The sequence below is a fragment of the Vigna unguiculata genome, chromosome 5, assembly GCF_004118075.2.
Source record: "Vigna unguiculata cultivar IT97K-499-35 chromosome 5, ASM411807v1, whole genome shotgun sequence".
NCBI classification, from domain to species: Eukaryota; Viridiplantae; Streptophyta; class Magnoliopsida; order Fabales; family Fabaceae; genus Vigna; species Vigna unguiculata.
This window is the reverse complement of record NC_040283.1, coordinates 37314185-37386273: the sequence shown is the minus strand read 5'-3', so window position 1 is coordinate 37386273 and position 72089 is coordinate 37314185. Positions and strand designations below refer to the sequence as shown.

At 30.3% G+C, this 72089-nt stretch overlaps 3 protein-coding genes across 3 annotated transcripts; 2 read left to right on the top strand and 1 right to left on the bottom strand.

The window, feature by feature from the left end:
• The first annotated feature begins 20693 nt into the window (after window positions 1-20693).
• On the top strand, window positions 20694-22611 carry LOC114185302 (VQ motif-containing protein 19). The gene is given in 3 exon segments (XM_028072959.1): window positions 20694-21370; window positions 21373-21745; window positions 21747-22611. Coding segments are annotated over 3 exon segments (735 nt in total). The 5' UTR covers window positions 20694-21063; the 3' UTR covers window positions 21802-22611.
• A 2800-nt stretch (window positions 22612-25411) lies between these two features.
• Window positions 25412-32909, bottom strand: LOC114185528 (probable bifunctional methylthioribulose-1-phosphate dehydratase/enolase-phosphatase E1). Its single transcript, XM_028073294.1, has 13 exons — window positions 32809-32909; window positions 32500-32724; window positions 31233-31369; window positions 30624-30719; window positions 29612-29731; window positions 29381-29470; window positions 28941-29117; window positions 28337-28492; window positions 27499-27648; window positions 27325-27426; window positions 26305-26414; window positions 26106-26224; window positions 25412-25716 (listed from the first exon to the last, which is right to left on the bottom strand). The coding sequence occupies exons 2-13, from the start codon at window positions 32717-32719 to the stop codon at window positions 25625-25627; spliced, it is 1569 nt and encodes a 522-aa protein (XP_027929095.1). The 5' UTR covers window positions 32720-32724; window positions 32809-32909; the 3' UTR covers window positions 25412-25624.
• A 16936-nt stretch (window positions 32910-49845) lies between these two features.
• On the top strand, window positions 49846-57462 carry LOC114186247. The gene is made up of 12 exons (XM_028074290.1): window positions 49846-50169; window positions 50685-50749; window positions 50882-50980; window positions 52105-52237; window positions 52516-52578; window positions 53213-53272; window positions 53569-53691; window positions 54639-54710; window positions 55017-55154; window positions 55839-55994; window positions 56318-56419; window positions 57098-57462. Exons 1-12 carry the CDS (start codon window positions 49945-49947, stop codon window positions 57125-57127), a joined length of 1266 nt encoding a protein of 421 aa, XP_027930091.1. The 5' UTR covers window positions 49846-49944; the 3' UTR covers window positions 57128-57462.
• Window positions 57463-72089: the final 14627 nt, after the last annotated feature.

Sequence of the window (72089 nt, the reverse complement as noted above, 5' to 3'; positions counted from 1 at the left end):
TTAGAAAGTTTGGCTTTAATGGTCAACTTTCTTTTCTTATCAAATATTACAAATCCTTTTTGCAACAATTTCTTGAGGCTTAACAAATTGGTTTTTAACCTTGGAACATACAAAACTTCTTCTATAATCACTTATCTCCCATTTTCATCACACATCACCACTCTTCCTAAGCCTTCAGCAATTAGGCTTCTATCATCAACAAACTTTATCTTTCCATGCACCACTTCCTTCATTTTCACGAACTAGTCCCTCCTTGTCAATCATATGGGTGGAGCAACTTGAATCCAAGTACCACGAAGTTCCTTCTGCCTCTTCTTCACCAGATCTTGCCATCAACATTGCGGGCTCTGAATATGGTGTTTCGTCCTGAGATAAGTGGGCTTGGTTTCTGGGTTTATTCTTAGCCCCTGCACATTTTTCCAACATTCTTTAGCAAAATGGCCTAGCTTCTGACACCCCGACTACTATACTAAATAATTATTATTTGATAAAAAAATATGGAATCAAATTTTTTTTTCCATACGATTATCCTTAAGAGAATATTAATAATAACATAACTTCATATTCATATATGTAGTTTGCATCTATGTAATTGTTCATGAAATATTACAAAAATATATATTTGTTAAATATTAAGAGTCCTACATCAGAATAGAAGATTTTCTATATTTTTAACATCTCCTAAAGATATTAATAGAAATTATCCATGAGTCAATCTTCAGAAGATCCACCAATAATATCCCGAACAACTCTCACTGAGCAGGTTCCTCTTCTGCTCATGCAACAGGTACATATGAAAGAAAAATATGAAAGGAGTGAGGTCTTTATAAGCCTTAAATATCAATCTTAATAAACTCAACAAACAATGCAGACACCGGGGGCCTAGATTTGGACCTATAACCACCAAACTTGATCTTGTTTTACCAGACATATGGATCCATATTCCACTTCTGATGATCCAATCTGAACATCAAAAGTTACTTTGGGAAGTGATTAGGTAGTTGAGTATTTCTCATAAAACATTGGTACAATCATAATTATTTCTTTCTCGAGAATATTAGCCATTCATCGGCTCACAAAAGAGATATATACTCACTACCTAACCTTGGCGATGCCGAGCAGGTATCGGATAGTCCCAAGTTTGGCCTATGAATATCCTAGTCCAGGGCGCTATTCTGAACTATCCAGATATTCACCTACTTGGTAAAACTTCCTTAGACCCCACCATGGTCCCTGCCTTTCATCCCGCAGTGTACCAAACTGTGACTTCCCAAATACAAACACTTTGACACTGGTTTAATCTCAACTTATTGAAACCAGACTTAACTCTTACTTAACTGACACACTCTTGGGTATTTTCAAAGGTCATAAAATGTGATGACTATCAATTCATGTCATTGTATAAACAATATACAAAGAATATAAAACAACGATAAAATGGATATGCAATTTTCTTCTATCCAAGCTCACTAAATAAAATAATATTTACTTTCACTTCACATTTATTTTTATTTTTAATTATAAAATAATGATAAAATCAGAATCAAAGCAAGAATTTTAAGTAAATAATTAGATAAGGATTAGAACATTATAATTAAATATAAAAATATAAATTAAACGGGACCAGTGCATAACTGGAGATATATTAATTGAAATAAATAAACAGGACCAGTGCATAACTGGAGATAAAAATAAAATAAATAAATAGGACCAGTGCGTAACTGGAGGTAAATAAAATAAAATAAATAAATAGGACCAGTGCGTAACTGGAGGTAAATAAAATAAAATAAATAAATAGGACCAGTGCGTAACTGGAGATAAATAAAATAAAATAAATAAATAAATAGGACCAGTGCGTAACTAGAGGTAAATAAAATAAAATAAATAAATAGGACCAGTGCGTAACTGGAGGTAAATAAAATAAAATAAATAAATAAATAGGACCAGTGCGTAACTGGAGGTAAATAAAATAAAATAAATAAATAGGACCAGTGCGTAACTGGAGGTAAATAAAATAAATAAATAAATAAATAGGACCAGTGCGTAACTGGAGGTAAAAATAAAATAAATAAATAGGATCAGTGCGTAACTAAAAATTAAATAAAATAAATAAACAGGATCAATACATATTTGAAGATTAAATAAAATAAATAAATAAACAGGATCAATATATAATTGGAGATTAAATAAAATAAATATAAGAGGATAATAAATGAAAATAAGTTAAATGAAAGTAGAAAGAATAATATATGAGTCAAAATAAGTAAAAGATTAATATAAAACCCATGAGCTTATCAAGATTAATATATAAGAGCTTAACCTCACTCCCCCCTTACCTTATTGATTAAGAGCACGATAATATTTGAAGAGGACTATGATCTCTTTGAATCTTTGCTCTAAACTTTCTTACCCTATTTTCTCTTTCTCTCTCTTCTTTCTCTTTCTCTCTCTTCTCTCTTCTTTCTCTTTCTCTCTCTTCTTTCTCTTCCTCTTTCTCTCTCTTCTTTCTCTTCCTCTTTCTCTCTCTCTCCTTTCTTTCTCTTTCTCTTTTTCTTTCTCCTTTCTTTCTCTCTCTCCCTCCTTTCTTTCTTTCTTTCTTTCTCACTTTCTCACCGTAACTTCTTTCATTCTATATATATATAAGCCCTTCCATGTGCCAAAATCATCATTATCCTCCTTTTTTTTTTCTTCTTATCTTTTCTTCTTATCTTCTTATCCTTTCTTATTCTTTTCTTTTTTTTTTCTTTTTCTTTTCTATATTATTTTTTTTCTCTTTTAAAATTCTTCATATATATTTTATTTTTATTTTTATTTTTTTTTACACACACTTATTTAATTAAATTTTTTTTACCTAATATATATATATATATATATATATATAATATTTGTTTTGTTTTATTCTTATTGTTATTTTCAATAAGTAAAATTACATCATGATAAAATATTTTTTTTTAATGCATCATAATGAAATACGAAACATTAGTAAACATAGAAGATTTTCTAAGTGTTTTATTTAAAATAAATAATATATTTTATTAAAAATAGGGATGTTACACCAAGCCTACAAGACATGTTCTTGATAATGCCTTCCTTCATCCATACAATACTTGTGTGCCTCGAGTGAATGCTACAACTCGTCAATCTCCAATTCATTAAGATTCTTTGTTTCCTCAATTGTGATCACTATATGATCAAACTTAGGTGGAAGATACCTCAATACCTTATTTACCACAAGTTGTTCGGTTACCTTATCACCACAAGATCTCATGGCATTCACCAATTCTTGGATCTTGTCAGAGTACACAGCAACAGTTTCACTTTCCTCCATTATCAAGAACTCAAACATTCTCCTCAGTGCTTGTAGTTTCACCTTCTTGTGCTTGTCCATATATTCATATGTTTTTATCAAGATTTCTCACACCTCTTTTGTTTTTCAACTTGGGAAATCTTGTTGAAGATCTTGGAGTTAACACATTGGTATAACAATAAGAACCTTGCTTTGCTATCCTATTTTTGCTGCAACTTATAGTTCTTCTTTTCCTCATTTGTTGCCTTGCTGCCCAATTCCACAAGACCATTTTCAATCACCTCTGTTACCTCCTGGAAATTGAAAACAACCTTCATTTTTATTTTCAAATCATCAAACATCTTACCATTAAACATTGGTAAGCCACCCTGAATTATGCCTCTCATGCCAACCATGTTCTGTCTGCACAAAAACCTGAAGTTGCACCTACACCTTGAGGTTCTTCTCACTCATTTTCTTGATGCACCAAGAAAGTACACCTTTCGCCGAAGAATCACTCTATTGGATGCCCTTTGTAACAATGTTTTTTTAGACTGTACAATAACTAGCCTTTTACTCTTGCACGTAGGTCCTAACACGACTTAACTCTTTATACCATATAGGGTTTGGTAACAAAGCACATATGCAAAAGACAAAAGGTGAAAAAGCTATACTGAACTAATCCACAATACAAGCTTTTATACACCATGTAAACAGAGTAACTACTAATGACAGAAAAGGATAAAAGCAAAAAACGGAAAACTTTTACAACAACAACTTTATATTTTGGCTTAAAGACTAAACTCCAACACACCTCCATTGATGAATCGTTAGTCCATGCACCTCCATAGCACAAAGCTCCACATCACCATTACTCGGGGGGTGTATGTGTAGGAAGGGGTATGAAACTTTTTCAAATTAGGTACACATTTTGGATTTGGCTTAATTATCATTTTGGTCCTCTAATTTGTTGGGTTGGTTCATTTTGGTCCCCTTATTATTTTTTGGTTCAATTTGGTCCTCTAATTCTTTAAAAAGTTCAATTTGGTCCCTGCCGTTAAGTCAACTTTAACACCGTCTTCGTACATGCCACGTGTCATTTTGTGGAATTTTCAATTTTTTTTTAATTTTTTTTTTTAATTTTTTTTAAAATTAAACTGCCACGTGTCACCTTATGGTTGTGAGACATGTCAATTTGAGATTTTTTTATTTTAAAAAATGTACTGCCACGTGGCAGTCACGATTGTGCCACGTGTCAAGCTAACATTGGTTGTTTTCAATTTAGTCCCTTTATTTACAATTTTGATTCAATTTAGTCCCCCAATTTTTTAAAATGATTCAATTGTGTCCTCTCCAATTTGAGTCCAAATTAATAATAAGCTTAATTACAATTTATATATTCATGTTAAAATAATTTTTTACCATTTATACATCAAATCACTCCCTAAATACTCATGTTATTTTATTTCTTACATTTTTCACTTGTAATTTTTTACACTTGAAATTTTCTATACATGTAAAAAATATAATAATTTGAATAGTTAGATGGAGTAATTTAATTTATAAATATAATAAAAATTATTTTAATATGTATATATAAGTTGTAATTAAGCTTAATTACTAATTTGGTATCAAAGTAGAGAGGACAAAATTGAATCATTTTAAAAAATTGGGGGACTAAATTGAATCAAAATTGTAAATAGAGGGACTAAATTGAAAATAACCAGTGTTAGCTTGACACGTGGCACAATCGTGACCTGCCACGTGGCGTACATTTTTTAAATAAAAAAATCTCAAATTCACATGTATCACAACCATAAGGTGACACGTGGCAGTTTAATTTTTTTAAGAAAAATTTTTAAAAAAATTTTTAAAAAATTAAAAAAAATTAAAAAAATTGAAAATTCCATAAAATGACACGTGGCAGGTCAAGGAGGCGGTGTTAAAGTTGACTTAACAGCAGGGACCAAATTGAACCTTTTAAAGAATTACAGGACCAAATTAAACCAAAAAATAATAAGAGGACCAAAATGAATCAATCCAACAAATTAGGGGACCAAAATGATAATTAAGCCTTTTGGATTTTGAAATCTGTAATGCATGTAAATTTAGATACTAGATTCTACCGTTCATAATATGATTTTGGATCTACAATCATTTCAGATTGTACAATTCGAAACAGTTTCAAATCTAAAATCATATTATAGACTTCATAATCCAGGACGATAAAGAACCCAAAATTTATTATGGATTTGAAAATCCAAAATGTATTCTTAGACAACGACGAACAACACCACCACACCCAATGGCCACCACCATGCACCCCAACTACCTACCAACCACCACCCAAATTCAAAAACCGCAAAGAAGTACCACAAATACGTATGCAAGATGAAATCATAGATTGAACAATACTTCTCCAAAACCTTTGACTATTCATCACACTCTCATATTGCATAACTTTTGAGCAGAAATATTTTTGGGATTTTAAAAAGTATGGGGTGCAAGAAGAAAATATGGAGATGCAAAAAAAAAAATAGACGTATTCAAGTGCGCCGAAGTGTATTTTGACAACTAAAGAACAATCTATGCTTGCTTTTGCTTCATGCACTCCATAATTAATACCTTCACTCTGTTTTAACAATGAAAATAATTAAAATGGCCTTTCTTCTTGGCTGTACCTTCAACCGCACCTTTGTTATTCATTGCCCTTTTCGAGAGGATAATGAAGGAGAGAGAGTAAAATATTAGATTTAGTGAAAAGTTTGTTTTAAAAATATTTCCTATGTTTCAGAAAACTTATTTTAAAAATTTTATTCTAACAAACATTTTATATATCTTAAAGAGTTTGTTTCGTTCTACAAAACCTTCCTTGTATCTTGGAAGACTAGCTACGAAAAGCTCATTTCAAGAAATATCTCATATATTTTTAAAATCTTGTTCTGAAAAATATGTTGTAAAAGTCTTATGCAAGAAAATTATGTTCCAAAAATTTAGAAAAAATTTTGTTCTGAAATCAACAATAATTCACAAGGTATAATTACGAAGTAAAATATATTTTAAAAAGTTATGAGGTCCAGTTAGTAATTGTGAATTGCACGAAGCAAAAGCCTACAAATCATATTAATAAAAGTTTATAGACTTTTACTTCCTGTACCACCACAATTCTTTCTGCAAACTTTTAAAATAATATTTTACCTCTTGAAAGAGTGACTTTTGGTTGAAAACTTATAAAAAAAGTTCTCTAAAATTTACGAAACAAAATTAGCAGAATTTTTTTTTTTAAAATATAATCTCTAGAATAGAATTTCAAAGAACACATAAAATGTATTCTAGTATTTTTTTAGAATGAGGTTTCTGGAATAAAATTTCGGAATCTACATGATGCCTTCCGGAATTCTCTTATTATAGAAGTGCAGTTATTAATTGTGGGGGTGGATGAAGCAATAACCAAGTTTATAATATTTTCACCTGTGTTTTAACTTTTCTTTGCAGTTTACGCACACTGGCCCTTAATAATTGCACATTTATTTCAAGTTAATAGTAAGTAATTTTCTGTTAATCCAGATTGCATTTATTGATGGATGCAGAAAATTATTGGAAATCTTAATGGCGGGTTTTTGTTTGAAAATGTGCAGTAGTTAAAATTAATTTATAGCCAATATTTTAAAACAAATTCAATTTATTTATTAAATAATTTTAATTTTCTTATTTTATGAAAAGACTCATTCAAACATAACACTATTGTCATTTGGGAAAAGGAGATCATACATAATTACAAAATTCACTTTTTTACATACACAAAAGCTCCACCGTTTGTTCCGTTAGATATATTTTTGGATATTTGTAGTGTCAGATTGAAACTGTTGCAGAAATCCAGTCCCAATAAAATGGTTATGCACATTAACTGTTTCCTTTCGCCTCTTTTATAGTTGTTCTCCACATGACATTTCCTTTTCCAAAATACTACAAAACTTACTTTTAGATGTTTCTTACTATCATCACTGCATTAAATTAATGCAAGATAATCATGTTGTATTTTATTTCTGACCCATCACCTAACACTACACTTTAACTACAACTCTCAAACCTTTTCTTCTGCTCTTCTAATCTACAACTTCTGTAATTTTTCAAACACTTAAGTTACTCTTCAAGATCTTTTCCATGTTAAGCTAAAGTTTCCATTAAGTTTGTTCTCTTTTGTAAAGCTAAGAAAAACTAGGTTGTTAGATTCATTGCTAAATATAGTAGTGCCTTATACACGTAGAAATGTAATACACTTACAATTGTATATTAATAGTCCTACATCGTTTAGAAGTCAAAATTAAGAATATACACTTTCTTTCTTTAATTTCAATATACTTTTAAAGACAAAAATATAAGAAAAAAAATTATGTTTTAAAGCAGACAATACCTAAGATGAAGATGAAGTGAAGTGATTGATTTTAAATGTACACGGACTAGAGTTTCTTATTTGAGTTTTGAAACTTAGGGTTTGGTGGTACTTTACATCTAAACGACTCCTTCACATTGATTGCATTATGCATGGTAGGAAAGGTAACTACACTGGGACCATATGTTGATGGTGACAATTCATAGATGATTGTGGTAAACTTGAGGGATTTTGTTGATGCTTGTGAATTAAGACCACATTTATCTCTAACCAATTGGATAAGTACATGATACCTATGTGTTCCAAGAAAGGGTCTCTTGACCTACATTTTGTGGCACCCCAAATGCTATATAATACAGTAAATGTTTGTGGGGGGAGAATTGAAAGTAAAAAGAAGGGTATTGATGAAGGTTTGAAAATGCAAGTGGTCCCTGGTAGCATGAGTTCCACCTTGTCCCCACAACAAGTGACCTACTCCAACAAGATACTATTATTACTATAGCAATCATAATAATCAATCACAATCTCTTCTTCACTCTTGTTGACTGCAATTAATCCTCTCACCCCTTACCTTCATCACAACCTCTTCAGTTATCCACTACTTTTCTTTTACTCCCTAACATAAATGTTATTTTTTCTATTGAGGTAAAAGGGATGGGTTACATATAGAAATGGAGGAATTGTATTACAATCCTCGTAAACATCATTAGACCAATTCAAATTGAATGAAGTGTAGGAAAAGTTAAGCACAAAAATACTCTGAATAGTAATTTCAACATTGCAAGGCATTGACTGGTCTGGTCCAAACAAATTGTTGGAGAAGACAAATATTTTAATCTGCATTTTTAGTCGATTCTTAGTCATAGGAACCACTTCTTGTCTAACTACTTTGTTCACAGACATGGTCTTTTTTGACTTCATTATTGCAACCTCTTTGCATGTCTTGATTAGGGATACAGTAGAAAAAAGAAAACAAACAACGCCATTGTTCTTCTGATAGTAACTCATTCCTACCAAAACTGATCGGGTCAAACCCTTTTTGAATTTTGTAATAAAGAGGGGGGAATAGTTATTCAATTCCTTTTTACTGTGCTAAGTAGTTTCTTATGCCATGAACCATTTTTTGAATTAGGGTTCAAGTTCACATTTTATCGGTTGACAATTTTTAAATAATTTAATTATCTGGAATTACTATGAACCACTGTTACTTTATAAAAAGGAAAATAATTTTTTACCAATTATATTTTGAATTTTTTTCTTATAATATGATGTAATATCTTTTAAGTGATTTTTTTTAATTATTTATAATTTAAAATCATTTAAAAAATATCACCTCAACTTATAAGAGAAAATCATCAAAATTTATTTGTTAAAATATATTTTTGTTATAAAAATTTTACCTATATGAAGGAGGTGGAATTCACTTATTAAATAGGGAAATGCTCCTTCAATATACCATTTACATTTCAATATTAGAAAATTCTAAATCATGAATTTTGCTTTTACACAAAATCATGACATTTTCATTATTTGAAGCTGAACTGTATTATTAAGAAAAACGAGTTATACCAAATTTTCTTTTTTTTTTAAGAATTCATATTTTTAATATAGATTCAATATTTTTCTTAATAAATTTGACCATAAAATTTACATAAGAAAATATGATGTATATGTATGAAGATAATAATTTAGTTTGTGGAAACGTTGAAAAAGTATGGTCAGTGGGACCCTTCACTTTGACTAAACAACAATAGAATTTGTCCTTTGAGTGGAAAGAGGGAGAAAGGGCAAGAAATTGTAATTTGATAGTAATTAATAGTTATTGCCATCTAAAACATGGTTTTCACCATTTTTTTTTTTTTCATTTCAATGTTATATTAAGTCTACGTTTTAATTGATTTAATTAACTTGGTTCAGTTCAGATAAATAAAATTCTAGCAAATAATTATTTTAAATAAGAATTAAAATTGGACGGTGTCAACTATATAACTTTTGTATTAATACATTAATCATTTGTAATCAATTTCGTGTTTATATATATATATATATATAATATATATATATATATATATATATATATATATATATATATATATATATATATTCTAACCTTGATATATAACTAATTGATTTCAGTTGGTTTCTGATATAAAAACAAAAGGTGAAAATGAATAAAGAAGAGGTCAGTGATTGATAAATTTGTTTCGGTAAATTTTAGTTGGTTCGATCACAATTTAAGATACAAAGACAAAGTAAAATAAAAGTTATTAGAATATAAAATAAGAAATTATTGAACAGGTATTTTTTTCAACTTAAACAATCATGTGTGACATTGATCTTCATAATATTTAAATATAGTTTTAGTTCTGAAAAAATATTTATTGATTTTAAGTTTCTATTATTTTGTAACCTTTTTTAAATTTTAATTATTAGTCATAGTTAGTTTAATACTAAAAATAAAAAATATTAATTAATATAAGAAATAATGTTATTCAGACTGTATTAAAATATTTCACGTATAAAATGATAAATATATAATTATAAAATAAAATTATATGTAATAATTTTATTTGAATAATATTTTATAAATAAAAAGTAGTTATCATTTTTCATAATATATTAAACCACCGTCTTATTCATAAAAAAAGTATTAAATATTTTAATCCATTCAATTCTACACTTAAAACTAATATATTTTATTATTGATATCTTATATTTGTAATACTAAACTAGTTATAGTTAAAAATAAAGGCTAAAACAGAAATAGTAACAAAATATCAAAGATTTTAAAATGACAAATAGTACTAAAAAAATTTATATTTCCTGCCAATTTTATTTTAATTTTTTTTTAGGAAATATTTATGAATTTTGTTATGAAAAAAAATTGTAGAAAATTCCTGCTAATTTTTTTGAAAAATATTTTGTATAAAACACTTTTCGCAACAAATTTAGTAGGAAATACTTGCAAATTTTATAATTTTGTACGAAATAATTACCCACGAAAGAATTACCTGTCAATTAAAATTCTTAGAAAAAATAACAGAAAAAAATCTTTTCTTGCAAATTTTTTTAACAAATTTGCAAGAAAATTTCCATATAATATGAGAATTTTTAGTAGTATAAAAAAACTTAAATATAACATGAAAATATTTATAAAGGAGTAAAAATACAAGTTTTAAAAATAAAAATAACCTAATTATTTTTAAAAGCTTATAAACATTAAAATTACCCAGTCCAATTTAAATTAAAAAAACATTACGAATAAGCATGATGAAGGATTGCATATAATTATTTTTTTTATGACGAATTATCCGTTTTGAAGTATATGTTTCGATTTTGTTTTTAAAAGTATAAGAAAGAAGAATTATTAGTAGAAAAGAAGAGAAAAATAAAACTTCGAACTTAATCATTTATACTAAAAAAGCTAAAAAGGCTAAAAAAGCTAAAAAAGCTCAAGAATTTGTTATATCCATGCGAATTTATAATTGTTACGTAAAACTTTTTTGTCCTTTTTTTCTATACATTTATGTTTAAAAAACAATGTTATTTTGTCACATCCAAAAACTTCAAATTAATTTTTTACACGTGTTATAATGTAAATTACGATTGAAGAATTGATTCTCTTAATTTTTTATTCATCCAAGGTTCTGTATAAAATTAATTAAACCGGAATTTCTAGTATGAATTGAATCAATTCCACTTAAAGCAAAATATGAACAGAAAATATCGCATGAACACCATTGTGTTGCACTTAAGAGAGATAGAAATACAAAAGGAAAAAAAAAAATGTTAATTAGGAGCATATATACTTTAGTAGTGTTATGTTTAAAATGATTTTATTTTATAACATCCAAACAAAGTTTAAATAAAAACATCAAGTTTTTATATTAATATTTTTTTTTAAACTATCAGTTGCTATACAATGATTTGTTTTGTAATAAGAGATTTCTCTAATTCCAAACAAATTGGAAGTCATCATATTTTAATTAATTATAATTAAATTTCTTCATTTTTTAAATATTTTATTTGAGTAAATAAGTCAATTATCTTATATTTTATTTATTTTTTGATAAAATAATTAACTTTTCTTAAGATAACTTTTATTTTAAAATATAAAATTTTAAAAAGTTAAAATTTACAAAACAAAATACCAATAAAATTTAAATATGGAAATAATATTTAACAATTTCATTTTTCAATATATACGGAGAGAAAGTGAAATTCTTTTTTTTTCTTTTTGGAATGATTATTAAATTCTATTGTTTTAATATATGATCCATTCATATTTCAATTTGGGTCACACATATATGATCCACTCATATTTCAATTTGGGTCACGTATATGTATGTGATATGTACTCATATCTGATACTTTATGATATTTATCAATAAAATATCTAATCTATAAAACTATGTACTTTTATGATAATAATAATTTATAATTCTTTATGTTAACAACTTTATGTGATTTTAATTTGGATTCACACAATAACATATATTTACCATATTTTTAAAAATTATTGTACATTTTTTAATATGCATATATCACGTATAGTACTGTATTATTTTCAAAATAAATGTATCAACGTACGTGTCATATGTGATACACGTTTTGTATTTGTGTACCATAGATTTTAATTATTTAGAATATCTTTTAAAAATTCCTAATCCAAATTAGCAAGGTAAATACTATAACAATAAATTTTATATTACTTAAGAATTAAGGTAAATCAACACATCTTAAATTTCTTTTGAGTTGAAACACTTAGAAATCAACATGTCATTTAACACACACACACACACACACACACACACACACACACACACACACACACACACACACACACACACACACACACACACACACACACACACACACACACACACACACACACACACACACACACACACACACACACACACACACACACACACACACCACACACACACACACACACACACACACACACACACACACACACACACACACACACACACACACACACACACACACACACACACACACACACACACACACACACACACACACACACACACACACACACACACACACACACACACACACACACACCACACACACACACACACACACACACACACACACACACACACACACACACACACACACACACACACACACACACACACACACACACACACCACACACACACACACACACACACACACACACACACACACACACACACACACACACACACACACACACACACACACACACACACACACACACACACACACACACACACACACACACACACACACAACACACACACACACACACACACACACACACACACACACACACACACACCACACACACACACACACACACACACACACACACACACACACACACACACACACACACACACACCACACACACACACACACACACACACACACACACACACACACACACACCACACACACACACACACACACACAACACACACACACACACACACACACACACACACACACACACACACACACACACACACACACACACACACACACACACACACACACACACACACACACACACACACACACACACACACACACACACACACACACACACACACACACACACACACACACACACACACACACACACACACCACACACACACACCACACACACACAGAGAGAGAGATATAATTCTCCTATAATAGTACATTTATCAATATTGATAAACCAACTATCCAAGACAACAATTCTCAACCATTAACATACATATAACCTAGACTAAATTATTTAAATTTATGCATTCATTTGAACTCTAGAAGCTTTGCTTTGTCATGTAAAATAAAATCCTTAGTATTACAAATTGAGTTTACTTATAGCCTAAAAGAAATGGAGTCCATGACCCCAAGACCAGCTATAGAAACCTCATTCCCACTTCACCACCTAGACTATTTTCTCTACATGAATCCAAGAGTCTAGTAGAGTATAAGGATAACTTTCAAAGTGTCCCTATCAAATGCATAATACTAAACTCATATGGAATACCATTCCTCCATATAAATGTTATGACCCACAATTCAAACACAACATTCAATCCACATATAACATTCCTCATACCTGAATAACTCCTCCTGATCAAATAACATATCCACAAAACCTTCATTCTCACAAGTATTTTTTGTATGTCAACGTTTACCGCATTCTATTCAAATAAACTTGATACACTATCCACAATATATATATATATATATATATATATATATATATATATATATATATATAACTATTTTATCATATTGGCATGTTTTACATTTCAAGTCATACACTTCTATCATTCACAATAAACATTCTTTTATTCCAAGATCAAACCAAAACCCTAAATAAATTCAAAACAACCCACCAACACACCAAGTAGAAATTCTCTTCACAAAATAGAACAATCTTAAGCGACTGAGTTTTCTAACTACATAGCTCAAATCAAAGATCCAATGGTCAAAGTAAATTTATATGCCTAGGACCAATTGTCTAAATTTCAGTTTGATCCAACGGTTAACGAAGCAGGATTCCCAAATTTTCTGAGATGACTTAGAGTTGGAAAATTCAACTCGCCCAACGAGAGGATTGCTTGCCTAATGAGAAAACTTCTATGCCAAAATCATTTTCGACACTCGTTCAACGAGTTGTTTGCTCACCTAGCGAGCCTGCATAACACAAACAACAAAAAATCCTGCAATTTGACAGTTCCAACTAGGGATGTCAATGGAGCGGGTAGGGTATGGGTAGTGGCTCCCTTTTACCCTACTCGTTGGATAAATATACACCTTGTACTCATCCCCGTATTTGTGCGGATATTCGTTATACGGGTATCCACATATTTTTTTAATATCTGCAAATATTCGCGGGTACCCGCGAGTATCTACAAACAGAAATTTAAAAATATTTAACAACATATTTTAAACATAAAATTCAAATAAAATATAATACATCACTATCATAAATTTCAAACAAAGGCCAAATAAATTCAAATTCATACAAGTTTAAATAAAATTATAAAAATAAATATTATAATCATATTTTTTATTTTAAATTAGATTTTAACGGGTATGGGTATCCACGGGTACCGATACTATGACACGTGTACCCGTCCTATTAACATGCCATGCAGGTGTAAAAAATATTCATACTCATTACCTGCAAGTATCCATTTATAATATTCATTTTCTACCCATTGCAGGTTTTATCCGCAAATATCCATGGGTACAAGTTTTTTTAACATCCTTAGTTCCAACTATACCAAAAACCAATCTCATGCCTCAGAAGAATCACCTTTAAACAACTCATTTTATTTCATTCTTCAATTCACATCACAAAATCAATTTGAACGTAAGTAATCCCACTTTCTACACACATATCATAGGACCCCATTTTTCATATTACGTAGAAACATCTACTAGCAATCCCATTTCTCACATCACCAACTATTAGCAAATTAACCAAACCAATCAAACATACAATCACAATTTATGTTTCAGAATCAGATATCAAAATGAATACAAATCGAAATAGCTAAAATTAGTTTCCCTCACCTGAGACAAAGAAATCCTTTTTTCTATGCAATTGCTCTCTAAAGCTCTACACACAGGACCACCTAAACAACCAATTGAAAACCCAATTAGAGTTCCAAACATAACATCATGACCAGAGAGCAACATAGAATCACAAAGAGTAACCTTGAGTCACATGCGCGATTCCAAACCCCACATGCAACCCAAGATTAGAAATACCTAAAAGAGAGCAAAACAAAAACTTACTTTGTTAGACTCTTTGATTAGTTAGAGATGTAGAACTTCTTGAGGTGATCGATCCTACGGTTTCTGATCTTCAATCAGATGAAGATTGAGTCAAAAAAAAAAATAGGGAAGCCAAAGGGAACTTAGAGAAAAGGGTTTTTAGATAGAGTGTGATTTTTATAAAAATGAACTTTTCTTATTAAAAATCTTTATTTAACTTAACATTTTATTATTAAAATATTATGATGTTCTCTTCTAAAAATCACAATCATTCTAAAGTTATTTTCTAAGTTCTCACATTTTGTCGTCGAAACAAATACTTATATAAATAATAAAGATAGAAGAAACTAATTTTTACTTCTCAAAGCTTAACTATATGTACATATTTTATTGTTTTAAATTTAATTTATAACATTTAATTACATATACAAAATAAATCTATGTTCTCTTTTAGGGTGTCTAAATACCTAAAATACAAAATATTCTAACAATGGGAACACTACCAATTTCCTCACCAACCGATGAGTTCCTCGTTCTTCTCGCTCTCACTCTCCCTACCAAACATTTATGTCATCATAAGTTTCCTTTCTCCACAAAACCTTGCTTCTATCATTGCTCAAGGCCTTAGTAATATTCCAACCTACCTTCTGTATTTTCCCACAAACGATTTTCCCATGTTCAATTAAACTAGCACACATTTTAAAATATACCATAAAAAAAAAAAATCGTTACTTTATTTACCCTCACCTCACTTCATGAACACGACTAAGATAATTTAGTTAATTTTATTCGTTTTTTTTTTTCTCAAATGATGAAATAAGAAAAATAGTCACAAATTCTGTGGACTTTGCCTAACAATCAATTTGAAGTGGCCTACCAAGATTGTCAAACTTTTCGGCGTAGCCTTATTTAGATTCAAAAACCAATCTTTCAATGTTTCTTTCTACAAATTTTTAACTTTTATATGTATTATAATTGTCTTGCCCTTGCAGGGTCCGCCAAACTTTGCCTTTAATTATGTCACCTTCAATGCCTGTTTTAGTCTCAGTTCCTACATACTAGGCTTATGTGTTCTCATTTCTCTAAAAATTTAGGTGATTGATAAAATATGTGAAAACTGAGAAACTTTGCACTAAAATATGATGAAAGATTCTCATTAAAATTAAGCAGAGACCCAGTTATTCCTGTTTTTCACCTTTGCATAAGAACCATGAGTGACACCTAATAGTTTGAATAGTTTATGGCCCTATATGGACTATAGTCAAAGAAGCCGGCCAATAACATTTGATTTGTGAATCCATTGGTCAGTTTATTGCATTTGACATGACAAAATAGTTTATTACTCACCGTCTGTGTATGTTTAGGGAACAGATTTGTGTTCACCAATAGGCATTTGACAAGTATAATTATGAGCACTGTAGAAATTTGTGAAAGCATGCACATGGCAGTATTTGAAGATAAATAAAATGGCAAAGGAGTGATAAAGTTATGGCATCATGGTATATTTTAATGTGCTCTTTGTCTGCAAGCTCATTCCATGCTCTTCAACAGTAGGTGTTGGCGTGTCAGTGGTTTTAGGACACTATGCCCCTTTCATTCATTGTTGCTTCAATATATATCTCTACTTCTGTTTTGTGTATGTGTGTGTGACTAAAAAGCACTAAAGTAAACCTTTTATTTTAAAAATAAGAGATTTTCTTGCTGCAACTGCATCAGTTCAGAAACCCCCTTTCTTGGAACATGCATGCACCATGTAAGACTTTTACTATCAAGACATCCTACCTAATAAGGAGACTAATTAGTATATTTAATTTTTTGAAAGATTATAAAATAATGGATTTTAAGTTTAACTGAATTTCACAAAATTGATGTGTAAGATGAAGATTATATATCTCGAGTGTCAAACTAGATATTAATACTGGTTTAATATTTGTAAGATAAGGATTATACAGATTTATATATTGTAAATTCATCTTATCTTATCTTCGATCTTCAATCAATATACAATCTCTAACATATTCTTTTATATTGAGTCATATATATTTTGAGTGTGAAACTAAATATTAATAATGGTCTGACATCGATAAATATAAGGAACAATAAATTATTAGGAAAAACTTCAGATGACTTTGATATTATCTTAAGAAGTAAACTTTAAATATAATTTAACCCCGTGAAATTAACTTATAACATAAAGTTTACACTCATTGTAAAATCGTCTTATTTCTAGTTAACATGAAATCTCAGTATGAAAGGTGGTTTGTTCTTTTTGTGAGAAGCTTGAAATTGACTTATGTAAAGAATAAGCGGAGGGTTATGCTGTTTTCTTGGTTTGTTGTGATAGTTACAGAAGAAGATGTGTAGATTTTGGCTGTTGTATGCAAATTCCATCGATAATATCTCTGGTTGAAGAGCTCTCCTATTGTATATGCGAATTCTCCAATCATGTGCCTCCACCACTAGAAGCGAAGAACAAAAAATAGGGTCATTTTCAGAAAAAATAGATCATGAATTCACTTTAATTTTAGTATAGTCTCTTTTTTTGTTGCAGAAGATATCACATAATTTGGTATTGCGCTCTGTCATGTGTTCATTGCTACTCATTCTTCAATGCTTACTCATTTCCCACTTCAAGGTGGGCATGGTATCTCACTTTCTCTCTAACACCCATTTGCATTTTTATTTTTCTCACTCATTTTAGCACCTCATCAATCAAACCCTTTTGGGAAACTCTTTTTTCTAAATCATTTTTCATTTCTCTCATTAATTACCATAAACTCAAAACATCACATGAATAGGAAAAAAATAAGATATACATCATTTTCTATGTAGTCCAAACTTTGACATTATAATAATTTATCCTTGCTGAAAACTGAAAGCATTATATCATGATTAATGATAGCTAGTACAGTAGGTTTCTTCATTGACACTTAACAGGTAATAATAATAATAATAATAATTTTTTTTTTCTTTTTCTTTCATGAGAAATGAATAAATTCTGCATAACAGAAGAGTTTAAAAATGGATTCCACACTACCCTAATAATGATCATCCATTAAAGAGTAATAAATCAATTCTTAAAAGCACTGAGTGACTTTGTCTTATTGGCATTTGGTCCCCCATCATCTCTCTTCTTCTTCTGCTGTCTATCTCCTTTTTAATGTAAATAATATAAATCAGAATTTGATTCCCTTTTTCTTTTTTAGCTTTTCAAGATTTTAAAGTGTGGAAAGAAAAATCTAAACCACTAACTCAAGTGGAAGATATGAAATTACATGTTACCAATCACCAACTTTGTAGAATCAAACTTATGGAATCCATAAGTGCTTCCTGCTGCTGCTGCTGCACTTTGTTTTTGGAACCGAACTGATTCACATAACCCATCACAGAAAAAACACTGATTAAACCATTAATTTAATTAAGACCATTATCATCATATTAACATGTTAATTATTAGTCACTCATCAAGATATTTTGGATACTAAATGTAAATTCAAATAACTCAGCATTGAAACTTCTGCAACTGTCACACTGCACCAGCACCAGTACAAATATATACTTTAAAAATTTGAAGAAAAGAACAATCCAACATGAGAGGATCATGTTGCAAGACAGAAAAATTAATGAAAACAAACTATTATTATAGGATATGATTAAGATCCATAATATATAGATTTTTTTTCTTACTAAAAAAAAATTCCTTATCCAATATAAACTATTGCCTCTAAGTATATGTTTCTCGTTCATTCTATTCTGCAGTCAGTTCTGATATGGTAGAAAACTATATAATTACAATTTTTGTTTATTTATACAGATTTAGAGACTATGTTAGCTATATGTTATTAATACACTTTTGTAAAGTTTTTAGTAATAGTTAAACTATATTGAAATTTATAAAACTGTGTGCAACTCTTCATTAATTATCATAGATTTTAGTTGATAACAAAAAATATGGTTCTATAACATGTTGATAACATTTATCATATTACTGATTGAGAATATGGTTATTTTTATTTTTGAAGTATTAATATCAGGCTGCAACTTGAGATTCTTTTATCTTTTTTATGTTCTTTTGTCAAAGTTCACGTATGCAGTTGATATATCTGGTGTGAACATGCATGCTATTTTTAACAAAAAGTCTCATCCATTTTATCTTTGATAAAATTATAAGTTTTTTTTTTTTTTTGTAAAACGAAGAATTATATTTAAGAAAATAGATTAGAAGTTAGAATTACATTTCAATTTGAATACATATTCAAATTAAATATACAATTCAAATAAGCATTTTTCTATTTTTTTTTAATTCGAAGAAAATAAGATAGCTAATATACATGAGCAAAATATTAAAAATGCATTCAAAGAAATTGATAGAATGTAAACTATGTTTAAAAATTCCCACTACTCTGACTTAGTTCTCTGTCCATATACAGACAACTATATTTATTATTATATCCCTAGTTGTTTTATACGAACTTTTCTTTCAATAAAATAAATTTCAATAAAAAGATACATATTTTTTAAAATGTATTGACAATATAAATATTTATATCGCTATTTAATTATAAGTTGCTATATATGACATTATTATTATTATTTTTATAATGATTATTTTAAAAGTTATTGGTTTTTTTATTAAATTTTGGCTGATGAATTATACTAAATTGGTTGTGACCTTGACTTAAACTCAAAGATATTATAAGCTCAAATCAAGTTTGAATTCAATTATTTTTGTATTAAACAAGTTATCATAAATTGACTCAACTCATTTCCAATTGTAAAAGTAGGAAAAAATGTAGCAGTTAGTGTTAACTTATGTGTACACTTATAAAAGGAAACAAGTTATTCTCCAAAATGCAAAAAACAAATATGAAAAATATCTTCAAACTTTGAACTTTTGAACACAAACAACATTATATTCTCTCATTTTATCTTTCTCTATCATTTTAATTGTCCAAGTTAGGCCAAAGTTAACCAGTTTACATATCCATGTGAGTATATTTTTTTTCTTTTGAATTAAAAAACAACATAACACAACAGAACACAAAGGCACAAAGTCTAGGAATGAAATGGAACATAGAACATAAATATCCCATCACATATGCAATAGTCTTGGCAGTTAGGTTTTGAAGTCAATGTCACAAATATGTTTAACACCACAAACAATGATAGCTTTGCCAGTGGTGTGGTACAGATGCCTCATACCAAAATTCCCAATTCTAACAATTCCCTTTCCTTCTGTCTTTATAAATCCCTAGTCTTGTTGGGGGCATTTTCTCTCTAGCCAGCAACACCCCCAAGCCCCACAAAAGAAAAAATCAATTTTTGAAGGGAGAGAGAAAATATTTTAATGCTCACAAGAAAAAGTTTGAATAGTATGAGAAAAAGAAACCAAAAAAAATAGTATATAGTATAGTATAGAAAAGAACAGCAAAACACAATAAGCAAGCAAGGAAAAGCAAAGCAACCCTCTTTTCTTTCAACCCTTTCTTTCATTCTTTTGAGCCTTGTTTTTCACTCTTCCATGTGTTTCTCCTCCAATCCCCACCCAAATCACCCCTAACCTAACTAACCCTTTAGGTTTGTCTCATGGAAATCAGTTCAAGGTTTCAAGAAAGAGAGAGCCACCCTTCTCCTATGAACTCTCCAACAAGCAATGTGAGCAACTGCATGAGCAGCAGCAACAGCAATGGCATCCAAATCACAACACCACCCCTCACTCCCAAGACCATCCCCAGATCTGATTCCAACCCTTACCCTACAACTTTTGTTCAAGCTGATACCTCCACCTTCAAGCATGTGGTTCAAATGTTAACTGGTTCATCAGACACCACAAAGCAACCACAAGATCCAGTGCCACAACCACCACCACCACCTCCACCATCAAGAAACTTCAACATCCCCCAATCAAGACTCCACCAAAGAAGCAGGGAAAGCTCTATGAGAGGAGGAACAGCCTCAAGAACAGCCTCATGCTCAACACCTTGATGCCCAATTTTGCCAGAAACAACTCTCCAGGTTTTTCACCAAGAAATAAGCCTGAGATCCTCTCCCCAAGTTTGCTTGATTTCCCTTCCCTTGCTCTCAGCCCTGTCACCCCATTGAATGATGACCCTTTTGACAAGTCCTCACCTTCATTGGGAAACTCATCGGAGGAGGAAAAGGCCATAGCAGAAAAGGGCTTCTACTTGCATCCCTCTCCCATGTCCACCCCCAGAGACTCAGAACCACAGCTCTTGCCTTTGTTCCCACTCACCTCACCTAGAGTCTCAGAATCACCCTCCTGAGGAGATCAAGATTAGAGATTGTGTCCTGTGTTGTGGATGATTTAGATAGAGAGAATGGTTTACTACATGGGTTTTGATTTCAATGGTTTATGGTTTATGGTTTCCTCCATCAACAAGGTACAAAGCTTGGTCTAATTGTAAAAGTGGCTTTCTTACCATGAAATGGCAACTCTTTCTTTATTCTCCTGCTTTGTTTTCCCACCTCAGAATATTGGTATCTTTTTCCTTTCCATAAATGAAAGAAGAAAAAAAAAAAGTGTCTTTGTCCAATGATTTTTTTTTTTTTCTCTTCCTATTTCATCTTGTTCTTCAAGGGTCATTATTGTTGTTAGGAAAACACGTCTTGAGAATAATCATAAGCCAGGGTGTCTCCTTTGATTCAGTGTGATGAATTCAATGAATAATGGTCTTCACAGTGTTTGTGATTGCTGTGTCACACCAACCACCACCTGTGAAAGTGTGTGTTCGGATGAAGAGAATCCAAAGATGGAAAAAAAAGAAGAGAAGACAAGAGAATGAGGTTGCTTGGAAGGGACACATGTTACTGGAATTCAGTGATGGAAAGGACATAACCGTATCCTAAGTTGTCATCATCGCAGAAAGATGCACCAAAAGGAAGGTGGGTGGGTTAACTTGATGAAGGTGGGAGGGTCCCTCTCCTTGGTTATATGCCAATTTAGTCTAATCAGTTTTCTCAAGTAACTCAACCCAGATAATGATAATGTGTTTTTGCTTCTTTTCTATTTCCCTTTCTTTTTTGCTGACACCTATAGCAAGAAAAACCATTTCTGTGTCAGTTTTCAAGTACAATCTGATCAAGAAGTAAAGCAAATACCACTTTTCTTTCTTTGCTTCGTTTTTAAATGCAGAACATTTATGCAGAATGTCAGTACCCTACACGTACTTGTAACAATAATCTAGACATAGCACACCTATGTGTTGATCACAAAAATTGTATCTTGTGTAAGACTAATGCATGTTCATTGATCACAATAACTTTCTGTGTGGCCCATATACAGAAGCTAATGTTTTCCTAGTACTAGGGAAACAAAGACCAAAGTTTTTTTCACAACATAAGATGATGATGATGATAACACTTACGTTTTGTGGTGTGAGAAATCAAACAAGGTAAACGAATTAATTGTAGTTGTGGATCTCTAACACACATTTTGCATAGTCTGAACTTCTTTTTATTTCATATAGTTTTTCCTGTTCTTACTGAAATCTTGATTGAGTTTCACTATTTTGGAGCTCGGGTCAAACTTTGAATAAATAAATATAGATCAGTAATCATCTGCAGAGATGATTTTAACGTTTTCATAATTTATTTCATCATAATCACTGCATTAATTTATAATTAACATATATCATTAGACTTTATGATCATTTAAACTGCAGTTCATGCTGTAATGAAGGTCATAAATTCTATGCACAGTGTCAGCAAAAATTAAAGTAAATGCACCATCATGAGATCACCAAATTCCAATAGTTTATAAAATAGAGCACCTAGGAAGCTTTCTCCTCTCTCTTTCCATTTTCCCTTTCTTAGTTCTTGCTTTGTTGATTTAAATTTTCTTATATTGTAATGGGAAGCATTGAAGAGTAGACAAAATGACAAGAGTGGAGATAAGATAGAGAAAGTGGGACTTTTGTTACAATCATCATCCTAAGAGAAAGTAAGGTCGAAAAGAAACCATATGTAAATAACAAAAGCAGAGAAAATGTGAAGACCACCCTTTTTCTTTTCTTCTCCCTTTTAGACTTTGTTTTGTCATTTAGGTACATCTAGGTTGGACCCAATTGCTAGTGCTGGTGCATTGAACAGTAAACTTCCAAGTTATTCTATTTTTCTTCCTCCTAGTTTTTATACATCTTCTGGCACACCACTTTTTTTCACAAAGATAGCAGCTAATTAGGTAGCTTGTAACATGACCAAGTTGCTAACACTATATCATATATACATATATACCACAAACAGCTGCAAAAAAACAAGCTTGTACAACTTCCTTTTACATAAACATACATATATAGAAAGAAAATGAAATACAAAGTATGGAATAAGATGAGTAATCGTTAGGGTCAATCACCACACATCCTAAGTATTGTTCACTTTAGAGTCTGAAGTTCATTCACGGTTTTGTTCTTAATAGACGTATATAAAATAATCCAATGAGTATGTCTAAGTTGAATTTTATTTTAAACTATGCATGTTGTCAACCATCCTTTAGTCTTGATTAATGTGGAAAAAGGTTGTGGATTTTGTTGTTTTCTTTTTTAATATGTTGTGGATGCATCAGAAAGGTCCATTTTACACTCAACATTTGTAGCTGGTTGAAATTTGGTTAAAAGAAAACTGAGTAGCTTCAATGTTAATGATAAGCTTAGTGAAAAAAGAAAAAACAACCTGTGACTTGGACCAAGGAATATTGTATTCAGTGGATTCTGTTTTTAATGATAAAAAAGACATAATCAACTTTTACAGTGGTAAGATCAAGACATGTTGGAAATTCATGGAAGAAGGCTCGAAGGGTACTTGTTTTGATTGGAATTGTGTTTCTGGTATGAACTGTTGGTGTTCATTGTTGACGTATAGAGGTTCAAAGATTTATGATTTTTTATTGTGAGTTCAAAGGTTCATGATTTAATACTCCATAGAAATTAACCCTTCAAATCAAAGTTCAAAAAAAACGGCATGGCATGTCATGCGTGATTAACAACGTTGCTGAAGAATTACACATGAATTCCCAACACGCTACGAAGCCTGAACACGAAGCAAAAGGAACTCTTTTCTCATTCGCTTCGTCCACACCAATCTAAATATAACAAAAGTAACGTAGGAATGATGTAAAATTTATGTGAAAAAAATTACCTTTTTCATAATTGGAAATCAGAGTGCTTTTCTTTCATTGCTTAAATGGGAAGGCATCTTGACCTAATAGAGTGCAATTAGGTTGGCTTGATTCAACAATGGAAGAAAAAAACACTTGTATCATTCCTAGAATGTTTATATTTTACATAATAAAATAAGAAAAAAAATATACATTTCAATACAATAATATCTTCAAAATTTCTTTTCCAAATTAAGTGGGGGAATATATATATATATATATATATATATATATATATATATATATATATATATATACTTACCTAAAATTATCAATAAACAATCCCTTAAAAATACATTTAAAAAACATTATTTGACTATAGAATAAGTCTGACTTCTAAGTCATGTACCTTAATTACTGTTATTGTCTCCATCCCTAATCAAGTTCAAAAAATTTCTTTGATATTTTACTTCTTGCTAAAAAGATTCGATGAAAGTCTAATCATTGAAAACAACACCAATCATAGATATTGATTGTACTCCATGCATGTAAATTTTATCCCATATTTTTCTACAAACATTTTATTAGAAAAGAAATTACAAAGTTAGAATGAATTAAATTCCTCATACATGTTAAAATTAATTTTTGCAACATAGAAGAGTGGAATGAATTTTTCACAAAAACTAAATTTTCTTTAATTTTAACTTGTGAAGAAAAAGCTCAATTCATTTTATTTCATTTTCATAAGTAAATAACTGGAAGACTATTCAGCAATCCCTATTCACTAATAAAATCTGTTTGGTTGGTTACTCAGAATGTCAATGTCTAGAAAACAAAAACATTTACAATAATAACTGATGAAAATGTACAGAGTGACTACATTTAAAATAGCATTGAAAGAGGCAATATAAACTGAAAGTTGAAGAAATTGAAGCAAAATATATTACATTATTTTATACCAAGAACTGAACGTTACACAATTATTCTTAGTTATGATAACACATTTAATGCCATTCCAGATGCCTGCTACAAGTCTTAGATCTCTGAGAAGGATTTGATTGTCTTGAACCCATGATTGTCAGGGAGGGGTCCATTTCCAGGGCGAATAGAAATTATCACCTCCAAACCTGAAACAGGACAATTGTAAACAAATATATGTGCAGACAAAATAAGCAATTTCTTATTTAGTCATAAAAGTGGGATCCTAGGGAAATTCCTCTACCACACCAATTGGGAGGTCACACTCATCACACAATTGGTAGTGTGGCCTACACAAATGTCAAGTTACATTTTGATTTTGCTTGCAGCCAGCCACACAGTGATGTATGTGTGTGGGTGCAAGTAGATGCAGGACTAGAAAGGGTGCACAGATAAATAACTGTAATTGATAACAATTTCACACAGATCATACAAAAACATACTATTTTCCCAAAATAAGCTATGGAAAAGATGGACTCAGTTTATTGATAAAAATTCACTGTCAAATTAGAAGATGGATTAAGTAAAATGTTCATACCTGCTGCCTTTGCAGCCGTGGCTTCTTGATATACATCAGTTACAAATAAAATATCTGATGGTTTATCAACACCGAGTGACTCTGAAATTTCAACATAACTGCGTGTCTCTTTTTTGTTCCTGCAAAAGTGAGTTATTTGTGAATATATGCATCTTTGGACAGGAATCGTCTAGGGGGAACATCAACATAAAAGCCTTACCCCACAGTGGTGTCAAAAAACCCAGACAAAAATTTTCTCAGGTCCCCGTGGTTTGTTTTTCCAAATATTAGCCTTTGAGCCAACCTGCTACCACTAGAATATATGTATACCTGTTGCGTAGATCAGAAATAGCAATTCAAATACAAGAAAATATGCTCTCTAAATATCAATTGACGAATGCACATAACATGTGATGACACTTCATTTCATTTTTGAGACACCAGAAAGTAACAATTACCTCACCCTCACAACCCTTGGCCGGGTGTATAATTGTATATTTTGATAACTAAAAGAGGTAGTAAGAGAAATATACTAGAGAAAGGAGATAGGAGGCATTCAGAGTATAGACATTATACATGACTGGCATCTTTGATATCTAGAGATATAAGACATCAAGTATTTTTGATGTTTTAGACATTCAGCAGTATTATAAGCAGAAACATTAATGCAGTCAAGTAGAATCTTTTAATAGATAGGCCAATTCTTTGTTTCTATTCCTTGGTAGCTTGATAGTATGATTCTTAAGCCAATTTAGTGGGACCAAGGGTGAGTCAACATGTGACAGAAAGAGAAAAAGAATGATATTATGGTTGGATGAAGGAGATAAGAATGTAATGGATGAGTAAATGATATAGAGGGAACTCTTCATTGTGGGACAGTATCCACTATCCAGTCTATCTGAGGGGAGTCCTTCCTACATTCAAGGGCCCACTGTGGGCACCTAGACCAAACCAAGGAGAAAAAGAGAGTGGACAAGGATGAATGAGTTATTCATAAGAATGAAAATTGATAAATAAAAGGATATAATTGGAAATTCATATAAAACGGTTCATGGGTTTGGAAAGGTATCATATGCCCTCACAACCTCACGAGTTCTTAGCTAACAGAGGGCATCTTAACCTATGGTTATCTTATGCCCTTCTGCCAAACAATGGTCAAAATGCAGGAATATAGTCAGCAAGTGAAACTTAGAAAAGTGAACTAAAAAGAGGTATAGAGCTAAGAATCAGTGAAAACAACCTTTACTCCCAAGGCATGCCACTTTTCTAGAGCTTCTGGCACATCATCAAAAACTATTCCCTCCAGTTCATTATTCTCATAACCAGTTTTCCATATGTGTCCCTGCATAGCTAAATATCAGCAATATCCCAAATATGAATTCAACAGACAAAATTCAACTCAAAGTTTAACTACCTGCAACTCTTTTAAGGCAGTGATTTTTCTATCAGCTTTTATCATAGCATCCACATTAGCAACGATTCCAGCAATGACTTCCTCTTTACCAGCATCATCTGGAGGGATAGGCACAGCACCTGCAATCCCTTGTTCAAGGTCACTTTGAACCTGTTATAAAAAATGAATGAGATGTCAACTGTTCAAATTCTCTCAAAGCAATGTATACAATTGCTGTAGTGCACACTATTATTGTAGTCTCTATAAGTGATTTCTTTTCATGTAGTTAGTTATGACCGTCTGTAATCAGCCACATCAGTAATGAGTCAACAGTGGCATTAGCTTCTACAGCACTCTTCTCCGAAAGCCTACAAATATATACCTCACTGAATATTTGACCATAAATATTTCTCTCTGTTCATATTCCCTATTACGACCATAAATTTAGGGCACACTTCCATAATACTTGTTTTTACCATTACCTTTACAAATTTTTGAAAAAATGAAGCAAAATGAAAGCAGTGATATTTTTGTAATCAGTGGTGAGAACATAGCAACTGAAAATTCAACATTAAAAAACAAACACGCCCTTAGCTTCCTGTTCATCTTTTTCTACATTCATGGACCACTTCTATATAACTTATGCTTTAATAAAATCCAAAAAAGGTATAATCACTTGAGGACAGAATAGTTCAAAACCACAATCCCACTCACATCTCTAACATAGTAACATATCATTTCAGTGTCAACTAAAAAGGTATAACACTCCATAGTATTGTATTACAAATATTCAATGCCTAAACTGAAATTCCAATTGGAGGGATAAAAATACCCTAATCTTACAACCTACAAATCTTACTTGGGAACGAAGCAGCTCAATATCAGCTTTGGTATCCGGGGTATCATATGTTAGAGATAGATGCTTCCCAACATTATCACGGGCATATGGGAAGAGAACCTCTGAAACAAATGATATGGGCGTAGTCGTTCCTTCAATGTCAAGAACAATGCAACGCTGCAACCCAATTAGAGATAAAAATCAATAATTCAATTTGAAACCACAAAGACAATCACTGCAAGATATGTGAAGCATCTTCTATTCAATGAACTGGGAACCAGGGATATATGTCCGAGGATATTGTTTCAAGAATTTAAGAAATAAAAAAACTCAAATATAAGAGACATATGATTAGAGAAAACGTTTTCTATTTTAACTTTCTGTTTTCATTTCATTTTCATTTCACAAAATTTTGTATAGCAAATAGTAAAAAAGAAAACAAGAGTTGTTTTCACAGTCTGTTGTATAAACTTTAGAAAACGGAATACAGTAAAATCAAGGTGATATTTTTGTAATTAAGTGTAAAAAGAGAAAATGAAAACAAAGTAATTTTCAGAAAAACAAACAAACAGTCCCTTAATGACCTAAAGATTTAAAAAAAAATGGAAGGATTAAGTGAACTCACTGGGAATGGGTCAATTTCACCATTAGATTTACTTGCTTTAACTGACACATTCGACTCCCCAGCAATACTTAGACCCCTTCTAGCACTTTGTATTGGACCATGGTTTGGAGTTGACCAGTCCAATCCCATTTGGTGAAGTTTGAGAGCAGCATCAAAGAGGTAATGGTAACACTCAGACTGAAAAAAAAAAATACCATCAATTTACCAGAAAGCACAACTACAAATACCCCGTCCCATTCCCAATTTTCCTAAAGAAAACTGTCGTTTAGAAGAGTGTTATATTTCATTGAAACTCCAATTATGAGCATGAAAACTGTATATAACACCCCTTCCGAAAAACCTATTGTTTAGAGTATTATATTTTATGGAGACTTCAAGCAGAATGCCAGAAAAATATGACATTGATTGCAGACTCCAAGGGGAACATAGATAGCAAAAACCTGAGTTTTAGCACTGATCCATGAATCTCCCCAGACAAATATCCCATGGTTGCGAACAAGTACTGCTGTTGCCTTTGGGTAGTCTTCAATCTACAAAATGGGGAGAAAGAATAACAAACTAAGTTACATCACCCGTGGTTTTCTTTTTGAGAAAAAGAAAAGTACACAAAAATCATCCAGATTTCCCAATAGATATTTAATACATATGTAGAATCATCAAAAGAAACATACAGCTTTAGCAAAAGACTCTGTGAGCTGATACTCATAGGCCGTGTTCTCAATTATGGGGACAACAAGTTCATCATAATAGCCATGCCCTTTGATTCCTTTTATCATTTCCATGTGAGTGATCTGCCATTTGTAGAGAATTTCAGAAACAAATGAAAATAGTATTATAGGAACAGGAAATAAAAGCATGTAGCAAAACAACAAGAAAAAGAAACAAATTACTTTAAAAGTATGTTTGGTCTTTCCCAAAGTACTTGTAATAAGCTACAACATCACAAAATCTGTACCCTATACTTGATCAGGAAAATAACAAACAACAGAAAAACATGAAAAGGTTACAAGGGAAGAGAGGATGTCAGGCACCCCCCCAATCCACCCTCTTCCAAGAAAACATAAAAATTCTTCAAAATGACATGTTAAAAAGTATTTGTTCTGTAGAAGTATAACTTATAAATGCCCTATATGTGGCGCTTACTCCTCATTCACAATTTTTTCAGTTTACAAGCAGAGCTAAACTTTCCAATTCTGGTATAAATTTCTACATACATGTGGTCTTTCCCAAAGTACTTGTAATAAGCTACAACATCACAAAATCTGTATCCTATACTTGATCAAGTGTCAATATTTCTCATGTTAATTATTTCACTGTTTTGAGTGTCATGCCTTGCTTATATTTCTGAAATAAAAGTAGCAGATAGATGATTCAAACCAAGAAGGATACCCCATGCAAGTTCTTGTTTATAGCATATTATTTGGAACTTGAATCTTTTCTCCACTAAATTCCCTGGAATAAAGAAACTCCTGTTTTTTTCACCATATAGTTGTACGTGTGGAATTGACCACTCAACAAATAGTCTTATAGTCAGGCAATGAGACTATTGCTCAGCTGCATTCTTTATTACCAATCTAAACCCCGTCCAAAGATATATTGACATTGACAGCTAACAATCATGTATCAGAATTTTGAAAGTGTCTTTAATCTCAAACAAAAACCATCCATGAAACTAATACTTACTCGAAACTCCTTTGATAATGGATTGATCATTGTTACAAGACAAGATTCTATTCCGTGACTGTGGAAAACAGCCCCAGCATCTCGCATTTCGTATGCCTAAAACAGGAAGTGAAAGAGATGCATGAAGCTTATATCAATAGCTAATTTATAAAAAGAGATAGGACTTGTAAGTTTCTATGGTTAGCCTACAGTGGATTAGACAAAAAGATAATTATTCTCAAGAAATTTCAGTCACTTCTATTTACCAAATAGTAGACAATTCCTGTTTAAAGTAAAACTTGCACATATTATAGCATTTATCAGGTTTTTTTCAAAAAATTGGTATGGAGAAACTTATCAACCCAAATGTTACAGTTATATAATGCCATCATAAGCCCAAATGTCCGAAATTTAAGTGACACCACTCATATATTCAAAAGTATAATAAAAGCTACTGTACCAAAAAAAAAAAAAAAAACACACTCACACTCACACACTACACAAAGAGTGTATACAGTAGTTGAACAATGCCTCATAATATTATGGAAATATCAAAAGAACAATGTGTATATCAAAGTCTGCATCACTCAATTACAGTAACTATTATATATATTGTTAAACCAAACTTACTTTCCTGAAAAGTGGATCACAATCAGTACATTTGGGAGGCTTGTGTGGGTAAGGTTTAGGAGATGGAGCAGACAAAATGCTTCCCATGATTGATAACACATACATGTCCTCTGCCTCCATTCTTTCTTTCTGAACACCTGCACATTGTTTGGCAAAAATAGGATGATCAAAACGAAGAAATTAACAGTGCATAATAGTACTGTTTCATCATCTCTAGCACAAAGAAACCATATCAAATTATCTAGGAGAGTACCAAAGAACTTCTAGTCGTATTTGAACTCGTAAAACTTACTTGTACGTCTAATAAACTTTTCTTAGCTTATTTCAACAACCTTCTTGGTAAATATATCAATATAAGCTTTCAGACTAATTAGACTATATTTCATCATCAAATTTATAACATGACCAAAGCCATGTTTGGATAAACTTCTCCGAAAGTACTTAATGGAAAAATAAAAGGGCAAAATGAATTAAAATTTCCCCCTTAACTGAAATTAGTTTGTACACATCAGTTTTTAGAGAAGTTAGACATTATAGCTTTTATAAAAGTCAAAATGCATAAGTTGATTTTAACTTGAGAAAAATAATTTAAGGCACGCTAGGATAAATTTCTCCAAAAGCATTTATAAAAAATATAGCATGGTAAGATGAATTGACATTTTGCCATATGTTAAAATCAACATATGTCCTTAACTTTTATAAAAATTCTCTTATCTCATCTAACTTTTTCAAAATACCTAAGATACATAAACCGTTTTAAACTTACAAGAGTACTAAACTCCTTTTAATAAGGCCTAACTACTCTTCCATTCTTGTTTTCTTTTAAAAGTGCATACAGAAAAGTTTATCCAATAACAATTTAAGCTATTTATCCAAACACATCTTGAGCAATGAGGCAATAACCACATTGATGGTAAGGTTTGTTTCAATCAACTTCTACATAAACAATACATAAGCATTTACTGGACAAGAAAATAAAGAAAAGAAATCTCCACCAAAAAAACTAACATATGCATAAATTAAAAATCAACTTGTAGATAAGCTAAAACGAGAAAGATATTACAAATTTTAGAGAAGATTAATTTGCTTTTCTTCTTCTACATGGTTAAGTTTGTCCAAACTAGGTTCAAATAGACTTAAAAAGATCCTGCAGCAGAGAAAGAATCTGGCACATACCCAGAAACCAAAGAAGCCCAAGATGGCAAGAACGCACAAAAAAATCTAAATTTTTGACTCGGAAACGAAAGGGAGGGCAAAGGGAAGATACCAGAAGGGGACATGAGTATGAGCTGTTGAGGCTTGGGAATGGAGTCATCATGGACCCTCATGGTGATGCTGCCACCCGTGCCTGTGACCCATCCAAGGGTGTAGAAATGGCGACAAAGTTCAGCCATCAACGCCCTTGTCTCCTTCACGGCCTTGCCTTCAAGGTACGCCTGAGACGCCGTCGTCCCCACCTTCACGCCGTTCAGACCAATGGCTGCCATGGATTCTAGAGAGAGAAAAAGACAGTGAGTGAGTGAATATAAATGGAGCTTAATTTGTAAGCTAAAACATTTCTCTATCTACACAGTACATGAGTGTGTGTTTTGTTGGAATATCAAATATCTGACTCGGTTAAATATGTATGGGAATTTAGGATATGAATGTTTATGTCAATTTGTGATTTAGGGTTTTGAATACCATATTTGGGGCATAATTTGTTGTGATTTCCATTTTTGTCTTTAGTTGAAGACTAAAAAATATTATCTTCAACTTAAATCTAACTAAAATTAATTATTTTTATGTTATTTAGGATTCTTATTATTTAATTCTATTTAAAACTAATTTTTTAGCCGTGTGTGAAACTTATAAAAAAATAAAGAAAAAATGACTTTAATTGACGTTGTGAAATAACCTTACGCACTTGTCCAATTACAAAACATAGTGATTATTCTTATGAATATAAAAAATAATATATTATCTAAAATTACATGCTTATTATACTCAAATAAAAAAAGTTATTGAAAATAACCTTTCGTTTAATAGAATGGTATCTTTAGATTACTTCTCAAGTCATATAAAGGTGTCTTTGGAATGATATACAGTTAAATTGAATAATGTTTTTAAATTGATATAATTAAAATTTGTTTGTATTAAGTTCATCATATATTCTTTTATGGCTAATAGTAATAGTTTATTCTAAAGGGATGAATGAAACATTGTTAATGCTAGAAGTGTTTTTTTTTCTTCAACAACTTTTAGAATCAAACTTAATCATAAATAATCGTAATTTTAAGTGATAAATGGTAAACTATATTTTTTCATTAACGTTGACAAATTTATTAAAATTTACTTTTGCAAATTGAGTTTGTAAAATATACTCATGTTTTCTTCTCTCTTTTTTATGTGTATATCGAAAGGTTTTATCTGATTTTTATCCTTCATCTTCTTAATTTTCTTTCTAAAAAGTTTGTTTTATGTCTTCTCTCTAAATCATTTTCTCCAAACTTCATCTCTTGCACATTGTATTAGCTAAAAAGTATGAATCATTTCTAATTTATTAGATTTTCAATTACACTAAGTTTTTATATGTTCTACATATTCTATGTTTTTTCATTTTTTTGCGAATTTGTTATAATTTTGGTAAAGTTAATTAAAAGAGGTGATTATTTCAACATGTATGGATGGATATTTAGATTTTAAATGATCCTCTTACTTCAATTTGGAATAAAAAAATTTAGTTAAGAAAAACTATTTGTGTTGTTTTATAAATACTTAAATAGATTATGTGAATATAAACATTATTTAATCACAAAATTTTGTTTTTTACATGGATGGTGTTTTATTTGAATGATTAAATTTGTAATTATTTTGAGACTGGTTATTCATATTTTTGACCTAATTTCAAAAAGGAATTATATAAATCAAGTGATAGGCACAATACATAAGTTGAAAGTGAAAAAATCTATGTGGTTAAGCTTTAAGAATAATCTAGTTATTATGAATGACTTAAATTTCATCAAGTATGACTCTTGATTGATAAGGTATTGTTGTTAGGGTTTGTAAGCTTATTCATCTTTTGTGTGACTCAAAAGAAATATGTTCATTCTTTGTGTGTGTTCATTCCTTGTGACTTTAAGGAAAGTGTATTTCTTCATCTCTTGTAGTTCGTCAAGAAAGGTGTGTTATTTATTAGTGGGTAATTACTCTAGTTGAGTTAATTAACAAAGTTGAGTTAATAAACAAATGGACGTATGATATTTTGATTTTAATCAATTTAAAACTACTATAAATGTATCTTATACCTAAACTCTTTATTTTATTGTTGTCATTGCTAAGTTAAAATAAAGTAAGACTTTTATAAATCTCTAACTTTTAAGGGAAAAATTTAAAACTTTCAAAATTTAACACTAATCAAATTCATTCCCTTCTCGATTCTTGCCAAAACAACAAATATTTTGTGTTACGATTCTAACATGTGTTTATTCAAAACTTTGATACAATATAATGTCAAACTCTAAAATTGAATGTATGTAGTTATTTTAACACAATTTGCTAATTATTTTTTTCTAAGAATCAATTGACATTAAGATGACTTTTGAGTTGTTTACATCATTTGACACATTTTAGATTTTGGGTCCAATGTCATCCAAAAAGGTCATTTAACAAGTGTAATAATATTAACATTTTTTAGTTAAAATAACTATATTCACTTACTTTTAAATATTAAAGTGTACTAAAATTTTAAATATAAATGAATTTCAATTCGGTCAAAGTTAAAGAACTAAAAAAGTAGGTTATACTCGTATTTATGGGTCGTTGAATAATGATAAGTTATGATGATATATAATATGAGTATATATAAATAAGTGTACATTAATCACGTCTCAAAAATTGAAATTTTATTTATGACTTCTTAAAAAAAAAATACTATATCTATATACAATGATTTTAATTTATCTCAAATTTTAATTGACTTAATTTATCTCAAATTTTAATTGACTTAATTTAAATTTACTTGATTTCCTCACAGAAATTTAAATATACGCTAAAATGATCTTCATAATTTCATCATATTTTACGTTGCAAAGAGAGGATTTTGAATACGTATTTTAACTTGGCTTAAAATACACTTTAATTCTTTTATCGAAAAACATTAACATCTTCTGTGAAATGTGTCTAACACTACTTTTTCATTAATATATACTAATAATCATTATATAGTATTAAGTTAACAGTGAGACTAATGAGAAATAATTTCATACATATTTACTTTCGGATTTTTTAATTTTTGTGATAATGTTAAATTAAAAGTTAACTGATAATATTAATGAGTAAAAATATTATAATTTTCTGTATTAATTATTTAGAATTAACTGATAATATTAATGAATAAAAATATGTCATTTTTTGTGGTGAAATTGTTTTGTACCTTTCTGTTTAGAAATTATAATTCTTATGTTTCATTAACAGGATAAAATCAATCATATTCAGATTAGGTAATATTACATTAAGGAATAGTAGAGTCGTTTACTTTTATCACATAATAATTTTTTAAAGAGCTTAACATGTAATTAGTTATCAAAGTTGTTGTCTATAGAAGATTCCATGATGTAGCAAATAAATTTAAATTCAGTAGCTTAAAAAGCATAACACCATTTTAGTTCTCCAAGAAGCAAATGGTGAAGTAACCTATGTAACAAAAATAAAATATACATTGTTTTTAATTAAAACCAAGCCTAACTAATTTTAAATTATTTTTTTGAAAATTAGTTACTAAATAAATAGTCCATTGTAATAATAAATAAATTTCATGGTAGCTTTTTAAATCATTTTTATGATTTTTAATAAAATAAGTTGAAATTGATATTAATGGGCATGGATTTTCTTTTTGCTTTAAAATGATTTAAATAGATAATTTTTTTCGATTTGTGTTCTTATCAAAATGTTATTTGGTTTTCTAAATATAAAATTAATTTCTTATTTCAATATTGAATATATAATTTTTTTATTTATCAAATAAAATATACGCCCGTAATTAATAGTTAAATTGTAATATCTACCATATTTGGTGCATAATTTGTTGTGATTAAATTTTTTTTTTGTCTTTAGGTTCAAAAGTAATAAAATATTATCTTCAACTTAAATCTAAATAAAATTATTTTTTTAATGTTAGTTCGTAATATTATTATTATTATTTAATTCTACTTAAAAGTAATTTTTTAGACTTGTGTGAAACTTTATATAAAAAATTAAAAGAGAATGACTTTAATTAACGTTGTGAAATAATCTTATGTAGTTGTCCAATTATATAATACAGTAATTATCCTTATGAATATAGAAAAAAAAATTAACTATATTTTTAGTCCCTGAACTTTAACCCAAGATTGAAATTTGTTCCTGGTCGAAACTTTGATAAATTTTGGTCCCTAAACTTTTAAAATGAATGAATATAGTCCTTTTAATATAATTTTATTAACTTTTTTTTAGGTTTTGATCACATTTCTCAGTAAATATTGAGTCGAAAATGTGTCAAACGGCGTAAACAACTCCAATATTAACATGAAACACATTCGACATATTAAAAAAAGTCAACCTAATTGAGTTAAAAAAACTATATTTATTCATTTTTAAAGTTTAAGGACTAAAATTTATCAAAGTTTCGATCAGGGACAAATTCTAATTTTTAGCAAAATTCAGGGATTAAAAACATACTTAACTCTAAAAAAAAACATATAGCATGTTCATTTTATAGTAATTATCTAAACATAAACTATAATCATACTCAATTAAAAAAGAGTTATTATCATACATTTTATAGCTTGTCTTTTTCATTTTTTAAGATATTATCTTTCTATGCTTTTTTGAGTTGGTAATTTACATTTACACAAGATTACAAAATTTTTAAAATCAATCACATTTCGTGATCAAATAAACATGATACGCGCATGTGTGTTTATAAGAGCTGTTTAACAAAGATAATATTAAATCTGATAAAGTAAACCCTCTAATCTAATAAATATATCAATATTTAAACATGACACTATCAATTGCTTTAATTTTCTATTTTTTAACTAATTATTTTAAAAATATTATATTAAATATAAATTAAATAATAAATGTATTAATAGTTAAAGTATGATTACATTGCTTTAATATTTTTATTTTTTAACTAATTATTTTAAATGTATTCTCTGACATGGTTTATGATTGATTAATAGAGTAAATTTTTACACTATTCAAATCAAACTCTTATAGATTAAAAAAACATAAAAAGTTAAATTACTCTCTTAGTTTTTATTTTTATCAACAAGTGTTAAATTGGTCACTTTTTTTTTTATTTCAATTTGGTCCTTGTTTTTTTAAAAATATTCAATTTGGTCATTACCGTTAATTTGACCAAACGGTGTTAAAGTCAATGTCATGTATCAATTTGTGGTTTTTTAATTTTTTGAATTTTTATTCTACTACACATGTCACTTCATAATTATGCCACGTGTTAAGAAGTCTCAATTTGGTCTCTATATTTGTTTTTAGTTTCAATTTAATCTCAATTTGTGTAAAAATGAAGCATATTGTCTTTCGTTGAATTGAGACTTGATTTACTTTTGTATAAATCTTAGTAACTGACATTTTTATTAAATATTTGTAGATATATTTTTAAACAGATCTTAAAATCTATACGAAATACATATTTGAAATCATGTTAGTTAGAGTTTGAATGTGATTATTAATTCTAAAGTGAAACGAAACACAAATCATGGGACCGAAAAATACAAGAACAAATTAAAACTAATAAGTTGAATAGTAGAATTCTCAATGTTCAAGAATGTTAATTTTAGTAATAATATCATCATAAGATTTATACAAAAAGTAAATTAAGTTTCAATTTAAGGAGGAACAACATTACTCCATTTAAAAAAAATGTGACTAAATTGAAACTAAAAACAAATATTGGAACCAAATTGAGATTTTTTTTACATGTGGCACAACCGTGGAGTGACACGTGTAAAAAAAATAAAAAATTAAAATAAATTTTAAAAAATCCAAAAAACCATAAATTGATACGTGACATTAACATTAACACCATTTGGTCAAACTAATGGTAATGACCAAATTGAATTATTTTTTTAAAAAATAGGACCAAATTGAGAAAAAAAAAATGAAGGACCAATTTGACACTTCTTAACAATAAACAAGGACAAAAAGAATAATTTAACCAAAACTTAACTAAGTTGTGTAACATATTTAATACCCCTAAAAAACAGAGTTTATCTATTTGTAGAGTTCTTGACATCAAGGGTATTAGACAAACGTGACCGTGAAAATTGCTAATGACATACATAAACAAAAACATAAATTGTAGTTATAGTTTATCAACAAGAGTTTACAAAATATAAGATTCTTGACAATTTATAGTTTAGATAGATAAAATTCAAGATTCATGCAAGATATATTAATGTAGACTCGATATCCAAATTTATAAATTTGGCCTAGATATAAGAAGCTTGACACTTGTCATGTAATAGTGAAATATAGTATAAGATTGGTCATACCAAACTCCACAATCTCAGCCTTTCATGATTAAGGTAAGTTAACTAATGACTTCTCTAGGAAAGGAGTTCCACTTCAGTCCCCACCATGGAACCTCCTCCAACTCTTCACCACCTAAACTACAACACTCTATGTGAGTTTGTAGTTTTAGTAGATTAAAGGATAACTACTAACCAACGCATATCTCTAACCAATGTACAACACTAAAGCAATAGGATTTAAACTTCCTCCTTAGAAGACAACATCACCATTCATACAATCAAACATACACTATCCATTCCAATAGGTTTCTTATAAGCTTAAAATCCCTTCTTTATTTACAAATCCATACTTTCCATCAAAGGTCCTCATAATTTAAAATCATCATAATTTATAATAAAAACTTGTTGTTTCATTCAGCGTGATTAATTACACGCTCGATGAGTTTTCTTTAGAGAAACTCTCGCTCAATGACTAGGGATGTCAAAAAAATTCATACCCGCAGGTATCCGTAGATAAAACCTGCAACGGGTAGGAAACAAATATTAAAAATGGACACCCGCTACCCGTGGGTACGAGTATTTTTGATACCCACATGTTAACGGAGCGAGCATAGGTATCATAGTATCTGTACCCGTGGATACCCGTATCCGCTAAACTTGAATTCACAAAAATACCCGCATATATATATATATATATATATATATATATATATATATATATATATATTAGTAAAAAATATTCTAACCTAATTTTTCAAAGTTGCACATCTTCTCTTCTGTCTTTATTCTTCCAACTTCAAGTATTGGTACGTTATCTTCTTCCAGGTACACCCCTTGACATTCTTTTCTTTCCTTTCTTTGAAATTGGGCATATACATCAAACCCTATATAGATAGTGACGTTTATGGTATGCTTATTGTCAAATGATGGAATCAAAATAAAAATTCTTGGCACGTGGTAGTTGAGGTTTATTATTTGTTTATTTTGTTTACTTTTCAGGAATTAATCGGAGAAAGTGAGATTGTTGATCAAAACACTAATTAAAGAATTTTCATTGCGTTGAACATCATTTGATATTTATTTTTATAATTATTTGGACTTGTATGACTTAAGTTTAATTGAACTTTATTTAAAATTTATGAGAGTAATGTATTTTATTTTATTTTATTTGAATTTACGATTAAATATTTATTTTTAAATAATTTTGTAAATATCCGCGAGTACCCGTGAGTATGAAAAAAATAGGCGGATACTCGCATAACGAATACCTAACGGATATGGGTATGGGTACGGGCAGGGGCGGACCTATTTGGGGGCAGGGAGGGGTTTTGATTTTTTTTTGAGTTTTATATATATATTTATTTATATAATTTTTAAAATTTTTTAAATTGTAGGCAATGTATATTAAAAATTAATAAAAATTATATTTTTTAATTATATTTCTTTTATTTAAACATAATATTTAATGTAAATATATAATAAACCATAAAATTAAATATAATAAAATAATAAAAATATTCACGTTTAATTTTTCTTTTGGTTCCTGCTTTTTATTTAAAAATTGGCACTAGGATTAGGTTAATTACACCAATAAAGCAAATCATTCATATTAAGAGTCTCAATTTTAATGAATAAATCATTGATCTGTTTCAAGGAATTTCGCGAAATTTATCATAAAAGATTGAATTACATTAGTTTTTCAAAAATCGAGACCAAATTGAGATTAAAAAAAAATTGGAGGACCAATTTTTAAAGGAAAGCATGAATAAAAAAAGTAATTAAACCAAATAGTTGTTAACATAATTTTTATTTTCCTTTTCATTGTCTTTTTAATTTTTCACAAATTGTAATAATCTATCACTCTCATGTCATCCTTTTGTTTTTAAAGAAAAAAAAGTTAAACATAAACTCATTATATTTCTCATTTATCCTCTTCTTTTCCTGTCTCTTGTCTTACTTGATAATGAACACATTTTTTTTATCTCATGAGCTTCTTTTTATATTCATTTTTTTATGAATATAGAAAAAAATAATAATGTATTATGTATTAATAATAATGAATATATTTTTCTTTTAATAATTACGTGTCTTAATTTTTTATCAGATTATGATCAATTATTTTTTAGTATTATTTACAAAAAAAGTATATTGATAAAGAATGGAAGAATAAATTAATCATTTAAGAGTGATGAAAAGGAAATTATTGACTAAAACAAGATAGATTCTACCTCTTCACATATTTTGAAACATTATATTAATGATAAAAAATGTTCAGTTAGAGAAGTCATTTTTTGAAGCATTATACGAATGATCGAATCTAATGATCTCAAAATTATATTACTTTGCCCCCTCCGACACTTTTGGTCAAGATCCGCCACTGGGTACGAGGCAGATATTTATCCAGTGGGTAGGGTACGGGGGAGCTACTACCCGTACCCTACCCGCCCCGTTGACATCCCTATCAGTGACTGATAGTCATGCTCAATGAGTGGAACATTGCAACAAATACATATTTATTCTCCTAGCTACCTAGGATCACCTAGTGAGTCCCTAATTCACTGACTCATTGCCTAACTCGATTTTAACACTCATTCAGCGAGAGTCTACTCGCCCAACGAGTAGAATATCTTTGACTCTAAGACAAATTTGATTTTGGTAGCTCTCTCAGCAACAATAGGACTCGCCCAACGAGTGTGCATAACGCAGGCACATAAATATGCATTTCTAGATAGTACCCACCACTAAAAGATAGTATAACAAGTTTCAATCAACACCAACACACATCAATTTCGATTTGATCAATCTCATTCTCAATCCAGACATACAAAATACACAATTTAAGAATAAAAACTCCTTATTTCCACTCATCACGATACATAGACCATACTAAAATTCACCACACAAACCATACATACCAATTCATCTCAAATTTACACATGCATTCTACAACTTAGGCATAGCACAATATATCTATTCCATCCAACACATATTATAAGCAAAATAGAATAAATATCCTTAAAATATGCCAACAACTAAGGAAAATTACCTTTTGTTGAGGGCTTTCACATCTAAAATGTACACTTCTTTAATTATCTTTGTGAACAACAACCTATCAAAAGAAGCCAAACAAAAACATAGGTTGTAAAGTTATCACTATTATCAATACCTACTTGTGAAATTCTAGTGTTAGTGCAATGTTCAAGCTATAAAACTAAAGCAATTCATGTGTCTTAACCGAATTGTAATGGATTGATTCTTAACTTTTCAAGAAGTAAGAATTTCATAGTCAAGGCTTTCAATATTTTCATTTACCCAATATTTATGTTCAATAAAGATATCCACCATCAAAATAAGCACATTTCAAAAACAAACTCCTAATATTTAGTAAATAACTTCAATTTACCAAAAAATGGAATGAAAGACCTATGAGTAAAAATTCATTGGGTGTGTAAAATTAGAAAATTATAATTTATAATCACACTATTGACTAGCAGGGTATCACATTGGACATTTACATAGAAAAAGGTTTGACAAAAACATAGATCAATAATGAGTTACCCTTCTTTTCTTCTTCATCTTGATGGGATAACTTGAGATTCTTCACGATGAGAGTTCAACAATGAAGGTTCAAGATGAGGATGATGGTGAGGGTGGACGATTTGAGTTTCTAGTGAGGGTTCAATAGTAAAAGTGGATTTAGGTTTTCGGCTAATCTCGACCAAAGTTTGTATGAAAGGTTAGACAAGGTTAAAGTGAGAAAATTGAAGGTAAGGCGAAATTGAAGGGCTCGACCATAATTCACATGGAAGGCTTAACGAGGATCACTACGAAAGGCTACATTGCTTAGAAATGAGAATGGTTCTTGAATTTAGAAACAAAAGAGAAAGATTATGAAAATTAGGGTTATGTAAACAAGTTTAGAAACGAAAGATAAAGATTCTCGAAGTGAATTAAAAAAGAATGGTTTTGGAAAATGAGAAAGGTTTCAAATTTATTTTTGTTGGAAATTGTTTTTTTAATTCAACGTGATAAAAATTAATTTCAATGAGTGATAATTTTTTTAATAAAAAACTAGTAATAAGATATGGAGGGAATTAAGAGTGGGGATGAAAAAAATAGTATAATCATTAAATGGCATTTGTCAATGTCATAAAAAATGGGTTAGTTGCAAAATTGTTGTATTATAAAGAAAATTATGGCGGTTTCTTACAATTGTCATATTTAACCTGATCTTTTGTAGTGATTAGAGAAGTTTACATTCAATCCTAATAAGATATGGAGTTGTTGTCCTCCTCCATGGTTTTTGTAAAATCTACTACAAAGAGTATCTAAAAGTGTCTTAGAACTAACTTGGAAATCAACATAGAAATAACAAAGCAAGACTATATTTTTATAGAAATTAAGGTGCAACTCCTACTTCAATAGTGGTGGTCAGCCTTGACGTTTTTCTCTCTAGATGGGTTTTCTCCTATCTTGAGCCTATATTCTGGTGGTCAGTAGTGGAGCTTTCCTTTGAAGCTTAGTTACTCATTATGGTGCTTGAGGTTTCCTTGAGTGAAGGTTTCTTTGTTGTGGCTCAACACTAATATCACCGCCCAGCCACATAGGCGAAACTTGAATCCTTACTAAATCATCTTTCAATGTTCAACGTCAAATCTGGAACTCAACTACATTACTCCTAAGTTCCTTGAAAAACTTGCAATATCACCACAAACACATTAATTTTACACTTATCTTGTTTCTTTATTCCTTATTGTGTAATTCAAAGTAAAATGGGTCTGTTTTACAAAGAATTATATTATTTTCATGGATGATAAGTGTCGACAACGTATTTAAAATTAAGTAAGTTAGACACTTATCAAGCTAATAATAGATCAAAGTTTGAGATAGAGATGAAAACCAAAATAGAATTATAGTTTTAAGGACCAAAATCATACTTAAGCCAATTTAATACTCATTTTTTACTTTTCCATCTGAACATAAATAAAGATGAAATTATTGGAAGAAACAACATGTGAAAACACAAGTGCTTGAACAATGTATCATGTAGAAATGTAACACCAAAACATGAGGGCAACAACTTTGATTATCATGAACATTCATTGGTTAAATATGACAAAGATACAATTTTAAATAACAAAATTTGAAGCAACATAAAACAAAAAGTGAAGATATAGTTGTTTTGAAATTTGCTATGCGTTGGATAATTTAGAATTGGTAACCTAATACGTCGCAATACTAAATTTTAATTGCCCAATATGTGAACAAAAAGAAACATAAAATTATTAAAAGAAAAAAAGTAGTCAAAATGAAGTACTTGAAAACAATGTAGCATGGAAAATATTAACACCAAAACATTAATGTGTAACATCCCAATTAGATATTACTAATTTTAGTGAAATAATATAGAATAAATAATAAGACTACATTAATTTAAATTGCCTTTCCCAAAATGCGGGAAACATTAAACATTTATTAAACTCGTATATTTAAAATCCATAATTTCCATTAATCATTACAAGTTCATAAACCAATTCAAATACTATTTACAAAAAAAAAAAGACATAAAAGAAAATCCTTAAATAAAACTCCATAAAAGCTTTCCCAATATAGCCTCTCTCTGGCACTATGCCTCACCAGCACCACCTGCAACATCATCTGCTCCCGTGTAATGAATTACACGATCATCGCCAAACACAAGCAGATAGGGTGCGCTAACATATAAACATATATACAAAATTACAAATTAATGTACACACACACACACACACATAAGAAAACATTGTCCTTTGATTCCATAAACCATGGCCACCACCATGTTTATCCACGTTCCACGTCTTTGAAATGATAACCTTAAGATATTCTTTGTTGCCTCCACCTACAAGCCATAACTTGTAGAACACATGAGGAAAATCATGCTATGGACCACACTCCGCAACGCTAGGTGAAGTTCCCAATAGAAACCACAATTCGTACTCTTAACACAAGATTAGCACATCACCGACCATAACCTGTGATTTCTCAATCAAGTGGAGACCTTATGTACGAGTCACAACTCGCACACTCACACCGGTAACACACACCATTTCAAGCCATAACTCAATGAAAGTCCATTGTTCATCCTCCATCCCAAGCCACAATTCAAGGAGTTCCACGTGTTTAACCTCCACCCCGAGCCACAACTCAAGGGATATCATTCTGAGCCACAACTCAAGGAATGCTCGAACAAAGTCCATCCTTAAGGTATCACCAAAAGCCTTGTAAACCACACAGATCCAAAGAAACAAGCCATAAGTTGTGTAAAAGTCTAAATCTCCTTTTGCACATGGACCCAAGCATGCCATACAAACACATATATATTTCTATCCTATAACCCTTGGCATTTTAGTGATGTTGTGGTGGTTGTTTTGCATGCTAGATTTAGATTCCACCATGCTCTGAACCAAATTACTTGATACTTGTGAATTGGATTACCAACAAGTCATTCATTCTCATCATTTTAGATTTGTTCCAATTATACACATTTTGCACATTCACTTCATTGAAACATTTTCACAAACAATTTGGTAAAAGCTGTCTTTTATTCATGCATTTCATCAAACAAATTTGGAATTCATTCATATGCATTGTTTTTCTTGATTTCAAATAACTAGGTACATCATTCTAATAGTTTTAAGTGATCATTTTCATTTTTTCTTAACAGTCCAACCTCATTCCACCATGCATTAGCCATCTACATAATGTATATGAACATTATTGTCATACCTGTGTTAGCCTTTTGGGTTGGATTTGATATTTGTTCTTAATAATCTAACCTTATTCCATGCATGTATTAGTTTTTTGGAATTCATTTTCACCTTGGAAAACATCTATTCACCTAAGTTAATAGTCGTCGAGGGGTGAACTTGGCTTAGTCTTGCAGCAAGTACCTTTACTGTCCAGTTTGGAAATGTATCTTGGTAATTCCTGTTTCTAACTAGCTAAATCCATGTATTTTCTTAACTTATTGAGGCAATCCACATTTTCTTTCAAGTATGACTGTTAATTCTAATACCAAGGCTGTGATTACTAAAAGGAAGGCAATTGGTCTATGTTTTTCTTTTGACTCTCATGAAGAAATAATAAGTGGTATTGTAACCAGCCAGGCACTACCTTTTTTTTTCTTAGTAATGGTTAGGCACTTCAAGTCATGCCTTAATAAATCTTAACTGTTAGGACAACTATTAAGCGCGGATTGCCCATTTCCATTATCCAAAGGCAAAGACCCACGAAAGAGATAACTATATTTTATTTGTTTGGACACCTAAAACTTATTTATGAAGATAAGTTGAGAAAAAACAAGTATAGGTATGATACATGATATAACTTGTCAGGAAGTGGGAAAGTGTGAGATAAAGATAGATGATAAGTATTAAGTAGGTATTTGGAAAATGGAATATTGAAAAATCACTGCTCATTCGTCAATTTCTTCTAGCAACTCAGCTCCATGCATGACCTATCTTATATTGAACATGAATATATATTCCTAAGTCTCAACAACCTAACCTAGCTCTTTTCTTCAGAAAGTATTGGAAATTCTGCTTAACACAACACCTACATGATCAAGTCCCATTTAGGATCCTATCATTGACAAATGCATGCATCAGATAAAGTGATGTCACCACTAATTTTGATATAGACAACCTTATCAAGTAATTAAAACCTAGTTATCTAAGTAATTTTTTGGTAGGTTTCTCTGTCATTATTATTTTGATTTCTTATATATATTGAGGTATTGTCAAACCAAGCCATTGTTTACATTAGTTTGATTTTGATTTAATTACATGTAACATATCCTTCAACCCATAGTGTTTACATTATGTTATTATTTTTAATAATTATGAGAACATTATTCTAAGGAAATATTATTCTGAGTTAGTGAATTTCCTTGTAAAATATATGTAAAGGGAAGTTTACTTCAATATTTTTTTTCCTTTGAAAATTTATTTCAATGTTATAGCCAACAACTTTTAAGAATTGCAACCTTTGCAATATTTGTGCAGGAAAGCTAAACTTGTAGAGCTTGCCAAAGCTCTCAAGGCAAATACGGGAACTGAACATGATACAAACCTTTGTTTAGTGGTCAACAAGCATGTTTGTTTATGATTGGAAATTTAATTTTTCCATATTGGATTTGAAGCAAAGATCTTGTGTATCACTCAGGCATTACTGTCACGATCAATTATTAAGCATATTTTAGCTATTTGTATTTATGTTTCTCAGATATTTTTATTGGCTACATAGGCAAAGGTGAGAATACATATACTAGTTAAATGTAGGGCTGAGAGTGGTGCCAAATTACCCCTGGACGGAAGAAAGGTTTCATGGACAAAGCAACATCCTGCTCCAACTACTAGTATTAACTTTTCTCCATCCAATGACAAGGTTTCAATTTTTATTGTAAGTTTGGCTTTTATAGTATACAATGAGATTGTTTCATCTTTCTCGCTGTAAACTTTTGATCCATTCTCTAAGTTACAATGATTTTGCTTTCTAATTCTTTCTTCAATTAACATATCATTGCTAGTGTTGGCCTGGATAAAAAAAATGTATATTTCATATTCTGGTTCTAGAAAACCATCATCTTACATTTCTTATGAAGCACTTTTCTCTTCATCGGCCTGTAAAGATGACGGTTGGATGCTGGAACTAGCAATGACCGTGTGGCATTCTATGATGTTCATGGACCTGCGTGGTTTAATGTATTTAAGCCTATTACTCATCTGACATTACATTAGGATATATTCATGGAAGTTGAAAATTGCCTGATGTATTTTACATGTACTACTAGCTTGAACTCATGCAGACCACTTTAAGCTTCCACAATTATTTAAAATTAGTTTTTTCTCGATCCTAAAAAGGGGAAAGTAAATCTATCAAAGAATTAAGACTTCATAGCAATTCCCTTGATTCTCTATAATGGGTGAACAAGCTATCTTATTTATGTTTGTTTATATATATGATATGTAAAGCTAATGAATATCTTATTTCTTATCTATCAAACATTTCAATTCTATAATTAAAAAGATAATTTAATTATTTATAATTGAATTGAAAATTTGAAAAAAAAAAATTAAAAAAATTTGTGACGGTTTTAAAACCGTCAAATAAGTGTTAAATAATGATATATTTTGTAACGATTTTTAACTGTGGAAATATGATAAAGGATTAAAAAAAAGTAAATTTTGTGGCAGTTTTTAACCGTTACAATTTTTTTAAAATTTTTTAGCAATAATACCAACAGTTAAAATATTTCTGTCACAAATTATTTTGATATATGCAATTGTGGCGGTTATTCTAACCACTAAAAAAGTTATTTGTCACGGTCTTTAACCACTAAAATTTTCAATTTTAACCGTCACAAATATCATATTTTTTTATAGTGATTCCTCTCATATTTAACATCAAATTTGTGTTCTAATATCTACTATTTTTTTCTATTTTTTCACACATAGGTTTTTCTTAGGGTTGATTAAGGTTGAGCTCCTTGCAGTTTTTGTTTCTTACGCTATAAAAAATAATCCTTTATTTTTCTATAAAATTCCACTTATTAACATCACATTTAACCTAAGATTTGTCTTCTAATATGTATCTCTACTCATTTTTTTTAACTCTTTTCACACTTAATTTTTGTTAGGATTGCCTTTCCTAAGTTCTTAGTTTTTTTTGCTCTTTACATATTTTGCTGTATTTTTTCACAATATATCTGCATTTGAAATGTCATGAAGTAGGGTTTTGCATTTTTTGTTCAATTATGTATTTTTACTTTATTAATCTCTACATATTTTACCATCTTTTCACAATTGTTTTTTTTTTTATATCTATATACATATTTACATTTGAGCTCTCATAAAGTAGGGTTTTGCATGTTTTTCGTTTTCAATAAACTACTCTGATAAAGTCTGCATCGTGTGCTCTTTGCATTCTCTAATTTGTATTTTGATATATATTTTTCCATTTTAACTAATATATACATGTTCAAAAGTGTGTTAATGTGTTATTGATGCTTTCTTTTGTCATTTTTTCGACAAATTGTTGACCAAAACAAAAAAATCATAAGAGTTCAAAAGCCAAATTCAAATTCAAATTCAAAGGACTAGTGTATTGTTGGTGCCTACGCTAATCTCTTATATATTATTTTGTATATAAATTTGTGGGCATCGTTTATTTTGTAAATTAACTTGTTGCATTCACTATTGACCATGTCTATTTTGTATAAACAATCTCACTCCATAACAAAAGTGAACCTTGAGAAGGAAAACTGGAATATCATTGTCTGAGTTGTGAAGTTATGGTTTATTCAACATTATATTGAAATTAAATCTTCATTTTCAATGGAGATTGTCCTACAAGATAAAGAGTAAGTACAATACAAATTATTTAGTCTTCAAAAATGTTATAACTTATAATATCATATATGAAAATATTAATGTAGGGTGTCTCAACCCATGCCTCCACAAGATGCATTCATATACAAATTCTAATATAAAATTAGTAAAGATAAGGTTACATTATTCAATCATTCAATGTTTCATGAAACAATGATTGTTATAGAACAACCAATCACAATTATAAAATAAATTTTTAATTTCGAACAAAAAATATTTTAATTGGTTCAATTTCAAACAACTTTATAAATTTAAATATAAAATTTCAAAACAATTTTATAACAATTACAATTACAAACAATTTATAACAATTTACGTTATAAACCTATTTTAGAATTGAAACACATTTTAGAGAAGGAGAATCTAATGGAAACAAATTAAAATCTTAAAAACTCATTTAAAATTTCTAAACAAAAACAGGGATAATACAAGGATTTTAACCTTAAACATTTCTTTAGATAAATCATTATTTTTTCTAGTTAGACCCAATTTTTTATTATTTAAATATTAAATAAGTGAGACATGTTTGAATTAGCATTATTATATTTTTAAATGCACATTTTAAAACATTTGTTTGGGTTAAAACAAATAAGAAAATTTTGTGTGGTAAAAGAAAATTTATATTTAGCATAGAAATTTTACTTTGGAAGTCTTAAATCCTTTGGAAATTGTGGAATTGTTGAATTTGAAGGATAACAAAAGTCTTATCTATGATTCTATCTTCTTCACACCCAGACTCTGAGTGAGTGTGTATGTTTTGGGGTAGCCATGTCGAGTTCTCGAGAGCGATTGGTGAGGGCGGTGAAAAAGTTCGTGGGGGTTCGGTACAAGGTTTTCAGCAATCGTTACGGCCAAAACATCATCGACATATTGGACTTCCCAATTAAGGTTGTCTTGTCTCCCTTCACTCTCGCTTTCGACATTGCCGGCTCTGCACCTCGCGGCTTCGGCGTCCCTGAACTCATCTCCAAGCTCTCTGCCACTTCCGTCTTCGTCAGTCCCCTTTCCCAATGCATTTTTTCTCTCTCTCACTTTTTCTCGCAATTTATCTGTATTCTGGGTACAATTTGATTCCCTAATTTCTGGAGGAAATGATGATTAGTGGTAGCAAGATTGCCTCTGTGGGGATACTTGTAGAAGACACATGTGGTCTTCAAAACTATTATTTTCACTGTCCTGCATTTATGTAGTTATATAGATATAGACACGAAATTAAGTGCTGTTGTTTTTCCAGTTTCTGAGAAAAACAAAAGGTTAGAATGAAAAAGTTGAAAATAATGTAGTATTCTGGTAATGATAAGTCAAATTGAAAATGAATAAAAAAGGAGTTATCTTAAACCAAATAAGTATTTTTGGAAACCATTTTAGTTTGCAACTTTTTTATCAAATGGATTATTGGTTTGATATTGGGGGTAATTCTATTCTCTGAAAATTTTATCTTGTTAGTTCTAGGTTCAATTTTATTTTATTTTTATAATGATAGATGTTGCTGCATGGCTTGGTTGTAGGCTATAGCTGCTCTTGGAACTTATGACATTGCATTTGAGCTGGGGAGGAAGGTGCTCTGTCAAAGGTGCTGTTTTGTATTCCTTGATTGACGGTTTTGTGGTGTCACTTGAATACATGATATCTCTAATCTTTTATTACTTTAGTGTTGCTGATTGACTTTTGTTGAACTCTAACTAAATGTGTGTCTCAAGAGCAGGAATTGTAATACATGTAGTGGATGGCGGGCCTTGCGGTGTACAATGTGCAGAGGAAGTGGGAGGGTGCATTATCAAGTGAAGAATTACACCTTGAAGAGGTAAGTTACTCTCCATTTAGATGAATTTAGAGGTTGCGGTCAGTATTACTATGTAAACTGTGGTTTGTTTAGTGCTCTTGTTGAAAATTTTAATAGGACCTACAAACAATTAAACTTGCAAATATTATTGCAAGATCATAAAAGTTGAGATTCTATTTGAACTTGAACACTTTGCAATCTTTGGCATTTGGGGTCATGCATGGTTACTAATGTAGTTTGTCCAAGCTTCCAAGGAAACTAAGTAATAAATAGTCACGCACCCCCCTATACAAAGTTTAGACGGGAAGAAAGCTACTCCCTCGAATCCTTATATGACGCTGTTAACAAAATTATAGCTGTTTAATGAGAAAACGAACACAATCTTTGGGAGTTAAAAATGTTGTAATAGGATTTCATTGGGAAATACCTGAATTATAACTTAGCTTATACTTCTCTTTAAAGAAAAACCCTAAAGTAGATACCAAAAACATTTAGTAAAGGCAAATAAGTAAAAAAGATAAATGTATCATTGGAACTATAAAGTGTCTTATAAAATGGACCGGTGCTTGTAAGGACCAAAGGGAGTATTAGTTTTAACTATGTTGGGAGTCCCACATCAACTAGGGATAAGGTCAATCTACAATGTATAAATGGGTGCAAACCTCACCTTACAAGCATGTTTTGTGGAATTGAGTTAAGCTTAAAGTCTACTTATCGACATGAGGTTGTATGTTGAATGTTCCTTATTAACTAGAGATAAGACCAATTTACATTATACAAATGAGTGCAAACCTTATCTTTTAAGCTTGTTTGTGGGTTTGAGTTAAACTTAAAATCCACTTCTTAACAAACTAATACTAATTTTATGCCAATTAATTTTTCTAAAATGGTGGTTGTTGACCTTGATCATTAAAGTCACACTAAATTAATGTAGTAATATCTGGACTGCAGTGAAAATATCTTTTGTCAAGTAAGGCAATGTGTGTCTGATTTATATAAAATGGGCATGTAAGATAGTGCAGAATTCTTTTAATGGATAATTCTCTTATATTTTTATTTCTTTTAGTGCATCTCGTTTATTATTTTGTGAGATTCTCCTCCAATTTGTATGCACCTTATATGTTCTTCAACTTATTAACTTTTAGTGGAGAGAAGCCAACTGCTGAATCTGTAGCAGACGCCATTGCCAACAATCGGGCTGAGTTGGTTCATCTACCATCATCATTGGATTTTCAAAAACCACTTCCTTCAAAAGAGTGCCCAACTTGTGATGGAACGGTGGGAGTCAAATTCCAAGACAACTTGACTTTTCATCCAACATTTTGTTTTCATGAATAGGTTTCTTCCCACTGAAGTAGTAGTTCATGAGTAAACTTTAGTCCTTCCCCTTCACGCTTGCACAAACACACACACACACACACACACACACACACCCTTCCCACCATAAGAGAATTCTATCTTTTGCTCAATAATTAGTCTCGTATGTGCTTCTTCTGGTAACTTTAAAATTCAATGCGTTTTGACTCTTTTTTGAAGAATTTTTTGACTTTACACAGGGTGTAATGAGCTGTCCTGAATGCAAACACAGATTGGTGCATGTTAGGATCTCAGCAGATGATGTGAGTATTGTTGAGTCTTTGGTGCTTGGTTCTTTTCCCATTTTTGGATTTAACCCTTTCATACTTTTATCTTTAATATTACCCGTGAAGTTTTAATAATCTATTTATAATATGTAGCCAAATGTGGCTTTGACAATTAAACTAATCCATTGTTTTCACACCAGTATTTTGATTGATATGTCACTTAGTGATTCAATATTATATTTTCTCACTTTCTCTTAACCAATTCATACCCACATACCCCAATTTTTATTTTTAATTTCATAAATGAATTAGAATCCATCAGATACATTGTATAATAACCATTGATTAGTCAAAACAGTGAATTCTTTTGATGTAATTATACTTGTAAGTTGTAATTGCTACAAAATAAAAAAATTTCTTCCTCAACATATTTTCACAAACACTTGGTTGATTTCTCTTGTAACAATGACACTATTTAAACCTTACGAGACTCTCATAACTTTTTAAAGATTTATTGGATTATTTATTTTACTTCTCAATAATATGTAATATATTAAAATTAAAATACACTATATCTGAATAGATGTTAAAATTATTTTTTGGATCAACTGTTTAACAAGTAGGTGTAAAGCTATTTCATATTGTTTTAAGCATCCTTTTCTTTTTGCAGATTATGGAGCCTCCATGGCAAGCTTATAATGTGTTGAAAAAAATGGATTACCCATATGAGGTCAGTGTCAATTCTAAGTTGTCACTATTTATTATTGACAATATTATACAGATTCCTCTCACATGCAACTGAAACAAACCTTGATCCTAGGCATTTTTACTCATTTCTTTACTTCTGTGTTATGCATTTGAATTCATATTTCTCTTAGATTAGCATTTCATGCAAACTTTTATTGGTTAAGTTAGTGTGTCAAGAGAAGACATAAAATATAAAAAAATTATTTTTCTTCTGATTTCTTACACTTTTTTGACATTGAAATCATAACTATTTGTTGTTTTTGTTTTTTCCCTTTTCAGCACATAGTTCACAGCATGAAGGATCCTAGTATTGCTGCATTTTGGCTGATTACATTTCCTCAGATCATGGGTGGATTTACCTATGATGATGACGTGAAGCAGAAAATATGGTGGCAATACAAGGTTATCACTTTTATTCCTTTCCACAGTTCAGTACGATTACTCCACTAATTATTACCCTATGATATGATAAATGATTGCTTGGTAAAAGAAATGATGAAATTACATACTTTCTTGAAACAATTTTTCGTTGCAAATTTGTCATGAAATATGAATAAAATGTGAAAATACAATGTTGAGGTTCAGGATTAAACACATGAAATGTGTTTTTGCTCGTTTACCCTTATATTTTGATTAGGAACGTACTACAAAAGTAATGTACTTCTGTTCCTAGCTACTTCCGGAGGGATGAGAATCATTTTCAATGACCTGGTTTTCCTTTTGTGCTGCACACCTACAAGTGAAAATTTAATTTCCTCTATTTTCTGCTAACGTTAATTCATTCTCACTCTTTGAGCTCAGTGGAACATGCACCTCTTTTAAGAGATTTTTTTGTAGAATTTTAATTTTGTGAAAATAAAAGAAACAACTGATCTGAATTGATATATGAATCTGTTGGCTTGTAGTTTTTTGTAGGTTTTCATCACTTTTTCCAGCACCGAATTAATTTGCCAAGCACCTATGCTGTTTCTTCTCTGTGTGTGTCTTTTAATAGTGAAGGATTCACGGAACCTATTGACTGAATAAACTCGTATATTTCTCTAGCTGGCAATCATAATGTGTTGGAAGATATTCTTTGGACTAAGTACTTTCACCTGTATGCCAGTAAATACCTGGAATTTCAAATTGCTGAGGAAAGTGGTGTGGAAGGATTTAATATTTAAAGTGGAATTGAAAAAAGGGAATCATAACTCTGATTGTACAACCTTTCATTCGATTAACCTTTCCAAGAGTTAACCAGACATTATACAGCCTAAATCATCATCTGTCACGTTCATGCTTTATTGAAGTTGGTTAAGTCTATGTTTCTAAATATATCTATTCCTTTTCCTTTTTGTGAGTGAATTTAGGAATCTAGGCGGTATGATCAACTCCGAGATGTGGTGGCGAAGAGGAAACCAGGGTGGGAGTATCTGCAGGAGGTAAGCTTTTAATCCTTTGCTCTAGCCATGGTTATGTAGCAATGCCTATGCTCATATTTTAGATGTGAAAGACACAGCAAATAAATGTTGGGTATGCTGGGGATTCATCAAGTTGCTAAAATAAATGGAAGAAAAGCTTATTCTCTTACTATTTTTCTGATAATTGTGGTAGTTTTGTATTACTTGGAATCTATATATGGAGTTATTCATGTGGTTGATTGACAGTTGTGTTCATCTTAAATTTATGTAATTTTCTCTGGATTAAATTTTACAATGTTTTTTTATTTTGAATTGATGTCATCATAGGCCTTGATATCTATTGATCCTGATCGTGCAAGGGATGATCCTGTCATAGTGAAAAATGTTCCTTATTATAAGGCTCAAAAGGCACTCGAGACAGAGGTTATGAAGCTTGATCCTCCACCAAGACCGTCAAACTGGGGTGTATGTATTTACGATCTTCACGTATCATTTGTTAGTTATTCCTTTAGTTAATGTGCACAATTTTCTTACAAATTATAATGAGCTTTTGATAATTGCACTCCTTGAATTCTTTATCCCCAGTTGGTTAGAATGGGCATACATAACCATAGACAGTTGCATATAATGGATTGACATGGTCAGTATGATTTAAAAAACAAGAAGCTGGCCTCTAAGCTGGTCCAAACAAGCCTCTTTATGGCTTTGCAGTGAACAAGTCTAATGTTGGTGATCCACCAGCATGGCTAATTTGGTTTAAATATTTATAGCCTCACAAAAGCCAACTAATACATGTAATTTGTAAGCAATGTACAAGGATGACCCTTTTGAAGTGCATTCTACTACAGGACACTTTCAATGTTTTCTCCTTTGATTTCTTTAAGCTGTTCAATGGAAAATCAGTGGGGCCTAAACCTTTCAAAATTGCTGCGAGCCTCTGGCTCAAATGCATAAAAGTAAGCATATAAATTTAACAGCATGCAAAAAGGGTCATAGGATCTTCATAAAATGTGCCATCAAAAATTTTCACTACAAAGTTTATTGTTAGGTTGGTCACTCCCTCCACCATTTGAGAAAAGAAAATTAAGTAGTGTAAGTTGTAGGCATATCCTGCTCAGAAATGAGACATAAACCGCAGAAAATTGGCAGGAGCTGGACCTTCCATTGAATGCATCGTCTTGGAGTGAGGAGGATCTCAAAAATCCAGAAAAGTTTTATGAAATGACTGTTCTTCTTAATGCCCAAAGAGAAATCTCTGATAAGATCTTGGATGCACAATGGGAAACTAAATGGCGTCAGGACAAGGTTGGTGATTTTTTGTCTTTACATCGGTTAGTTACTTTGTTTGTGTTTGTTGAAAGGAACAACTAATCAAAACTGACATATGCTGTAATCAGGCATTTCATATAATGAAACAATAATGTTAAATTGCATGTATTGTCTCGTGCTATGCTTGGTTTTTTCTTCCAATTCAAGATGCAAAGCTGTCTGTGGTTGAGTTGTGTACTTAATCGCTCTCAGAACTGTTACATACCTTTAATATATATATATATATATATATATATATATATATTCGGTTTGTGAAATATTGTATTTTGTGCAAGTGACTGACTTGATTTCACCTTCAGTTGAATGAGATGTTGGAGGCCAAAGTGAAGCCATACATTCAGGATATAGACAACGCAGTTCTTCCTGAGCCTATTTTACTAAAACCACAAATTCAGGAAAAGGTCTCTCTTTTTCTCTGTTATCTGCGTTCGAACATTCATTGATTATGCATGTTGACCAGGATACAACTTTTCTATTTGTGTACTGTAGAAAGTTGGATTTACTTAATACCTTAATTAACTATTTTGCTTCTATTTGACATTCATTGCGTTGCGTTATATGTTACTTTTTAAATGTTTATCTTCGTCATTCTGATTTACTTAACGTTCTATTCAGGTTAACTTTTCCATAAATACTTGTAGGAAAAGAAAATAAAATAATTTAAAACAATTTAAATTAACTTGTGCATAAATTAATTTGTAGAATCTCTTCTATATATGCTTTTGGAGAAATTATCAAAAAAATGTCCTAATTTGTCAGCTTTAGAGATTTTCATTTTTCCATCTTGAAGTCTATGTGTATTTTTAGGTATGTAATGTGCAGTTTGTTGCATGACAGAATTATCTGATTGAATGTTGTAATTTCTACTATTCAAAACCGGAGAACTTTCATCGTATAGAAGATATGAAGTGAAACTTCAGAGCTGAATAAACTTTTGGAAGTTCATTAGTTGTTTTTCTTTGAATATACTAGGAGGAAGTTAATGTTTCCTTATTATCATGTTTTACATTCTCAGCAATCTCCCTTCTCCTAGTTTTATTGATGATGTGATTTTCTTTCCATGCATGTTGCTCCTGCAGATACAACGGCGAAGGTGGTTTTTCTTTTGACATCAGGCAAAGCTATTATATATGCTCCACCATGTTTGTTTGTAATCCTAGTATTTTTTTATATGATCTGTTGGAAGCATGGGTGCAGTGTCTATCATCAAGTACACAAGTTGTGCCTCTGTTTTGGTCGTTATTTTGTGGAGGAACCAGGTTTTTTTGACACAAGAAATACCACTTGTGAAAAAGAAAGACCAGAGAAACATGCAAGAAGAAAAAAAAAAAAAATCTTTGCAGATGTTACATCTGGTATTGTGACAGACATGTTCCGAAGGTACCATATCTAGATTATTCCTTTGCTGAAATTTCCTGAAATCTTATCTTTCGTGTTGTTTAAATATCGTCTGTTCTGAGAAATGGGTTATATTCACTGCTGATATGTTTGATGATTTTTACATACACGTTGAATCAAATGCCAAAATCTACTTTTTGATTCTTATCTAATAAGTAGTTTTGGTCATTATATAAGGTAAATAACACATCTGGTTTTCAGTTTTTTATAATAAAGCTATTTTTATCTGATACTGATGTATAATCTGATTACTATTTATTTTCAATGATAATAAATGCTAGAATTTATTATTAAGCATTATATAAACAAGTAATTAGCATTGTTGTTTATGAACAATTTAATATTTTATTTGATTAAATAACAGATCAATCTAAAATTAGAATTGTTTGATTTTGAAAATCAAACAAGCAAATGTATAGAAAGTTTTTATAACAATCAAATTGCTGCTTGCTTTGACGTAAATGCATATGCAGGCACAAATCGATGTTGGAAATTCCACTAGTTTTATCAAATTTTAAATTTTACCCAAGCCCATTATTTTATTATAATTATACAACACAAGCGACCAAAATAGATTCACAATTAGGGCCATTTCTTTTGGTAATTCCATAATTTCAACTTGTATTCTCATAAAATTTTGAATTATATAATTTAGAACATAATTTTTTATATCTTTTGGATGTACGTTTTAAAATTCAAAATAAAAAATACATTTTGGATTGCTAACATGAAATACAAATATATTTTCAATTATATACTTTGAAATATAATTTTTATATTCTGAATTATATATGCTGAAATGGAGAAAAATATGTTTTAAATTATACATTTCGAATATAAAATAAAATACGTATTTTCAAATACAAAAACTACAATTCGAAAACCTAGACCATAAACATGGCGAAAGAGGAAACTGCCCACAACCAGTTAATAATATATAGAAAAAAAAGTCACTAGTTATAAATGAAAAAATAAAAATAATTATTAAAATAAAAGATGTTATTAAATTTATAAAAAAATATAAAATAAAATAATTTATAAGATTATATATATATTGCTATGACAAAGTTGTGTATTATCAATAGAAACAATCAGTTGGTAATAAAAAAAATTGTTGGTAAAGTATTCGTCTATAGATTCTGAAATTAGTTGGTAATTACGAATGATCACAAATTAATTGGTAAATATTTCTTGACAAAATTTGTCGGTAAAAATCACAAATTGGTTCTTCTTCTTCCCTTTGTTTTCCTTTACTGTCGTCTCCAACTCATCCTCCTCCTCTTGTTCCTCCAACTTTGGTTGTCATCGTCTACATTAGGGGTGTCAAAATGAGCCAACCCAACTCACACAGGTTGGCTTACCACAAGTTGAGCTAAAAAAATGTCAGCTCAACCTGACTCATTTTTTAGTGAGCTAGAAATTTTGCAACTAGACCTGACCTACCAAGGGTTAGTGAGTTAGCTCACTTACGAATGTTTTGTTTTTTTTGCAATTTATTTTATATATATTTATTGCATTACAATGATAGTGAATTGACTTGATTTATTTTTATAATAGTGGAATCAAAGTGTTCATTTAATTCTCAAATTATTATTATAAAGATTATTACAATGATAACTTAACAAATAAATTAATTAAACGTTCAAACTATTCAAATATTTTTGAGCAATATTCTAGCATTTACAAAATATGAAATTGTGAACCTATCTAAGTAGAAGTTGTAAATAATTATAACAAAAGAATTTTAAAAATTTATAAAAATGTTGGTGGGCTAATCTACCTTCAACTAAGCTCGAACTTGTTTAACCCGTGAGATAAGTGAATCAGGTTCAATTCAACTCACTTTTGAAAAAATTGAATTTTTTACAATCACTCCAGCTCGAACATGTAGTGAGACAGGTTAACTCACAGATTGAAACCCATTTTGACATCTCTAGTCATCTTGCCTTTACATCTTTATCGCGCTTTTGTTGCTGCCACCAATACTGACTCCAACTTTTCTTCTTCCTTTTTCTCTTTCTCTTCCTTCTTTTCTTTTCCCTTATTCATCTAGTCCATTTCCCCCTTAATATACAAAAAGTACCATCAGATCTAACGAAAATTTTGTTGCTCAATTAATCAATAGAGTTTTTGACAAATTTTTCAATCGATAATAAAAGTTAACAATTACTAACAAAATTTATCAACAAATACTACTAATAGATTTATTATCGACAAAATTTTTTCTTAATAATTTGAATTTGTCAATAAAATTTGTTAATATTTAAATTTACTAACAAATTTATTTTCATTAATAAAATCCTTCGATAATAACAAATTTTTTTTATAATGTAGTGTTATATTACAATTCGTACTAAAATTATCATATATAAATTAAATTAAATAGTCTTTTATTATATTTTTGTGACATGATGACAAATATTTTTATTTACGTTACTTTTAGTAACAATAAAATAATAGTTTAAATTTAAATTTAATCTATTTAAAATTATAATAAATAGTTGATATTTATTATGTAAAGTGTTTTGTAGTTATATGATATATTTTGTAACATTTATATTTATTAATTAATATCTTTATTTATATATATATATATATATATATATATATATATATATATATATATATATATATATATATATATATATATATATTATGAAAACGAAGATCCTAAGAAGTAGAGTAGTGTGTTCACATGCTTCATCTACATTCCCAAGCTTTGTTCTAAAATAATTGAAGATCTTCTCTAATTTCCACTCTTACTTTTCAAATATCTAACTCGTGACACACCTCACTTTCACACCAAACAAGTTAGCTTCCGTCATTTTAATTCATGTTTTTTTCTTCTTCAAGGAACTACTCAAAATATTTAGAGAAACTATACTAGGATGTCTCATTCATAAACTTAATATGTGATTATAAACTAACTTTACTAAAGATTTATCTATTTAATCATGATGTCACGTGAGATTGTCAAATTTCTACATAAACAATTAAAACAAGAAAAAGGTGAAAAAAAAAACTTATTCTGATTAAAATTTTAATTAGTCGGAACTCATCTTTGTAAACCCCTTTTTACAGCTATAACTCTTGGGCCTGGCCTTTTCGTAGGCCCAAGGCCAGCCCAAGAGTAGAACCCCCCATACCCTTTCTGTTTCCTCATTTCTCTCTGCCTGGGTTTTCAGAAACAAAGCTCCCTCCTGTCTCCCTCTACGAAGCAAGGCTCTGCTAGGGCACTTATCATCTCCCATCTCCAAGCCAGCATAACCCATCTTGTACTCTTGGTAACTCGAACTCTAGAGCTCTAGTTTAATTCTTCCCCTTTTCTTTGCTGTTGAGCGCATTGGGAATATTAGGGTTCGATCTCCTAACCCCGTTTTGGTCTGGATCTTCTTGTTTCAGCTCTACTCTAGTCCTTGTAGCTGCGATACCTCATAACTAGGGTTGGTTGCTTTGGTACTCCAAAACAGAGGTAAGGGGAGCTAGGTTTTTTGTCTCTTTTTGCTGCATGTGCTTGTTTCCACTACTGTTGTGCATGAAATGACTGGAGGATGCGTGTATTTGTGTAAGATGGAGTTAAAATGCTTGATGTGGTTTGTTTCTTAGGTTTCATGCGTGGAACAGTGGGAGAGATCTGATATTCTCGCCCAAGCGAGCTCGTCTCGCCTAGGCGAGAATATCAGAGGCTCGCCTATGGTTCTGCCTCGAACGCTCGCCCAGGCGACTAGTTCGCGTTTTGAGCGACGCCCTGTCTCGCTCAGGCGAGAAGGCCTCGCCTGAGCGAGAGTTCATAAATTCCCCACTGTTGCATGTCTCGCTTGGGCGAGAGCCCGCTGTTTGAGTGAGGCCAGCCCCTCGCCTGAGCAAGTTCGTGAGTGCGTGCACTGTTTTATTGACTGTTTGGATGATTTGTTGCATGTATTATCTGGATTATTCTTCCTAAATATGATGTACGTGAATATGTTTGGGTGTTTAGGTTTTATGAACGAAATTGGTATGTTTGGTATGAGTGATGGCATGGAATTGTACATGATGATTGGGTGAAATGAGAATTAGATGTATGAGATGAAAGTGGTGGTTGTGGTATGAGAGACATGAAATGTGTATGTGATAGGCGTAATTCCATGAGTCTCATGGGGAGACCTCAGGGTGGTGTGTAGTGTATATATTAAGATATGGATTCAAGTAAGGATCGCATCCCGAAACTCTAAAGGGTCAATGAGTCTCAGGTAGAGCAAACTGACCCAAGTGGTGAGAGTAGTGGGAGGCCTTAGTCTTTGGCAGGATAATGGCCTTAGATGTTTGAAGGTTAACCTTGTGCGTGGTAGGGTGAAACCTATTGGCAATGGCTCTGCAGAGCAGTAGAGGCCACCACAAGTGCAAGCGTCCGATGAATCCGATCTTAGTATATTTATCCGGATAATTGAGTCATAGTGTCCTGCCTGTCTGTGATAACATGATTCGTTGTGCTCATTTGGTTGACATGCTTGAACTGTTTAAATACTGGTATGCTATGTTAGGTAAATTTTAAATTACTCTAGCTTACCCTTTCGTTATTGTGTATGCTTTGTCGTGATTCTTCTCCTTTTGCTATGATCACCCTACGGTGGGAGCAGATGGAAAGAGCTCAGGAGGTGGATCTGCTGGTGGTAGCGGTGCTGTGTAGTTTGGACCAGTCATTTCTAGCCCTATTAGTAGTCTTTATAGCTTTACTGCCCCTCTCTTTTATGGTTTCCTGCTATAGAGGTGACCCTTTTGCAAGACAATTAACGTTTAGTCCTTGTTTCGTTCTTGGCATGGTGGTATGCCTAAGTTCCTTTTAAGTACCCTTATGGATAACTGTAATAGAAATTTTATACGTGTTCTGTTTCCTCTGATTGCTTCTTATTATCATAATTATGCGATGCTTATTTAGTAGACTTAATCTATTTAAATGGGATGTCACAATCTTCACTTCACTTCACTCCGTTTTAATAACACTTCTTTTTATCAAGAAAATGACGAGAAAAGTTAAAAGAAATTAGAGAGAATTTAAATAAAAATTCAGTTACTAATACGCTTTCTTTATTTCTTTCTTTCTACCCAAGAGCAGAATATCAATTCACTTAGTTTTTATTTTACATATATAACTAATAATTTCTTTCATAATTATTTTTTCTCCTTTATTTTATTTATAAACTTAGTGAAGGAAATATAATTGAAAAATATCACTTTATGAAAAAAATTGCTAATAGCTTAATGGTACATTTTATAGACATATATCCTAATTACAGTCAAGCATTATCTAAAGAAACTATTGAAATTAAAGTTATTTCTTTTGACAAAATCTTCTTATACATATGATCTTAAATCAAATTTAAAATAGCATAATTAGAATCATGGAGTTATATATATATATATATATATATATATATATATATATATATATATATATATATATGTATGTGTATGTCGACATCTTATTCTATTCCACACTTGATATCCAATTTGTTATGTTCTTCTACTTGGACCATCACATAGTTTATTTTTCTCTTGACCATTTTATTGCTCCAATTTTCATTCAATATAACTATAGTTTTCTTTTTTCTATGTCACATCATAACATATAGTGTTACATCATTGTCATACACTTGGAGAAAATTTTTTGGTTGCATGTTCTTTTAATTAACCATACGAAAACAATGTACTTTTCCCAATTCACACTTCAATATCATTGCCGACAAAGCTTCTTTCTTTTTCCAAAATTTCTTATCTAAATTTATTCTATTATTATAATATTTAATTTGTACCCTGGAAGCCTTCAAATTTCAAAGGAAAAAAATTACCCTGAAATTATTGCATTGCAGTCAACAAGTCAATAGTTCATTAAAGGAAAAAGAAGAACAAAAGAAAAAGATTGATCTTCACTTTAATGCATGGATGAGAGTTGAAGTTTTTTGAAGAAATAAATGTCTTGGTTGGTAGAAGCTGTAATTACTTCTTCCATAAGTGTGGTATTTAAAAAATATTTTTGTTTTTATTTAATAATACTTATTCCTTTTCTATATATTCTTTAATTCTTTTTTTACTTAAACTAAAAAACATTTAATTTAGCTATTTTCAGTATAATTTTAAATAATTTATCCATTAGTGTTTCCTCTCAATAATTTTCATGCATAATAAAAATAGAAAGAACGGTATAATTGAGAAAAATATGTTGTCTTGACATTTCAAAATAAATGATGAAAAAATAACTTTTACTTCAAAAAATGGCTATTATATAAAACACAGAATATTAACTAGTTTAGGTAAAAATTAAAAGTCTTATAAATATTTTATTAATATTAATAAAATGTATTGTATTTTTTAGTTTTCAATAAAAACATTTAAATGAGGGTTAAAAAAAAATAGAGAGATGAATACATAGATGATGTTCTTTGGTCATCATGCCTTGTGGAAAAGTATTTCATCCATTCACTTTCATACAGGCATTTTAAAGAGTGTAGCAACCATTGGTTTAGAATGAGTGGTTCAATTTGAAAATTTTAAATTATGTTTAAGAGTATAAATTTGAATTTTATTTATTCACTTATTTTGGTATTTATAATTTCTTTAGACTTTATTTTTTATTCTTTTATTCTTCTTTTAAGTTTAAGGTTATGAAGTTATGAGTCATTTTTTTTCTCGAAAAGATATTGCTAACTAGGACAGGAAAATGTATGAAACTTTTTAATATATTGTATATAATTTAATTTAAAGTAAGTTTCTTATTAGATTATTATTTTTCTACTTTTTCTTTCTAATTCTATCTATGAACTAATTTTTTTAGTGATTTCAGTTTTATTTAATAATATAAATTATAATTTTAATTATTTAGTTATTCACTGTTAGTATTTATAAGTTTTTAAAATTATTTATCTTTTCATTTTTTAATATATTCTTTAAAGTTTATGAAGCTCCTTGTCATCTTTTATCCGGAAAGGTCTTGCTAGTTAAGAGGTGATGACCATTCAAGCCTGTCCGTTATGTCATAATTTGATTTGAAGCAAGTTTTTCTTTTACAATAAATCTTTTATACTTTTTTTTTAGTTTTCTATGACTATATATAATAACATTTTACATGTTTAATCAACTAAGAAAATTTTGGTTTTTTAAATATAGATTCTTCTGCTCTCAAGCATTATGCATGAAACTAAACGAAAGATGGAAAGATATAATATACTTCATTGTTTCCAATAATTCTTTTTTCTTTCTTTGATTAATTGATTTTTCTATAAATTTGATATTTTCTTTGATAAAGCTAATTTAATTTATAAAAAATTGACTTATAAAATAAGGTTTGCACCACTTATACTGTAAATTGGTTTTATCTCTAGTTGATGTATAAAACCTTCAACACTCCTCATGATGAGATATATACATCTCGAGCATGAGAGTAAAATCAATGAATGATCTAATAGTGGGTGAAACAATATACTTAACTAACAATTAAGATAAATTCTAACATATTACTCTGATATCATGTTAAAAAATAAAGTCAATCTTGCAAGACTGGTTTAGTAGGAGTCCAATAATGAGTGTAACAATAAACCTAGCAAACAACAAGCTTCGTTAAGATAAGCTCTAAATACATATTAAGAAGGGAACTTTAAGCTTAACTCAACCTTATAATAAAACTAGTTTGTAAGGTAAGGTTAGCACCCACTTATTTACTGTAAATTGACCTTATTTTTAGTTGATCTATGACTTCCAACATGCCCCTACATAAATGTATATAAAAATATTATTTTATTAAGAAAGATTATGATGATGATCATAAGAAAAATCAAATTGTAAAGTATTCCATAAAGACCATAATTTACAAAATTCTGCCACATAGTATGATATTAGTATAATGAATAGTTATGTGGTAACTAAAATGGTACTATCAAAGTTATTCTTGAATTATATATCAAGTTTTCAAGTTTGAAGATTTAATAAGATATATAAGTTGTAATAATACACTTTGTATATACCTGTGATCTATGATATTATATATGTCATGAAATTGACAAGTATACCAAATTACATAAGTAATAAAATAAAAAATCTAGATATCATTTTTCACAAAGACTTGTGTAACGGTTCACAACTCTTGTAATTCACAACTCAATTAGACAACAAATTTTACAAACAAAAATAAAATAGAACTCTTTTTGTATTTTTATCAAACATATGGTGTGCAATAGTATATGATAAAAACTTCACTGAGATTGGGTTTCATGATCAAATTCAAAGTAAAAACACCAAACAATATTATTCTAATTCCTACTCTATCATTCATACCTTTTATAACAAGTCCTAATGTCATAGTGACAAATCTAAACTTGAATAATACAAATTTTAATGTCTTAGCAACTTTTATTGGATAATGATAGAATGCCCCATTTTTTTGACCCCGAAGTTACTCGCCTACGTGGCAGTCATTATTTTAATAATTTTAAAGGAAAGAGGAGCAGTGACGCGTGAGAGAAGGTGGAGTGAATGGTGAGGTTGTGATACATGCGCAAGAGAGGAAAAAGGAAAAGTAAGAAAAACAGAACTGAACTTTGCGGTTTAAACTAAAGGCGAGAGTGCGGCGAGAGTGCAGATTGCTGCCATAGCTTCGTGCGGAGAATTGGAAGCCCTAATTTTGGTGTTCTTCTTTTGCAAATCAAAGGGTGCTCTGGTATGTTTTACTATCCGATTACAAACCCTTATTTTTGTGATGTTCTTCCCCAAATGAAACCACTATTTTTGTGATCTTTTTCCGGAAATGAAACTCCATTTTCGTATTTTCTTGTTCGACAATTGAAATGACATTTTGATGAGTTGTTCCCCAAATGGATGCTTTGTAAATCGTAAATGTTGTTGTGGATTGTTAATTGAAAATGTGAACTGTTTTGTGTAACCAAAAATGCGAACTGTTTCGGCAGTTAGGGACGGGTGGGTACAAAATGCGAAGTGTAGTTGTGTTGTTGGATGTTCGAAACTGAGTTTGTTGGTTTCGACATTTAGGATTGGGTGGGTACAAAAAGCAAACTAGATTTGTGTTCTTGGATATGAGTGATAGTTAATGGGTTTTATAATTGCAGGTCAGTTGACATGAGTGACATTAGTGAAGGTTGTGAAGGTAGTGAAGGTTGTGAGGTTCCAAGTGGATGTTCCAAGTGAAGTTGAGAGGGAAAATAGAAGTAAAGATGAATTTGTTTCTCCTATGAATTTGAATGAAGTGGATGTTCCAAGTGAAGCTGCAAAAGACATAAATGCAACGAACAACGATATGTACGTGCGTATGAGGAATGATCCACGGTTACGGTTCAAAAGCCGTGTAATCCAAACTCCGTTCGCAGTTTATAGTCGGAAGAAGAAAAGGATACCGAAATAGTTGTTGGAGTATGAGCAATATGTATGTATTTTGTTTTGTTTGATGGAAATGAAATATCATTTTCATTTGTTTAATTATAAGAACATAGACATGTAATTGAAACCTATGAAACATTAAGTTGTGTACAATTCTATTTGTTGTGTTTCTGTTGTGTTATGGTGCAATTAATAAATAATGACTTTTCTAAAGTGTTTGTGGTGTTTTGTAGTGCATTTATTTAGTAAGTAAATTGTGTAAGTCTGTGGCACATAATCCATATCTCATAAAGACAGTTATTGAATTTTAAGAATTGTTGTGTTGTGGGAGTTATTGATAGGCAGTTCTGGAATTGTGAAAAGGTTGTAACATTGTACAAATCCATATTTGATGTGAAAATACAGCTGAAAAACAATTGCAGTACTGTATGTACAAAAAGTTTAATGTAAAAACACACTTATGGCATCATAAAAGGACAGTTCAATCTCGAACCAGAATTTTTTTTTTCAATGTGCAATTTGAATTAGTTGTTTTAGTTGTTTGGTGATGATTCATGGTGATGCAATTATTTGGATGACCTTTAGATTGTGTACAAATCCATATTTCATGTGAAAATACAGCTGAAAAGCAGTTGCAGTACTGCATATACAAAAAGTTTAATGTAAAAAGACACTTATGGCATCATAAAAGGACACTTCAATCTCGAACCAAATTTTTTTTTCAATGTGTAGTTTTAATTAGTTGTTTGAGTTGTTTGGTGATGATTCATGGTGATGCAATTATTTGGATGACCTTTGGATTGTGTACAAATCCATATTTCATGTGAAAATACAGCTGAAAAACAGTTGCAGTACTGCATGTACGAAAAGTTCAATGTAAAAAGACACTTATGACATCATAAAAGGACACTTCAATCTCGAACCATAATATTTTTTTTCAATGTGCAGTTTTAATTAGTTGTTTGAGTTGTTTGGTGATGATTCATGGTGATGCAATTATTTGGATGACCTTTGGATTGTGTACAAATCCATATTTCATGTGAAAATACAGCTGAAGAGCAGTTGCAGTACTGCATGTACAAAAAGTTCAATGTAAAAAGACACTTATGACATCATAAAAGGACACTTCAATCTCGAACCAGAAATTTTTTTTTTGACAATGTGCATTTTGATTAGTTGTTTAAGTTGTTTGGTGATGATTAATAGTGATGGAATTATTTGGATGGACATTCGATTGTGTCCAAACCATATTTCACGTAATAATAAAGTGTAAAATCAGTTGCAGTACTGACAGTACAAAAAGTTCAACGTAAAAAGGCAGTTATGGAATCAGAAAAGGACACTTGATTATCGAACCAGAAAAGTTGGTTTTTAATTCAATCTTGAATTCCAATTACTTATTTAGGTAGTTTGGTGATGATTAATGGTGATGGAATTATTTGAATGGCCATTTGATTGTGTCCAAACCATATTTCACGTAATAATACAGTGTAAAATCAGTTGCAGTACTGGTAATACAAAAAGTTCAACGTAAAAAGGCAGTTATGGAATCACAAAAGGACACTTGATTATCGAACCAGAAAAGTTGGTTTTTAATTCAATGTTGAATTCCAATTACTTATTTAAGTAGTTTGGTGATAATTCATGGTGATGGAAATATTTGGATGGTCATTCGATTGTATCCAAACCCTATTTCACGTAATAATACAGTGTAAAATCAGTTGCGGTACTGGTTGTATAAAAAGTTCAACGTAAAAAGACAGTTATGGAATCACAAAATGACACTTGATTATCAAACCAGAAAAGTTGGTTTTTAATTCAATCTTGAATTCCAATTACTTGTTTAAGTTGTTTGGTGATGATTAATGGTGATGGAATTATTTGGATGGTCATTCGATTGTGTCCAAACCCTATTTCACGTAATAATACAGTGTAAAATCAGTTGCAGTATTGGCTGTACAAAAAGTTCAACGTAAAAAGGCAGTTATGGAATCACAAAAGGACACTTGATTATCGAACCAGAAAAGTTGGTTTTTAATTCAATCTTGAATTCCAATTACTTATTTAGGTAGTTTGGTGATGATTCATGGTGATGAAACTATTTGGATGGCCATTCGATTGTGTCCAAACCATATTTCATGTAATAATACAGTGTAAAATCGGTTGCATGATAACCTACCGGAGAAATCTTCGTTCTGTGAATGACCTTTAATCAACCAACAACTACGCCAACAAGAGAGCGCCCAACCAATGAATCGAACGATACCCACCACTTTCCGCGGAACCCGCCGCCTCCAACAACCCAAACCACTCTCCACAACTCCGCTATCCGCTTCCACTACAACCCACAACACCAACCTTTATGGAACGATAGCCTTTTGGGGAAGAGAATGCCTTGCGATACAAATGCCTCTGTGCTTGCTTGTGCGTCTCTGCTCCAAGAAGAAACTTGAGGGGAAGAAACGAGGGAAAACGCGCAACGCAATGTGTTTTTTTAAAAAGTTTATCCAATTCAAAGTGCGTGCACATCACGCTAACTTTCCTTTGCCGCTGCCTTCAATTGCCGTTTCGTTTAAAATTATTAAAATAATAACTGCCACGTAGGCAGGTAACTTCGGGGTCAAAAAACTGGGACATTCTATCATTATCCATTTTTATTATATGTTTGCATTAAGATCAAAATTCTTATGTTAAGAATGACAAATGTTGTACTCGATATGATGCACAATCAATTCGTTGTCTATTCTGGTGTTGGTTCTAATATCGTGTCCAATGATTAGATACCTACAAATATGCAATCAATAATTATCATATTAGTTAAAATAAGAATAGAACACAAGAATGATGAAAAAGAATTATATTGAATAGTGAAATTCACAAAGAATTAAAAATACATTAAGAGAGTTAGCTACTCACTCCTTAATATTTTCAATATAGGAATAATAATGAAGATGAATGTCTCCAGCCTTCAGAACCTCTACGTTCTCTCCTTTCTCTCCTTTTATGTCAAGTGTCCTTCTCCCTACAAGAATTATTTTTTTCTCTTACTAAAAAAGGATTTTAATTAAAAGGATGTTTATTTCCTAGTAGGGTTGTTCATTTTGACCTTTGTCAAACTCCTTATTTATAGATTGTTCGAATTAGACTGGGTCTACAACTTTGTACTTAATCTTGTACTATGATAATCAACCATATAAATATATCCTCTTGTTAAGAGATTTGATAATTAAATTATTTGATATTTCCATTTATTTGCAAAATATTAAATATGTATACCAAATACTTTTTTTTTTCAAATTTTATTAAATAAAACTTAAAATATCTATAAAAAAATAAACAAAAAATAAAATATGATAATGTAAATTATCAGTATATTCTGTATTTTAGTTTTAATTGAATATATTTAAATTATTTATTATAAACATACATGGGACATGCAACTAAGGAAATGAAATATAATTTATAAATTGAAATGGATTTAAAACTAAGGAGTTTAGGATATTACAAAGAATATTTTATTTTATTTATTATTATTATTATTATTATTATTATTATTATTATTATTATTATCAAACACAATAAGGCTTTACTTTTTTAACTTTACCACAACAGCAAAATATAACTACAATATTGGAATATATTATGATTTCACTTCATTCAAACAATTGACTGATAAAAAAAATGTGTGATTTCTAAAAACTTTCAAAGCTCTTTATACCTATTTTACCCCTAAGATGGACAGACAGCTACTGGAAATGTATAAATGTATTGAGTAATAATAATAATAAACTATAAAGCTACTTGTCATTTTCTATTTTTTTATTTCATTTTTATTTTATTGTCTTTTTTCTATTAAAGAAATGCAACACAGAATGTCTTTTTCTTCCAATAAATAATAATGTAACTAAAGACAATTGCTTTTACTTTTAGTTAAAGATATTCAATTACTATTTTAAAACCTGAACCAGAGCTTCAAAAGACATTTAACATATGGAGTGTTTTTAAGTGACTATTCATAAACTTTATTTTGATTTGTAAACATAATTTTGCATAGCTTCAATTTCATAAATTGATTTTAGTTGAAAATAATTTGTATTCAAGTTATTTACCTAAATAGGAAATCCATAATAAATTTCGTATTCAATATTTTTTGGTCCTTCATTTCAGATTTTGTTTTTAGTCTTAATTCAAAAGCTTAATCCATCTTAGTTCTTAAACTTCTTTTATATTTTTTTGTCATTAAGTCTGCATTAATAAATAAACATAGACATATATATATATATATATATATATATATATATATATATATCATTTAGGAATTTCAAATGATTTTATAGTAATTTTTAGTAATGATTGTGTTTAATACGTAAAAGTTGTTGGGAAATTTAATTTAGTTGAAGTTCGCTGTACATGAGAAAGATGAGCATCAGGATGTCAATATCCTGTATACGAATTATAATCATATTTAATGTTATGTTTTATGTGTAATTATCGCACAAAAGACTCATTAATGATATTAAGTTGAATGTTCATCTCGGTGATTAATTTAAATTGGTTTTCGGTCTTTTAAATAAAAGGTTAAGCAAGTGTGTCCTTTAAGATGAAAAAGTGATATAAATATTCTTGGTCTAAAATGTTTTTGTTTGAAGGAGAATACCAATGTAAAATGACTAACAGGTGAGGTAAAGATGGTCGGAAAATTTAAGTAATTTTTTTATTAAATATAAATAAAAAAGTTGGTAGAAAGTGAACTTTAAACCTAATTCAACATCTATAAAACTAATTTGTAAGGTGATGTTTGCAGCCCACTTATATAATATAAAATTATCTTATCTCTAGTCGATGTGAGACTTCTGACACACCCCCTCACGTTGATGTATAAACATCTCTTGCGTGAGTCTAGAAATGAGTGGTCCGTTAGTAGTCCAATAGCGGGTGAAACAAATTCTCCAAGAAAGTTCGCTAGAATAGGTTCTAACCTGTCTTTGATACTATGTTAAGAAGTGAGGTTTAAGTATAACTCAACTCCACAAAACCGGCTTGACTTCCAACAAAAGTTAAACACCATATAAAAAAAAAAGACTCATAAATTCATTATTTTAAAATTTTGGTCCAAAGTGACATTGATATCTTATATTTAGATTAAATTTATGTCCAATTAAAGTTGTGTCTCAAGTCCAAATTCTTTATTATTTTTGTGGTATTGTCTTCTGCCTGATCATTAAAACCACAGATATTTAAAAAAATTAATATATTTTAAAAATTTAAAATCAATGACAATCAATATATTTTAAGAGGACATCAGTTTAACAA

What these genes read in the sequence shown, in the direction of transcription:
- LOC114185528 (XM_028073294.1), bottom strand. Translation starts at nt 32,719, where the DNA reads ATGGCAGCCATTGGTCTGAACGGCGTGAAGGTGGGGACGACGGCGTCT. An exon ending in GGATCAGTGCTAAAACTCAG is followed by an intron (nt 29,118 to 29,380) that starts GTTTTTGCTATC and finishes TTTTTTTTTCAG; the next exon opens with TCTGAGTGTTACCATTACCT. An exon ending in TTGAGCTGCTTCGTTCCCAA is followed by an intron (nt 27,649 to 28,336) that starts GTAAGATTTGTA and finishes TTTTTATAACAG; the next exon opens with GTTCAAAGTGACCTTGAACA.
- LOC114186247 (XM_028074290.1), top strand. Translation starts at nt 49,945, where the DNA reads ATGTCGAGTTCTCGAGAGCGATTGGTGAGGGCGGTGAAAAAGTTCGTG. An exon ending in AAATGGATTACCCATATGAG is followed by an intron (nt 53,273 to 53,568) that starts GTCAGTGTCAAT and finishes TTCCCTTTTCAG; the next exon opens with CACATAGTTCACAGCATGAA. An exon ending in CTAAATGGCGTCAGGACAAG is followed by an intron (nt 55,995 to 56,317) that starts GTTGGTGATTTT and finishes TTTCACCTTCAG; the next exon opens with TTGAATGAGATGTTGGAGGC.